Here is a 72,089-nt window from a genome sequence, read left to right as displayed (position 1 = left end):
AGAGTAATTCGCTGATTTTTTAATCCGCTTTTTACTTGCAGGCTCACATACTATAATATAACTAATACACACGCATTTGCGGATGTATAGCGGAGCTCAGTACTTATTAGGTGCCTCTACATATGCATAAAATGTTTTAGACACAACTCTAATTAACAGTAATAACCCTGAAGCAATTGCAGAAGCTCGAAGATTGCTGGTGAGTAGCAAAATGAAAATATATGGAAAACAGAAAAACCAAAAAAAAAATATATATAAAAAATAAAAAACATATATTTAGAAAAAAAATATGTACATTTATATAAAAAATAAGAAATATACAATATATAAAAATATACTATTTACGTTCAGCCTTACTGAGCAAGCATACAAATAAAATACAAAATTGATCGAAACTTCGAAAAATCGTACAACGAGGAACTCTTGACTTACGCTGACACAATCCAGTCACCTCATCTTTTTACAATATTCGCAACATTTTTTTTGTTATTTATTTTGTTTAATCATTTATAAGAGTACAAGATACATACGGTATTTGAGGACAACTTGAGAGTATTACTAAATAGCTTTTCTTTTGAACAAAATTTTTTTTACTCAACACGATTTTTTGTACACAACATTAACTCCACTCATCATTCTGAGCATTTTGGTATATGTATGACTGCAACCTTAAAGAAAATCTTCACTGCATGCCTGGCACTAGCCTTTTGGAGGATGGTGAGAGTCGCCTTCATCCCTAAGGTTAGAAGAGATGACTACACCAGCCGCAAAATTTTTAGACCCATCCGAATGACTTCTTTCATGCTGGAAAGTATCGAATGACTATTAGAATTGCGCATACGTCAGAAGTCGCTGAAAGTTCACCCCCTTTCTCCATTTCAGCATACCTATCAAAGTGGAAAATCCTGCGACCCGGCACTGCAAAACCTAGTTGCTAGGATAGAATTGGCCATCGACAGGAGGAACTACGCTATGGGCAGCTTTTTGGACATAGAGGGGGCGTTTGATAATGCCAATTTTGTTAGTATGTGCAGCACTGCCAGTATGCATGACATAGACCGGGTGCTAGTGAATTGGATTCGTTCGATGTTGCCCCAACGAATCGTCACGGAGCGAAGCTGCCCCCAAGGCGGGGTGCTGTTTCCATTGCTCTGGTTCATGGTGATCAACCCTCTACTCACCACCTTAAATGATACTGGAGTCTACGCACAAACATATGGCTGCTTGTTAACAGGTCTTTCGCTTGTGAACATCTGTAGAAAAGTGCAGCAAACTCTGGTTATGATTGACACTTGGTGCTGTGCGAATTGGCTACCGGCAAACCCTACAAAGACTGGTATTGTCCTCTTTACCAGAAGGAGGAAGCTTGATGGACTCGTTCTGCACAACCTAAAATGAGTCGGAATGCAGCTATCCAAAGAAATCAAATATCTAGGAGTAATCACCGATAGTAAACTCCTTTGGAAGTTAACGTTAAAACAAAGGCATCGAAAGCTCTGACAGCCTTCTGTCAGTGCAAAGGTGATTTTGGGAAAGCGCGGACTCTTTCTTCAAGCGAGATTCTATAGATCTACAAAGCTATGATGAAACCTATTATCACCTATGCATCAGTTGTCTGGATGAGAAGACTCTCTCTCGTGGGAGTCAGGAGGGCCTTATCGAGACTACAACGCACTGTGGCCATCTGTTGCACCGGAGCTTTTCAGACTACTTCAGGTCCGGCATTAGATGCTCTCGTTAGTCTGCCATCCCTTGATGTTTTCATCCAAGAGAGGCCTTGAGGGCCATCTGCAGTCTAAAGCATAATGGGAATTTGTATGGTTCCTATCCGGCATTGGGCAATACTAAAGGCATGGATTTCGATCCAACGATCCTTTACATGCCCATTGACTCCACGCCATCAGGAGTCGAACTTTACAAAAGACACAGTGTGGTACTGCCAAAAGCTCATTTGTGGTCAAACTCTGAAAATGAGTCTGGCAAACATTATTTTCGCATTTTCACGAATAGCTCCAGGACCGAGCACCGCTCTAGCTCTGGTGTCTATATGGAATCGAGCGGGACAAAACCGCACTTTGCTCTTTTAATGCATAAATCTATGTTCCATGCCGAGGTGTATGCTGTTCAAGAAGCTAAGAACTTTGGAACTGTAGAAAACAGATGGAGAGGCAGATCTGTCTTCGTATGTGTCTGCAGTGACAGCAAAGCTGCGCTCATTGCTTCAGAGAGCCCTACAACCAGTTCAAGATTAGTTGAATCCCGTAAATCTAAACTGAACTACGTCGGTATGATGCTAACATAGGTCCCGGGACACGTGGGTATCGCGGGTAACGAGATCTCTAATTCATTAACTAGGATTGGCTCTAAGGTTAACTGCTTTGGCGATCTTCTTTGGCGCAGAACCTATTCTGCCGCTCTCTTCTGCAGCCATCAAAGCCACGCTTAGCTAACGGGTTACTTCAACTCACAAGTGAGCTTCGCAGGCTGAGACAGGCTGCAGATAAACAAAACTGATGTTGCCTCTCATGTCCGCCCGACTGTCGCGAATCCTTCTGTCATTAAGTAGAAGGGATTGTAGGTAGCTGGTTGGATACATGGAAAAGGTAACATCTCAGACAATGCACTCTGTCCCTTATGTGAAGAGGAGGATGAGACGGCGGCCACTTTGTGTGCATCGGCCCGGCCTTCGCTCGAATCAGGATTGAGGTTTTTGTCGCTGATGTAATAAGAAGCGACCACCTTGGCTCCTTGACACCGCAAGATCTACTCAGATTTCTTTGGGGGTCAAGTAGATTTAAAGAAAATTAAAAAGTGAACCCGAGCGCAATACAGTGGACTTAATGTTGCCTGAGTGCTTTGATTGCTAGTTTGTACTACAAAATAAAAAAAATAGAAGTATGATTTCTATATCTATCTCAACTCTTCCATGCTGTTACATACTACCAAATTAAAATACCCTTGGGTACTAGTGTGCGGTTATAATAAGAGCTCTAATTATGGTATTTCAAATACCGCCATAACTATGACTCTACCATTTTTTTCTTTCGTTTTTCTCGCTTCCATGAAATATATCACGAGCACATTTTTCAATCCTCCTCTAAGTCACAAACTCACTGCATTCTAAATTCCTTACTTTTCAATAATATTCAGCAGAGTCATTGTGTTCGTCCTTTCATATGAAATTATATCAAGAAATTTGCTTTCAAATAAATTGTTGCAGTAAAGTTTTTACGGGCATCGAAATTACTAAGCTGAGCCGGCCTGAACACATACAAACTGGCATGCCAACATACATTCACCACAAACACTCACATACGCTCGATATTCTTTTAAGTAGAAACGGACAATCTCACTGCGACAGTATTTCCGGCAGAAGTCAAAATTTCCTACCAATACAGGTAAGCAGGGAAGTACATTATTGGTTGTGTATGTATGAGTGTGTTGCGGAGGTCTTGCAGCACTGTACTCGACTAGCCGAAAGTGGACTGTCCACAAATTGAAAGCAGCAAATGTGCGTATGTGTGTGTGTATGTATGTGCATTCAAGTGTGTCGTAATGTGAGAGGCTGCGTGCCAAACGGTATCTTTATCAAATTGCGCAACAAACGGATATGGAGTTGTTAGGTAATGCTTGTTATTGCTACTGTTGTTGATATGTTTCAATTTTCAAAACACTCAAAGGAAACTTGTAGCAAACGAGCTGACAGCGTTGGCATATGCACACACACACTCACGCACAAAGTTGCACATACTTAGTTATAAAACTCAACACAATTGCCATGTCCGGCAAGTACAGAGAAAGACGTTAACAAGATAACAAACGACATGGCAAGCATTTGTGTCGTATGTGGCACGAAGAATGCTTGTAGTATGATAGGTATGTGCGGCAAAAAACAAGTGAATGAGGTGGCCCGGCAGCACCCAAGAAAGGCCGCAGCATAAATAAAGTGACAAGTCAGCCACTCGGCCGAACGGCAAAGCACCGAAAGCAGACAGGCATTTGAACCAAGTTCCCCCAGTTGAGTGTGAAATCTGAGCGCCAGGCGCCTGTTTTTCAATTTGGTCAGTTCGCCCGAAAAAGCCTCTCTCCACGAAACGAAGTGACAGCGTATCCAATATGCCCACGTGCATGTGTGTGGCTAAGCGCATATGGCCGTGGACAAGGTCCAATACGAAAGAAATTGAGCAAACAATTGGCGAGCATTCATTCATTGTAAGCGAAGCCAATGAAAGCGAAAAGAAAATCAAAGAAACGCCAGGGAACGCCTTTAAAAATGCGAAAAAGATTATATTTGCCCAGGAAGTTGCTGTCATGCCGGCTACTTAAACCAAAGAAAAGATATGCTCGTGCTTGCGAATGTGTGTGTATATGAGTTGTTTTTTTTTTCTCCCTCTCTTTTGAAGCATTTTGGCAGCAATGAAACTTCAAGAAGGAGGAAGTTGCGAGGAATTTATTCATTGATTATGTCGTCACTTTTGTAATTTTTTGACATTTTCAATTTGGTTGATCTCTTTATTATTAGTAGACACGCACGCAGCGCTGGAAAAAGTCAGACATGCGAGGATTAACTGTATAAATATTAAAAAAAAAAGTGTTTCATGTGGTGCGGATAATTGGCTGTTTAAGTTTATAGAGTTTGAATTTTTATGTCAGTCATTCGCAGTGATGGAAACAAGTTTTGAAATGTCTTTACAGTAAATCAGCGCTATTTATTTTTTGATATTTTTTGAAATAGCGAATGAGGTATTAAAAGTTAAGAAGAAAGTTTGTTCAATTCAGCGCAAATGTTTAAGCCGAAAGTTATAAATGAAACTAAATATGGTACAGTGTGCCTCAAAACTGCTGAAATTGTACTTTTACTGCAAAAAAGTTAAAAAGTGAAAGTACAATTTCAGCAGTTTTGAAGTTTTCTGAACCTAATTTAAAGCAAGTCTTCTGCGCTGAATAGAGAAAAGTTTTGAAATTGCAAGAAACTTCATTCAATTCAGCGCAAATTTTTAAGCCTAAAGTTATAAATGGAATTTTTCCACCGAATGGAAAAATTTAAAAATTTTAAGAGTTTTTACCCTTTCTTCACCTAATTCAGCTAAGTTCTATGAGCTGAATACAATTTTTTAAACCAATATATTTGTAGTTGGCACTAAAGTAGCTTGTATTCAGCGTACATTTCTAAAAAAATAGTTTCAATTCTAATTCAGCGTAACTCGTATGAGCCGAATATACATTTTTTGATCGTATTATATGTAGTTAGCATTAGAGTAACTTATATCGAGCGCCAAAATATATGAAATTAGTTTCAATTCTAATTCAGCGTTACTTTTATGAGCTGAATATAAATTTTTTGACCATAGTATCTGTTGTTAGTATTGAAATAACTTATACTCAGTGCAAGATTATATGAAATTAGTTTCAATCCTACTTCAAGACAAGTTTTATGAGCTGAATATGGTTTCTGCGACCGTGGCATCTGTAGTGAGCGGAATATACATTTTTTATTCGTATTATATGCAGTTAGTATTAAAGTAACTTATATACCGGGTAAAATTATATGAAATAAGCGTCAGTTCGAATTCAGCGTAACTTTTATGAGCTGAATATAAATTTTTCGACGATATTATCTGTTGTTAGTATTGAAATAGCTTATACTCAGTGCGAGATTATATGAAATTAGTTTTGATCCCAATTCAGCGCATATTTCAGGAGCTGAATACAATTTACTCCACCGTAGTAACTGTGGTTAGTATTAGTATATCTTATATTCAACGCGAAAATCTATGAAATTAGCATCAATTCTAATTAAGCGCAAGTTTTATGAATTGAATATGGTTTCTTCGACCGTGGCATCTGTAGTTAGTATTAAAATATCGTATATAATGCGTAAAATTATATGAAACTAGTTTTAATTTTAATTCAGCGCAACTTTTATTAGCTCAATATACATTTTTTGTACCATAGTGGCTGCAGTTAGTATTAAAATATCTCATATTCTGAAATAGTTAGTATTAAAGTAACTTATATTCAGCGTCTAATTATATTAAATTGGTGTCAATTAGAATTCAGCGTAACTTTTATGAGCTGAATATACATTTTTCAACCGAAATTTTGTTATTTCTTTGAACTATTCACTGCTGGTAATAAAGTTTCTTTAATGTGATATCCAAATATTCTGCAAATTTTCGCGATCCATTTTAGCTATTTCTTAAGTTGATTCAGCACCAGTTTTCTAAGCTGAATACACATATATTGACACTGAATAACATTAACTCCAGTAAGTTACAAGTTTTATTCAATTCAGGATAGGAAAAGGCCAATTCAGCGCAGAATTATGCACCTATATATATGCTTAAACGTGGAAATGGCACGATTCACAAAAAATGCGCGTTTGAAGGAGTTTGGAAATTTATTACGAGAATTCTGTGTAACTTTTCTGCACTAAATACAGGGGGCGCAAAATAAATCATCCATTTTTTTTTTTAATATCTTTTTTACTATGGCGTTTTTTTTTAAATAATAATAACAATTTAGATTTTCTTCTAATACAGGGTAATTTCTCTAAGGTCTTGAAAGGAGTTACCATATTGAACGTAATCTGGCAATGCTTTTTTGGGCTGAATACATTTAACTTTATGAAATTCAGCGGCAATTTATGTAAAAGTTTTTAAAATAAGAGTAAAATTTAATAAAGAGTTCATTCTGTATATGGAAAAGCATGGATACTAGGACTATAAATTAAAAATTAATTTCATATTAATTTCAAAAATACTCAATTCAGCGTGTCTACCCCCAATAATAATACATTTCACTTTTATAAATAATTAAGATTTTTCTAAAAATTAGTAAAAAAATATGAGTAAACATTTCCCTTATTCCTTATTTTCTTGTTTTATGAGTAAAAATTTCTTTATTTTAATTTCTATCTGCGCGCAAATATCTAAGACTCATGCAAGTGTTCCCTGCACCTAAAAATACACAACAATTCCACTTAAATGCCTTCTAAATATAGCAGCTCCCTTAACTAACGCTTACCAAAAAACACAAACGCACGGCATTTTGCATATTTCAGCGCAAATCAATATCATTCAGCTCCATTCAGCGCAATTCAGCTGAGCTGAATTCACGGCAAACGACCAGGATTTACCAAACTACGCTTACTTACACCAAACAAATGACAGCAAATCTTTTGAGCAGCGCTGCACCATAAAGTCTACACCTCTCCCCCCCTCAGTCGCAGTCTCTTTAGAAAGTTGCGTAAGCTGTCATTTCCGTTTTATTGCGCTGCATGTGGCGTGTATTCGATATGTAAGAACATCATTGAATAAGTATTGGTCTGTATGTGCACATTGCGGCTCATCGATTCTGCTTACACACACATACACACAAGCTGACTGAATGTGGTACAATATGAACAAACGATTTCGCTGGCTCAGTTGCTTAAATCTTCTTTAGCTTAATCCAAGCAATTTCTGTTTTGATGCGCTACAATTGTTGTTGTGATTGTGTGCGTGTTGTTGTTGGTTTTTTTCTCTTATTGCTTTAGTTCATAATTGTGTTGCATTAGCCGGCGTGAGGAAGGTTTCAACTCCCGGTTGATGGAGTGAGATAAATGTTTTTTTTTCACTTATGCAGATATTGTGGCGCAATCCGCATACAGGCACAAAAGAGCTACAATACGAAGACACAGACACTTCAGCATAAGCAACAGCAACAGCAATAATAACAAGCAATGTCGTAGTCAGCAAGCAATCGCGAATGTTGCAGGACTTATCTTGCACAAAGGGCCAATATGAAGATTTTATAAGGTGTTTTTGCCATTCACTTCATTTTATTCCAGCAGCCACAGAAGCACCACCAAACAACTAAATTGCCAACCGGCCAACACACCAACCAACCTCTGACAACCTTCGAACCATTCATTCATTCACTCAACTAAGCATTTATCCATTTATTCACTCAACCATTTGCACAAAACGCAACTCAATGAAAGCGGCATTTACGCACTCTGCCACAAAAAGCGCAACAATGGCTTATTCAGCGCGGCACTGAGACTTTATTCATTCGCTCATTCATTTAGAGCTTTCCCTCTTGCCTTTTTAGAGAATATAAAAGTACCTATCTTGTACAAATAATTGAGTACTCACTCGTATTGTATTGAGAGCTTTAAAAATATTATTTCATGTTCTTATCCTTTGTGTAACCTTACAAGTGCCAAAGTATCGGCGGCAATATCATAATTCAGCTGTTGTAAGCACTTATTCAGCGGCTACTTTGTGACTGATTAATTTCAATCAATTGGAGGTGGATATGAATTAAAGAATCACAAGGTCGCCTGAGGGTTAATATGTGGTCCGGTAGTGGCGGTGGCTAAAAGAGAAGCCACTTAAATGATAATTTGATTAGGCACAAAATAGTATACGAGACTATGAATGTTCCTCATGCCATGCATGCAATAGTAAAAATTTTAGCAGCCTTCAAATTTATCCTCTTCTCTGCCAAGAAGTGCTCGAAAAACACTCTACTAAGCAACACTTGCACCCAAAAGTAAACACCTACAAAATATTTACGCCCAAAAGGGTGGATAGGTAGGGTGGTTGTCGCAAGACACACTTAGACCTTCAGCAGGTCCATTGTGACCATAGCAGGGTGGCTAACTCCTCTTAAAATTTGCTTGTAACCCATTACGGAGTTTACGCTGCTTAGTTTTACAGGAAAAAAATTACTCATTTACTGTTATGTCAAGTACTAATAGTCCATTAGGCAATTGAGTAGTTGAAGAGCACTTAATCAGTGAAATATATTCTCAGCAGACATGCAAAGTGAGCAAGTGTTGAACGCTTATTCGCACGTTGCTGTAAAAATCGATGCTCAAAAATACTGGACTGGATCTAATATTGGAGTACTTCATGTCGTAGTAACCCAGTAAATAATTATCAGGTGTGATTTTTTAGCGAGATGAACGTAAAGTGAAGGTAAAGCAATGAAAATAGGTGTCTGAATTTGGTATCCCTGCAAAACTAATACGGCAAAGTAAAATGACGTTGCTCAATACGAGATGGACCTCTCCGAGCTGTTTGATACCAAAAGGGGGTTTATACAAAGTGACTTACTGTCGTTTTTTAACCTGAAGTTAGACGCTCAGGCACAGCTTTTTATAAGAGCGTACAATTGTTGGCGTATGCCGATGATATTGACATTATCGGCTCTAACACTATGACAGTGCAGCATCATGCGAGTATTATTGAGCAGTTACTATTCATGTTTAGCTTTTGCATTTAGGGTACAGAATAGAAGTGTTTCTTAGAGGAGTAGGATGGTAATGGTAATGATTGTACGGGTTAGGCTAAGGTCTTTATGCACTGTAACCGAATTGATCTTTGTGCGCCCCTAATTACTTAATTATATTGTAATTTAGTATACCGGGGAATCGAACCATTACCGATATAGGTAAATCCATTTGGAATGAGGCCGATAAAAATTTGTGCTTTAGTATACGTATTTTGACTGGAAAAAGGTGCGAAAACATTTAAAGATGTTTGGCGCACTCAAGAGCTCTTTTCTTATAGGTTTTTCCCCATAATCCGTGGGATGTTTTTATAGATGCAATGTAGGATGTGGCTGTGACATTTCTAGCGTTGTCTTCCAAAATGAGTAGTCCCTTACTGCTGTTGTTGTTGTTGTAGCAGCAATACAAGCAATTACAAGTGTAATGTATATCCCCAGTCGCCTTCGTCTAACTCATCTAAAGGTAGGCCCAGGAAACTTGCTGTTTCGACAGATTGCGTTCAGAGCGAGAGGAGTGTTAGATGAGTGGATTTAGTGGGGCATGCAAAAAGGTGATTAGTGTCGTGCAGGGTGCCTTCACATGCAGGATATATGTTTGGTATGTCGAGGTCAATTCTGGATAAGTGGGAGTTTAACCTGCTACAGTATCCAGAACGTAATTGTGCCAGTGTTACGCGGGTCTCAAGGGAAATCAGGAGCTCTTCATCTACCATAGGTGGTGGTTGAACTCCGATTACGGCATTCAGAGGTCGGGAGCTTAAGAAGGTGGTGATGGTCTCCCGATGAATGTCGTTTACTATTTGTCTAAACACTGTCTAGTCCAGTTGTCGTCGATTTATTTTGTCCTGGATCTCGTCGGCATAATAGAGGAGGTGTCTCCTGACGTGCCTGGGTGGCACTTGCGTTGGTGAGTCTTGTGAAAATCAGAATTCTTTACTTATGCGCGGTTTTTAGTTGTTTTGTAAGTTCGTTAAGATTGTTTCTTTTGTCGTGTTTGTTTCTATTTTTCTGCCATTTACGGCGAAACTTGCGTTTATAGTGATGCAATATTTATATATTAAGTCAAATGAAATCGAAGTAATATTAATTTAGTTACTAAAATCGGAAGGGAGATCTCATCCAAGGCTTAGGGAAGTCAATGCAGATCACGTCAATTTGGTAGGTATCCATTTTGGAAGTATGCTTGACAATATTCAGGAAAGAGTGATACGCTAGAATACGTAGAGCTTGCAACTTTGTATAAAACCCAGCTGTCTATCAGCTGAATCAGACATTTTACGTTACAATACAACTTGTCTTTGACAAGACATTGAAAAAGTTTAGAGGTAGCAGATAATTTCGAAATTGGTCTGTAATTCGCAGTATCGCTCTTGTTTCTTCGTTTTTAAATTTGAGTGAATATGAAGATTTGTTGCATGCTAAGTAAACCCAACATTTGCGTATAAGTATAAAATAGCACACTTTTTGAGTGGTTAAATATTTTGTGGCAAAGTTTGCCAGTCCATATTTTTATATATTTTTTTATTTTTTTTATTTTCATTCACAGCATCGGTTCTATTGCGTCTGCGTCAACTTACATCAATATTTCAATAATCAATTCCAATAAAATAAATATTTGCAACCATATTTTTCGCATTTACTTGCTTCAACACACCCCAAACCCCTAAATATCGCCATTGGTATAACGGTGCATTTTTCAAAGTTCACCAAATTATGGTATTATCCGCTGGGTCTAGCCGATTGAAGGTGTTAGAACATGAATGCGAGTATTAGCACCGAATATCCATAACAGAAGCAATGAATTTGCAACTTTACAGCCAGCAGCTGCCAAGGCAACAAATAGTTAAAGAGAAACTCGTGCATTTACATACAAACCATTTTTACAAACGCAATTGCATGCAACATAAGAGTACATATTTACGTATGTATGTATGTATGTATGTGCATATGTATGCATGACTAGAAGGGCGTGTAGCCAATACTCATATGGAGATGCATTCGTTTGGAAAATTTTGTTTACATAAAATTGTAATGCTTGTCTATGCGTTCACATGTAGAGCTTGGAAAAGCAAATTCTCTTCTGGAGATGTAAGTAACAGGTTGCGGGCAAAATATGAAGCGGGTACGAACTTTGGAGAGCCCCACTCCAATCGGATGGCACTTAGTTTAAACAAACTGCATAGGGATGCCATATTTCTATAACTGCGATTAAAATAAGTTCAAGTGGAATGTATTTTTCAAGATCTTCTGAGCCCTCTCTAGACAAATAATAGAATCAAAAAATATTTGTAAGGAGTATTCGGGATTTAATAGTTATGGACTCGAATAATTTTTACACCCTTCTAACTTACTTAGTGAATTGGCCGGGAGTCTATTTAAATTAAGTAGAAGAGATCTAAGAATCGTAGTAGTTGTCCTCTCTGGGCACTGTCTAATAAGAAGATATGTCAGTAGATTCGGGACACCATCCAATCACTATTGCAGAAGCTGTCAGGATATGGAAGAGGAAGAGATAGTCGAACTCCTGCTATTCGGGTGCGCGGATCTGTGTAGAAGACGGTTGAGACGGCTCGGTCTCGCTTTCTGGACAACTTTGCGGATGTTGCGATTCTCAAACCAGCTAGTATAGCCAGCTAGTATAGCCAGCTTTTTATAGGTCACACTATGGTTTAAAGAGTACCATGTAAAATAAGGATAGGACAGTTCCGATGGTATCACCAGAGACCTCTAACTAGCCTAGGTGCATCGAAGGACATCCACTTCACCTAACCTAACCACCTAACTTCTCACATATTGAAAAAAGCGGGCTTTCGACATAAAATGTTTCAATACATTTCATGTCGCAAATTTAAGGTTCTTGTAATTTTTTTAAAATAGAAATATGAATTGGTCGAGCCAAGGAGCACCTAGAGATTTGGTAGCTCCTAAAACACTCAGGCTAAAAAGCCCATTGTATTTAAAGCTCTGAAAAGAGGGTAGATAGTCAAGGAGGAAAGGAGAAAAGTATCAGAGAAAGAGAGAGGAAAGAATAGAGACAGACACAGCAACAGAGGTAGTTAGTCCTATGGGAACTTTCCAGATTCTTGGTAAATCTGTAAATATCCTCCAGTTTCAGAGAAAGAATATTACTCATTCTCACTACATCGGAACCCAAAGCTCGTAGTCTTGCTCTAACAAAGGCAGGACACTGATAGAGAAAGTGCTCAGAGCTATCAGCTTCCTCCAAGCGAGACAGGCACACTGTTTGCTCAATGATGCCAATGGTGGTCATATGCTGACCACATGGGTTGTGTCCTGTAATAATACCGACTATTAACCGAACGTCTTTCCTTCCAAGTTTTAGTAGAAAGTTTGACAGTTTTCTGATCGGACTTGTCACAAAACATTTTGCGGTTCTGCAGCGTTCTAGTCCAGACCATCGGTCTTTACGTAAATTGCATTTCTTATAATTTAATGTGTCAGTTCATTCTAAGAAAACGTAAAATTAAAACCACTAAAATTCAGTTGAAGACTTTGAAAACGGGAGACGGTAAATATTAGTCCTTGGTCACTTTAAGATTTTCCGTACACAAATCACTGGTATTTCGAACAATACTACGTTTTGTGGTACTTATTTACTTACTTACTTAGCTGACGACTTCAACCGCTATTCCGTCTTGGCCGCTACCAAAATGTTGCACCAATCGCTTCTGCATTGCGTCCGTTGACACCAGTCAGAAACTCCAAGGCAGTCAGATCGTCGTCAAATTGGTCTTTCCAACGTAGATGAGGAAGTACTTTTCAGCGAGTTCCAACAGCGCATTTCGAAAAGTGAACCTCTTTTCTGTAATCCCCTGTTTTAAGATGAGTAGGAGATTGGCGTTCTGCATCCGCTCCTGGATTCAGGGCTACCGGACTGCCTCCAGGCTGGCATGGCGTATTGATTTCCCCCTCGCTTGTAGAAAGGTTATCCGGCCTTTACTCGTTGGTCAGGGCCTCGTTCGTTTCAAATAGGGGGTTGACATTCGGGATGGAGAGGCTATGTATTCGCGACATAAACCCCCATTTGCTCATTTTGAATATTGGATGATGAGCTCCCCCTATAGCGGATGATGAGTTGAGGCCCTATGTTCCATCAAGGAACTATGGGAAAATATATATAATATATACGTTCTTTGCTGGAGCATTATCCATTCAGTCAACGTGACATAGCCAGCGCAGCCGCTGAATTTTAATACGCTGCACTACGTCGATGGCGCCATACAGTTCCTGGTTCCTTCTTATCCGATATGCAACATTCACGCAAATCGGATCATAGTTCTAGCGAAGATTTTTTTTCTCAAAAGCTAATAACCGTCCATCGGTGTTCGTCAGTGTCCTGGACTCAGCGCCATACAGTAAGACCGGGAGGATGAATGATTGATAATGCTTCTTTTTCGTGCATCAAGTGGAGACTCTGCTTTTCAATAGCCTACCCAGCCCAAAGTAGGAACTGTTGACAAGAGTTATTCTTCGTTGGATCCCTTGGTTGGATCCCAGGTAGACAAAGTCCTTGACTACGCCGAACTCGTTATTGTTAATAGTAACCTGCTGTCCAATACACGAGACTTTTTGGTTGTTGACACAAGGTGCTTTGTCATACTCTCGTTTACCGCAAGACCCACTCGACTTGGGATTTCTTTTCAAGACTGGAGAAACTTGCACTGACTGCCCGCTGACTAATGCCAACTATGTCCATATCATCAGCGTAAGCGAACAGCATGTTATAGAAGATAGAGCGAGAGATGTCGATGTTAGTGGCGCGAATAATTTTCTCCATCATCAATTTGAAAAAATCGCATGATAAGAGATCGCCTTGTCTGAAGCCCCGCTTCGTTTCAAATGGTTCAAAAAGATCTTTGTCAATTCTCACTGCGCTGGTGGTGTTTGTGAGGGGTTTCCTGCAATGCCGGTTGAGCTTTGCGTGATTGTCAAATTCAAACATGGCGACATACAGGCAATCCCTTTTCGTACTCTCGACGAAAAGGTGGTGGATGTTGATCTACTTCTTTTGGGTCTTCTCCAAGATTTGGCGTAATGTGAAAATCTAGTCGATGGTAGATTTACCAGGATTGAAACCACATTGATAAGATGCAATCGGCATGTTGACGAGGGGTTTAGCCTTTCACAAAGTACCCAGAGTAGTAGTACCTTGTATGCGTCACTGAGGATGCTTTTCCCACAGTAGTTGGCGCAGTTCGCGGGGTCACTTTTCTTATGAATTGGACAGAGAGATGCCAGTCGGTGGGCATGCTTTCATCCGACCGCATTTTGCTTATGAGTATTTTGGTGCTTTTCGGTAGCTCATCACCTACGGCCTTGAAGAACTCCGCCGGCTGGCCATCCACACTCGCAGCTTTGTTGTTCTCAAGCTGGGCAATAGCCTTCAATACGTTGTCATAGTCGGGCGGTGCAACGTCGGCACCTTCATCAGAAACTGCACTACTTGGTGAAGTTCTCCATTAGTTGTGGGTGTTCATGACATCACCATTTAGTAGTTTTGAGAAGTGACTCCTCCATATATAAGCAGCATGCCCTGTACGTCCGTTATCAGTTTATCGAGTTCGTCTTTGTAGGGAGAGGCACCGCTGTTGGAAACATTCGTGAGGCGTCTTATTCTATCAAAAATTGTTTCAAAAATATTAATTGTAATAAAGAGGTGGTAACTCTATTCTTAAAAATCCCAAGCAGAAACTAAAAAGTCCAGCAACCTATCGAACCAATTGCTACGAGTGCCAATAAATAAAAACTAAAACGATTCGATTCCAATGCACAAAACGATTATGAACAAATGTTTGTGATTTGATTTAGGTGTCTGTGCAGAGGAGCACACGACTGTCATATACCTACACAAATACTTATGTATGTATATGAATATGTGCCTATGCATGTTCGTATGTATGTATGTAGTTATGCATGGCTAATACCTGTCGAATGGTATCAACACCTCCAGCACAGTTACAGGCACAGACCTGCTACCTAACCAAGCGAGCATTTGTTATTGTTAGTGTTGCCATTGAAAAATCTCCAGTGGTTACACCAATGAATGCTATCACAATGATACTCAACGAAAGCGACATCACTACTATTGACAACAACAACAACCACAACCAACCGGTCAAATGCTACAACCAACCGAAATGAAAGTAATGAAAACATTTTAGCACGAAATGATAGTCCAACAAATCGTGTTGCAACCACGTGCGCGGCATCACCACTCCATGCGGCACGAATAACTGTAAATCTGTGTGAATATGCGAGTACTTTTATATGTATGCGCCTACATATGTTTGATATGCGGGAGCTGCGATGGCCGCCTCAGCGCAGTCTGGCTTCGGTGAGTATCATTGTCAGGTTGCCACTGGTGATAACTGAATTGACTGTTGGTACAGTAATGCGGCGCTCCACCACGCTACATGCCGACATACCGACATACCGACAAGGATGTTGTCGGTTCATGTTGCATGTTGTTGGAGTTGTGGCTGTGGGTGCTGCCTGCTGCCAATTATGCTTTATTTTTGACGGAATTTATGTTCGTATGTAAGCATGAGATTTGAATGTTGAATGCTCGTGTTGCTGGTTGCTGGCTACTGCATTTGTGTTGCATGAATGCCAAGCCACGCTACATTGGCTCAAGCAGTCATCCATCAACTTTTACGTTTTTTTTGCTGATATGTGGCACGTTCCGTTGGCTGGCCATTGCCTACTGGCCATATTTTTGGCAACTCACTAGAGCTGATAGCTGATGGCTGCGGCGCATGTTGGACATGAATTGAATAATTTTTGTGGAATTTTTTGGGTCGCCAACACAGGTGAGTTAGCGTGGGTGGGTGGGTGTGTCAAAATATTTATGTAGTTGCTGTTGCTGGCAATAAAGCAATTTCAAAAACTCCAAAAATCACTTCCCACCACATGGAAGGTGGAATAGTTGCGCAGTTCCTATACGTATGCACTTGTATGTGTATGCGACAGACAGCGCGCCAGTGAAAAGTCAAATCAGCATCAGCAAAGCAAAAATGCTGTCTAATGTGAATGGCTTGTCGGATTTGTGTTCGTTGGCAAATTTTAAATGCTCACAATGAAATCCTGACCGCACATTCGCATTCGACTTTTTGCTTGCCTCGTTTTATGCCAAGCACCAATGACTTCATTTTTAACCGAAAATACGTACAAAAATATCGTACAAAGCGCAATTAATTTCATTCATTAGTTGCATAAATTTGAGTTGGAAAATATTTGCATATCAAATAATTCAGTTTAGGGTTTTTGATGTAATAGAGGACAGACTGGTGAAATGTTGGTGATAATTCAACGCAAATGTTTTTTTTTTTTTTTTTTGTGATGCAGTACCCAATTGTTCGACGGGGTTTGTGTAATTACAGCAGTAGTTGTCGACTAGAAGTTGTTGAGGACTTCTTGTCATGTTTAATGTTAGTTTGGAGAATGAAAAATCCATTATTGTTGCGTAAAGTTTTTGAGAAAATGGTTCAAAACTGTTTTATGGTCGATTTTAAGCACCTGGGTGATGCTACGACTACTAAAATGCCGGTCAACTTATATTATTTCTATGATTTTATGGACATTTTCTTTAACATCTAAAAAGCCTGAAAGGAATCAACGAAACCAAAGTTGTAAGTAATTTCTGTTATAGTATGGGCACCATAAACACCATTCACAGTTTCAAGCGCCTGGCTTGCCTTTTCGCCTTCTCGCCTCCATTAAAGAAAAACTGTATTTTACATCGAATCTTCTCTTTGTTGACTCATTGAATCTCATGGTTAATACCCTGTAACTCACAACTGAATGGAACAAGCAGAAAGCAGCAAAATTTTTTTTTAGTGTGAAATGTCGCCTTGACGACGAGCATAAATCTTAAATTGGTTGATTGATACTTTACGAGTTATCTATCCCTACAGTCAACTACCGAGAAAATAATGGAATTCTTTACCCCCAAACTTATATAATCATTGAAATTTTTTATTTTTTATTTCTTATTTCCTATTTCTTAAAAGCTTAAATAATAACTAAATTGTTAAATAAACGCTTGCTTCGGATGCATTCAGCTGACTGGGGAAGAATTGCTGGTTTATATGCGACGTAGAACCTTCAGAAAATTATAGATTTTGGAAATATTGGGATCGGAAGTGCTAATTAGGAGAGATAATTCAACGTGAGCGTCAAAATTCTGATGTCTTTATAGGTAGAGTCCAGGACAAAAGGCTAATAAAAGCAGTAAACTGATATAGCAGTGAAAGGAACTGAGTATAGCATTACAAAATGGGCACAGGCTTGGTTGCCTCCCTTGTGAGGCTGGGTCCAATGCATAGGTGAGTGCAGGGCGTAGATTAGTTAGATGGGAGGGATGATAGGTAACTTGGTTTAGTGCGATTAGGAATAATCCCGGAGCCGGTTCCATATGTAGAAGTCCACGCAAGTGGGGAAAGTTACTGATCGCCATTCACTTGGGAGTGGCCAGGACGATTCTTCTGCATATGGTTCAAGCAGCTCACAACTCCCGGGATTAGCTCAAGTATCCTCTGGGTAGCTTCCGAACACCCCTTCGGGAGTGAACTAAAGTGAGAAGGCGAAACATTCCAGGATAGCTGGTTGTGCGCTGGGTTTGGATGAGAACTTCCAACACTGATGACGACCCCTGCAAAGGAACTAAGGAATACGATTTGAGGGCATGCACCTGGTATGTCCGGTCCTTTAATGGGGAAGATACCTCTGCCCGGCTGGTTGATGTCCTCGTGAGAGTAAGGGCAGACATCACTGCCATCCAAGAGATGCGATTGTCGAGGCAAGGAAAGAAACCCATAGGACCTCGCGACGTCTACTACAGCTGCCATGTAAATGAGCGCAAATTCGGTGTCGGATTTGTTTTGGGAGAGAGACTTCGTCGCCAAGTACTGTCGTTCACTCCGGTGGACGAGCGTCTCGCAACAATCCGCATCAAAGCCCGTTTTTTCAACATATCGCTAATTTGCGCCCACGCCCCGATGGAAGAGAAGGACGATGCGACCAAAGATTCCTTCTATGAGCGCTTGGAACGTTCCTACGAGCGCTGCCCCCGCCACGACATAAAAATCGTGCTTGGCGACTTCAACGCCACGGTGGGCAAGGAAGGAATTTTTGGTCCCACAGTCGGAAAATTCAGCCTGCGCAACGAAACATCCGGTAACGAACAGAGGCTGATCGACTTCGCCAGGGCCCGAAACATGGTAGTCGACAGCACCAGATTCCAGCATAAGAAAATACACCAAGCAACGTGGCTGTCTCCAGATTGGAAAACGCGAAACCAAATAGTTCATGTTGTGATAGATGGTAGACACGCTTCTATTGTTTTAGATGTACGTACGATCCGAGGGCCCAACATCGACTCGGATCATTACCTTGTTGCAGCCAAACTACGCACACGCCCTTGTGCAGCGAAAAGCGTACAACTAACTACACAAAGAATGTTCGACATCGAAAAGCTGCAATCACAACAGACAGCCAGAAGATTCGCCACTTGACTCTCACTCCTGCTCTCAGAGAGCACTGCCCAACGAGCCGGCATTCACGAACAATGGAGCAACATTTCTCGTTCCCTACGTACCGCCGCCGAAGAAGAAATCGGATTCCGGCGAGCCCGAAAAAACAGTTGGTACGAAGAGGAATGTAATGCTGCTGCCGACAGAAAAGATGCTTCCTATAGAGCCACGCTGCGATCGGGCGCAACGCGAGCCATCTTGGATCGATACAAAGAGCTAAGAAAGGAAGAGAGACGTATTATCCGACAGAAGAAACGAGAGGCCGAAATACGTGAGTGCGAGGACCTTGAGATGCTGGCCAATAGAAACAACGCCCAAAATTTCGGCGGCTTACAGAAGGTTTCAAAACCGGGGCGTTTTCCTGTAAGAAAAACGGCGATCTGACTATGACGAGGTGAGAATAGCGATAACGCGGCTAAAGAACAACAAAGCCGCGGGTGCCGACGGACTGCCGGCTGAGCTATTCTAATATGGTGGCGAGGAGCTGGTAAGGTGCATGCATCTGCTTCTACGCAAAATATGATCGGATGAAATCATGCCTGCTGATTGGAATTTAAGTGTGCTCTGCCAATTACCGCGGTATTAGTCTTCTTAATATCGCTTATATATTAAGGTTCTAGCGAGCGTATTTGTGAAAGGCTGAACCTTATCGTCAACCAACTGATTGGACCTTATCAGTGTGGCATTAGACCTGAAAAGTGTACCATCGCAATACGCCAAATCTTGGAAAAGACCCATGAAAGGAGAATCGACACACACCATCTTTTCGTCGACTTCAAAGCTGCATTCGACAGTACGGAAAGGAGTTACCTGTATGCCGCTATGTCTGAATTTGGTATCCCCGCAAAACTAATACGGCTATGTAAGATGACGTTGCTCAACACCAGCAGCGCCGTCAGAATTGGGAAGGACCTCTCCGAGCCGTTTGATACCAAACGAGGTTTCAGACAGGGTGACTCGCTGTCGTGTGACTTCTTTAACCTGATGTTGGAGAGCATTGGACGAGCCGCACAACTTAATAGCTCAGGCACAATTTTTTATAAGAGCGTACAATTGCTGGCGTATGCCGATGATATTGACATCATCGGCCTTAACAACCGCGCTGTTAGTTCTGCCTTCTCCAAACTGGATAAAGAGGCAAAGCGAATGGGTCTGGTGGTGAACGAGGACAAAACGAAGTACCTGCTGTCTTCAAACAAACAGTCGGCGTTATGATTTCGAGGTTGTAAAAGACTTCGTCTATTTAGGAACCAGCATTAACACCGATAACAATGTCAGCCTTAAAATCCAACGTAGAATCTCTCTTGCCAACAAATGCTACTTTGAACTAAGTAGGCAATTGAGTAATAAAGTCCTCTCTCGACGAACAAAACTAACACTCTACAAGACTCTCCTCATGCCCGTCCTAACGTATGGCGCAAGCGACGTTTGGAGTGTTTGAGAGAAAGATTCTGCGCAAGATTTTATGACCTTTGCACGTTGGCAACGGCGAATATCGCAGACGATGGAACGATGAGCTGTATGAGCTTTACGACGACATAGAGAAAGTGCAGCGAATAAAGATCCAGCGGCTACGTTGGCTGGGTCACGTCGTTCGAAGGCATACAAACGCTCCGGCTCTGGAAGTATTCGATGCGGTACCAGTTGGTGGTAGTAAAGGAAGAGGAAGGCCTCCTCTGCGTTGGAAAGATGAGGTGGAGAAGGACTTGGCTTCACTTGGTGTGTCCAATTGGCGCTGGTTAGCACGAGAAAGAAACGACTGGCGCGCATTGTTAAACTCGGCCGAAATCGCGTAAGCGGTTATCGCGTCAATTAAGAAGAAGAAGATATTGGTTGGCAGATGCCCGGTGGAATTTGCCGAAAGCTTCTGCCACCTCGGCTGCATCATCACGGCACAGAATGATGGAACAGATGAAGATGTCACGTGCAGGCTAACTGCAGGAAGTTCGCAAATCTCCATTCGCACTAAACTACGAAAATTCAGCTCATGTATGAAGCCCATATTATTGTACGGAAGCAAAACATGGCTGGTCTCCAACACCATCACACAGAGGCTACAATCTTCAAATCAAAAGCTACAATCAAATGCCTCTCCATCATCTATAGAATATTCTGGCCGAACACCATCAGCAACGACGCGCTGTGGGGATTAACGAATGAGAAACCCATCCTTAGGCAAATCAAACGCAGAAAGTAGCGATGTAAAGGTCACACTTTGAGAAAACTTCCAGATAGCATCACGAGAATGTCACTGGACTGGAACCCGCAAGGGATCAGAGGTCGCGGTCGACCAAAAAACACTTGGAAAAGGACGATGTTGCGCGAACTAGCAGATGCCGACATCTCATGGGGCGGTGCAAAAACAACAGCACAGAACCGTGTACGATGGAAGAGTCTTATCGAGGCGCTATGCTTCCAAGAGTAGTGAAAAAAATTACATCTTTTGGGTGAGACGCATCTTGCAGCTCACTGAAAAAAGTACAAATAAAGCTTGCAAGTGAAATTGTTAAATGTAAGTTTATGCTAAAAAGTACTAAAGTTTTCGATAAAAATATCGAATTACAGCTCATCACACGTAGTGTTGCAAAGGCGACCCTCATCTAAGCGGCAACCCTCGTATTAATTTTAATTTGGTTTCTATTGAAGTGGATGCCCCGAAAAAATGTATTTAATGTTAATGAGCGCCATAGCGCAGTTAAATACATGAAATCGCCCCGCAGCTCTGGTATGCTGCTGTTTAATTCAGTGAAAACTGCGCCTAGGCTCAACTAGTAAATGTAAAATCTAAAACAAAAATCATATAAATTTATGCAAAATAGTGTTTTAAACTCTGCTGCTACTTAACAAATTCGAATATGTAAATTGCCAAGCACTATTTTCAACCGAAAAACAAAAACCACAACACAACGCCACCGCGCTTACCTGGAGGCATACAGAACTTTTTAATGAACTACCAGCTTTCAAGCCGTTTTACTCGTTTACTCATTTCAACTGCTCACCTTCTTTCCCAACTCAACTCCGCTCAGTGATTGTGGCTGTCATGTTAATCTGATTTTAATAAACTGTGTTCAAACTTTTTAATCATCAACGAAAAATTTTAACTACTTCGTCAAACATGCAAGCCGATATTCCAGTGTAGTGTTGCTTTAGTTTATTTTTGTTGTTGCTGTTGTTATGCTTATGCGTAATTCAGCTGTAAATCTCTTTACTTATTTGGCACACTCACTCGCACACACCTATCCAACTATCCACCTACACACTCTCTCACACACACACAAACACATACATTTGCGCTCGACTTATGCCGAAGGCATTTGTGGAAACTATGCTGATATGCGCTTAAATTTGTCGAACATGTGGGCTGAATCAACGCTATCGACACACTGCGTAAATGGGGAAAATATCGACGAACACACATGCAAGTGTACGCATCATAGAGAGAGCATAGAGAGGGAGAGGAGTGCGAGCGTACCACTATAAAATTGCTATCTGCGACTTTGGCAACTGCTGCGTTCCTCCACCTCAGCGCTTGCTGCTTGTTAATCCTGTTGTGCCAACTTTAATCCGCCATAAAATTTGTTGTGTTAAGCAACAAGGACGAAAAACTAAAACAAAAAAAGCGAACGGAGCACCTTTCGCAATCGCAAAAACAATAAAAATATAAATTTTGTGTGCTCGACAAAAATGTGGCCCATGAAATGGCATTCTCGTTGGTAGGTAATTTTTTTTTATTTACGCACTTCATAGTGTTAAAATTGCACTTTATTTAAACACAACGCAAACAAGCAAAATAGCCATTAAAGTGTCTGCTTTCTTGGTCCCTTTGTGGTTATTAATAGCAGCAGGCAGGCGTGGAATCGAAAACATAGTATAAATTATGAAAACATTGAAAAAAATATTAAAGTTAGATGTTTCAATAGTTTCTGAAAGTTTAGGAATTCGAGAGTGGAGTAGAGCAGGGCAGCGACAGATGCAGAAATAAAAAAAAAGGATACATTAGGACTTAGTAAATCTTTCGTAGCAAATCTTTCAGCACAAACATCCACGCCCTATCCAAAGCCTTCGCGGATATTCAAATTCCAGCGGATAGAATTCTGTCTTCTATCTACCTTAGAATCAACGAAGATTAGACGAAATAGTATATGATGATGCCCAGACAAAATAAACCAACATCAGACAAACGGAAATTCTTTTGAAATCGTGGTATCCTTTACCTACTAAAGCTTCAAACTGAGTAGAGACAATTCAACAAGCCTCAACATGTCACGGTGTGGAGCTTATAAGGAGTGCGGCGAGCGAGACCAGCTTATAAATGATGAAAATGTTATACGTTTCATCAAAGCGCACAGGTAGAAATGGCTGGGTCACATAACAAGAATGGACGTTACGAGGGCGCAGAAGAAAATTTTAGAAGCCCGACGGTTCAACACTAGTGCAAGAGGAAGGCCGAGTACAAGATGGGTCGACGAACTAGAGGAGGTTATCAATAAACTTGGAATGAGGAATTGGAAAAAGGTCGAAAGCGATCGTGATGTTTGGACGTCCACGAGCAGCAGTCCAAAGCTCACAAAGAGCTGTAGTGCCAAACTATGATGATGATGAAATATGTGGTATTCCGATATCACGTCTCTAAAACCAGGCACGCGAGACATCTTCAGCCGCTCCAATTAAGGATAAGAGGTATTTGGTTCCTCTATTCCTAAGAGCCATAGCTTAATTTAAAAAATCAACTTAACTAAACTTAACTTAACAAATTAAATTTTGTTTTTTGTTCGAAACATTTAGTTGTGAGTTACAGAGTGTTAACAATGAAAGTCAACAAAGAGAAAATTTGGTACATTTTATAGTTTTTCTTTGAAATTGTGAATGGTGTTTCTGGTGCCGATACTGTAACAACTAATAACGAGCAATTTTGGTTTCGTCATTTCCGCTCAGGCATTCTTGATGTTAAAAATGCACCTCGCACCGGCAGGTCATCGAAAATGTCGATACAGTCAAAGAAATAATCGAAGTAGACCAGCACGTTAGTAGTCATAGCTTCGTCAAGGAGCTAAAAATCGACCATAAAATAGTTTTAAACCATTTTCGCAAAGCTGGATTCAAAAAGAAACTCGATGTTTGGGTGCCACTCCAATTAACATCAAAAACCATGACGAATCCAATTTCCATCCTTGGGCAAACGGAATAAAATCGACCCATTGTTTAACGGATGGTGACTGGCGATGGAAAATGGATCACATTCGACAATATTGTGCGAAATCGATCGTGCGTAAAGCGTGATGAATCAGCTCAAACGGTGGACAAACCAAAACTAACAGCTAGGCAGGCCCTACTGCGTATTTGGTGGTACTTGAAAGGAATCATTTATTATGAGTTTCTTCCGTATGGCGAAAGATCAAATTCAAATCTCTACTATCAACAACTGGATCGTCTGAAGCAAGCGATTGACCAGAAAAGTCCAAAATTGGCCAATAGAAGAGCTCCATAATTAGGTTCTTTTAAAAACCCGGAACCTTTCATTCTCTGACCTCCAAACGCTGCAGGATTTCTCCAATCGTTGTCTCCGCAAAATATTGAGAAATTTCTGGCCCGTCACGATCTCAAACACTGACCAGACACCAATGACCAAGAGACCAAACAGACATCGCCTGCAACGCAATCGACTGCAACCCTCAAGGCAGCCATCGTAGTGGTAGACTAGCACTGATTTGGAGGAGAAGTCTGGAAGCTGACGTATTCAAAACCACAAACAGGAGTTGGCCCATGACAGAGGGAAATGGAGTCACGGCCCTTTGGTCTCCTGCGTAGCTATATACATATATAGTTCGGACCTGGCACCAAGCGATTACCACCTTTTTCTCTCATTGCAACACTTCCTGAGAGTTAAGAAATTGGCATCAGAGAAGATTGTGAAAATCTACTACCAAAGTTTTTCGCCAATAACGATTAAAAATTTAAGCAAAAATAATTGATTTCTTTTTCCCCAAACTAATATTTTACTCTGTTACTAATGAAAAAAAAATGTGGTAGCCGTAAAAAGAGACATATGTAGTCCGAGAGGACAGTTTCAGCATATCTCTGGTATAGGGAATCAAACCGAATCACTAGTTTTTTAAGTTTTTTGGATGTGTACGAGAATACAAATGTTTTCATTTTTTTCTAAAAATTTTCAAAAAATTCTGACTGAAATTTTAAAAAACGTTATGAAAATTCGTTGAATTTTTTTTAAGTGAAACTTCTTAATCGTCGATGGACGAGCGTGAATGGAGAGTAAAAGTTCAAGGTCATGCAACGTTTTGGGCATTTTCGTTCTGCGAGAGAGAAAAAAGATATAACGTAGAGGAAAACCAGAGAGAGAGATATACCTTATATCTATCTTAGATAAACTTTAGGCTATTTTTCCTGAGTTTTTCCTTGTGGTTGCTAATTTATACTGAGAAATAACACCACCTACTTTTTGGCACTTGTTTGTTGGTGGAAACTTGTAGGAAATATATTTTCGGTGCCTCCTTCTCGGCGTTATATTTCCTTGGTGCCTACTGTTTGGGGGCGTTTTTTGGTCCCAATTTTTTGGCGTTGTTTTTTTTTTTTGGTGCCTACTTTTTGGCGCTTATTTCCGTTTCCTGGCTAGTGCTTGTGCGTACTATAAAGTGTTATCCATTTCGGCGTCGGATTTATTGGTATTGCCTTGCGGTAATTTGTGCTGTTGCTGCGGTCCTGGAATCGCTGCGTTTGTGCGGGTGATAAACGCTCGGAGTAGTGCACGTTTTTGCCACCGTTTGTGTCCGGCGTTTATCTACCCTCGACCCACCTCCGTTTTTTGTAAATTTTGTCTATTTGTATTCTCTGCAAATGTTGTGAATTTATTTAGATATATATTCTTTTTTTCTCTCTCTCTCTCATTCTCTCTCGGGTCTCTCCCTCTTTCTTTGTCTGCCCTGAAAGTTTCAATTCTGTCTGTGTACTACGCTACAGGAACTTTTTTGTTTTGTTTAATTTCCTACATGGTTTGAATATCTGAATTTCATGGTTTTTGTCTAAAAAATTTTTCAAAAATTCTGACTAAAATTTTTAAAAATTTTATGAAAATACGTTTAATTTTGTTTTTTAATTTTCTACAAGACTTGAATATCTGAATTTTATGGTTTTTGTTTCAAAAAATTTTCAAAAAGTCTAACTAAAATTTTTAAAAATTTTATGAAAATGCGTAGAATGTTTTTTTTTTTATTTCCTACATGGTTTGAATTTTCGAGTTTTATAGTTTGTACTGTAGTATGAACTATATTTTTATAAAAAAAATTTACAAAAATTAAATAAATCAATAGTCAATACTTTGCAATATGTCGCACTGCTATTAATTTGAACACAGGTGTACATACACCCATAGTTTCCTACAAATATGAAACAGCGCCATTTCGTTAATAACATTTAATGAGCGTTGCCCAGCGGCAATTTCGCCGGCAAGCAATCTTGTTAACAAGCCTCCCCACCTACGAAGTTAAGTAACTTCATTGTGCGCGACATAAAAACTTTTTACATGACACAACAGCACTAATCCCGACTAACCAAAATGCTCACTCCCACATGTGGCAACACTAAATCCAACTAACCCAAATGCTCACTCCCAAATGTGGCACAATTTCGCTTGGCTCCCAAATTCCTACTCCAACTCCGCCTATAAAACTACAAACAGTATTGCGGGCAATTTTCTTAATTTTCACCACATCAAGTCGAGCTCTATTACTTGCACACTTCATTCTCCCAACGCGGGGGAGGCACTAAAACGCTTTTATGCGCTCAGTTGAATCTCAGTCACTTAGTTGTTGCACTGCTACTACTAAATATATTCGTACTTTTCTTTTAATGTCAACACTAACATCATCGCCAACTTTGCGAGCTTTCAACGAGGTTGTGTCTTCAATTTCAGCGCATTTCCGCCTCCTACGCTGCGCATTGCTTGCTTTCATTGGTGTTTTAACTAATTTTTTAGTAGAAAACTTTTGCACTTACTTCCGCCACTTTTATGCTTTGCCTGCACTCAAATTTACACTCAATGCGCACACACACACACACACATGGACATGCAATGGTACTAGTAGAGCTTGTCTTCTTCTACCACTTTCGATCAACTTTGTGTAGTCTAATTTCCAAACCAACAACACCACTTTCACTGTCAACGCTCAGCCGTCGAGCAACTTTGGCCGTTTCGCCACAGTCAAAACAACCGCACTTGGCCGTCAAAAACATGGCGCTTACACGCACACACACACACATACATGCATACATATTTTCATATATACAAAAACCACTTCGCTTCTTGAGCTCGAACAGAACCTCCCACATATGCCATCACTTACTAGCATCCAAGCTCCAGCTCGCCAAATGCCGCACTAACTCGTCCAGCGCTGAAGCAACAGGCTCCTTGTGTACACATACTAGCACACACACACACACACACACACACACACACACACATTCCACCAACTCGCCTGAAACCGTTGGAATTTTCGCCAACATTCCTAAACTTTCAACACTAGTAAAACCTCTCGAATCACTATTCCCCCTCGTAACCCTCGTAACATTTAATAAAATTCTACCAAAAGTCTTTTGCTTGATTGTTGACTAGTTGGCGCTGGTGCTCTTCCTCTCTTCCTGCTCTTCCTCTAACTTTTCTTGTGAGGCAGCCCTATCGAGATAGCTGCCCCCTGCCTCCCTCGCCTCGCCACTTCTCACTTGAATTTTCGTGTTGCTTTTTGTTCCATTGTCCTCTGCTTGCTGCTGCCGTAAGTTGCCAGTTTAGTTTTATTTTACTGCTTATATTAATTTTTTCCACACCAACTTTCGGTTTGTTTGTTTTTGTTGTTTTGCTGGCGCCACGCGTTCGTGCTTGTTGCAAGTGCATTGTGTTAATTTGCCAATATTAACATCAGCTGTTGCTCGCCATCGTTGGGGAGTATCAAAAATTAAAGTTTTCACAGAGATTTTAATGTGTGGGGATGATAATCAACACTTAATTTGAGGATCATTGCGATTTTTGTGTGCAAGTGGTGAGCGATTTTGTGTGCAGCTAAAGTTGGGGTGTTGCAAGTAATTAAATTTGCATTGGTTTAATGATTATGAGTTGTAAGTGTTTAGTTGGCTGATTGCCAGTGCAGTAAGGGCGACTTAGGTACGTTGCAGAAACACTGATTTTATCAAATTCTAATTTGTTTGGATTTGGATAGTAGAAGTTTCAAATATTAGTAGAGTCTTTTCTTTTTGCTCAAAATATACGCTAATAACCTAGAATTGGCATCCTCTCTTAGTCTTTCAAGGTGATTTTCACGTCACCTAAACTCAACTCAACTCAAACAAATCCGCACCGATTATCTGGAAATTTGAACAGTACATAAATTATGATAACTAGAATAGCATATAACACACAGGACTTCACACATAGATGGCCCTACTTGTATTGCAATCACCGGTTTTTCAGTTAGTGCTAGCCTTAAAAACACAGCTGTTAAAATTTCATGATGTTCTATTTATTAGTTCGTCATTTATTGTGCTCGGAGTGACGCTACTTTTGTTATTTTCAAAAAGAATTTCGTGTTTTAATTTGATGTACAGTGCTTCTTGATGGGAAAAATACCATTCAAGCGACAGCTGGAAGCGTACCACTGGATCTATGGACTCCTTTTTAAACCATTCTAGAAAGTTCATCTGCTTTGTGGTTCTGTGACCTGGTACCCAAATAAGGTGTACTTTTTAATATGAAGAAACGTCATTTAGAAGCTTAAAACATTCTATGACTGCTTTTGACGAGGGCGTTTTGGACTCTAACGCTTCTATGGCGGCTTGACTGTTTGAGTAAAGGAAGGCTTCATTCCATACTCTCGTTTTTATCGCTGAAACCCCTCCGCCTACTTTGTAGACTTGTGAGTCAACTGATGATGGAGGTTGGTTCCATATGTAGAAGTCCACACAAGCGGGGGAAGTTACTGACCGCCATTCACTTGGGAGTTCAAGCAGCCTAAGTATCCTCTAGGTAGCTTCTGAACACCCGTTCGGCAGTGAGCCAACGTGAAAAGGCGAAGCATCTCAGGACGGGTGGTTGTGCGCTGGGTTTGGGACGACGACATAGCGCAGCGAATAAAGATCCAGCAGCTACGTTGGCTGGGTTCTGTCACAAATGCTTCGTTACGCTACCAGCTGGTTATAGCAGAGAAAGAGGAAGGCTTCCTCTGTGTTGGAAAGACCAGATGGAGAAGGACTTGACTTCACTTGGTGTGTCCAACTGGTTTTGTTAAACGCGACCAAGATTATATCATTTTAGTTAACAATAACTCCGTTATCACATTCCTCTTTCGAAGGAAACGCCGTGGTGGAGGATTTATTTAAATTAATGTCCTTTGTCTTACAGAAATCCATTGTACCAGTAATGCAGGAGAATTTTGCTAAAATTGACGAGTGCTCTCTGCGGTTCGAGCTGAGTAGATCGATTTCTCTTAATCTAAGAGCTGATTTGGCAGTTATTTGCTTGCAGAATTGCCTTATACAGGTAGGTTATGGGTTGAGCATAATGTTTATGCCTCTGTAGGTGTAGTTCTAAGGACCTCCCAGATGCAAAGACTGGCCATCCTTTGTACATCTTCCATAGTCTTTAGTTCCTCACTTTTTGCAAGAGTAGAGTAGGTAGGTACTTAAGATGGCAAGAGTACCCCAGGTACGCTACAAGTAGCTCTTACGTGCCGTTTTGATACCATAAAGTGGACCACTACCTGTGAAAGGATTAAGGGAGGAGATAAGACCGTCTACAGCCATCCAGTGCTGTTGATGTAGCGGAGGAGAGAAAAGGGATCTAGGCTGGAGAATATCATCAAGTCATCCCCAAAGGGGACGCTGAGGAACCTCAAGCGCCTAGCCGCCAAAGCCGGACATCTGCAGAGAAAGTGTTCCACAGTCTCTTTCTCTGTAGGATCCCCACAGCTTCTGCAATGGGGGTTGTACGGAATTCCAAGCTTCTCCGCGTGAGTGCCGATCACCCAGTGGCCAGTGATCACCGCAATGAGTTTGGAAATTGAATGGCAGGGGGTTCCCATCACCTTAAGCGTTCTGTTTATATCGTATTGAGGCCATAGTGCTTTTGAAATGGCACACGATGGGACAGACCTCCATCTGTCTTGCGCTTTTCTTAGAAAGAAGTTGTGTAGTTTCCCTTTAACGACGGCCGATGTCTGAGAAGAGGGCAGCTGGATTCGGTTCTGCCGCCCCCTTCCTGGCAAGCTCATCGGCAATTTCATTTCCCTCTATATTCCTGTGCCCAGGAACCCAGATGAGGGAGATGTTTCCTGCACGTTCGAGGCGTTCAAGTTCCTCCTTACAGGAGTTCACGAGAAGAGAGCTGCAATACGGCGACGACAGTGCCTTGATTGCAGCTTGGCTATCGGGAAAAATATTTATGTCTCCCTCCCAACAGCGATCCCGAAGCATTTTGCATGCCTGCAGGATCGCGAAGACCTCTGCTTGTCTCCGGCAGTTTATAGGAGACCGAAATGTTGGCTGATTTGGAGTAGACCCCCGCTCCCACTCCAGACTCCATTTTGGATCCGTCAGTGAAAACAGAGGCATTTATATCCGCAACAACTCTCCCCTCTTTCCAATCTTGCCTGCTCGGAAAGATAGCCCTAGCACAACTCTCAAAGCACAGTTTGCGGATGGAAAGTTCAGTGCGAATATCAGAGAAGGAAGAGTAGAGTGCTATTGTAAGATTTCTATCTGAGTTTTCTGTCTATAATTAGACCTAACTAGCGGGATTCCTCACTAAATGACAGGGCAGTGCTACCTAGCATCGGAGGAGTTATTTCTGGAATTCTATATTTCCTAGTAAATAAGATGAGTTCAGTTTTATAAGAGTTGACTCTTAAGCAATTTGCGTTTAATCAGATTTCAACCATGTTTAGTAAATCTTGTACGATTTCACAAAATGTATTGGAAAATTTCTCTCTTACTACAATCACAACACTATCCGCATAGGCTGCGATGTGCTGTTCTCTCTTCTCTATTCATGTACAGAGTAATTATAGGGATAAAATTAAAACGAACCCAAAAAAATTATATAAAATGCAGAAAGTCCTGCGCTTGCATTCCCTCTGATGTGTTCTTCAATGAAAACTACGCTTTCTCTACCAAGAGGACTGTTGACTTTTGCCTTAGAATTAATTAGATGTAATAGAGAGAATACTAATTCGCCTGTTAATTTTGGTTCTCTCCAGCCAACTGTTGATGAAGTTTCTGATTTATTCAGCACATCAAGAGTTCATGGCAAGTGGCTGTTGATGTGTTCTTATCTTATTTTGTCATGTTGGGCTCTCACCTATCAACTTCGGTTAGTCTTTAATAAGTCGTCAGTTAGTGGAAAATTCATATATGCTTGGAAATTTCCTGTACTCAAAGCTCGCAATAAAAACGGCATCGCGAACTACGGGTCTGTTTCCAATCTTTCCACGGTTTCAAAGCTTTTTGCGTATATTGTAAGACAAAAAGGATACTTCGCTGTAAAACGTTATATATCAAGTAATCAGCATGCTTTTATGGCTGGTAAATCAACTCTCTCTAATCTTGCTGTTTTTTTTCAAAATTTTGTGCTTCGCTTTCAATAATAGTCTTCAAGTTGATGCTGTTTACATGGATTTTTCCAAGGCTTTCGATAAAGTCTGCTACTCAACTTTAATCTCCAAACTAATAAGTTTTGGGTTTCCCTCTACTCTCCTTAATTGGATTAAGTCGCACCTTTTCAATTTTGAATGTGTAGTTGTTGTCGATAACGTATATTATATTCTTCCGTATCTTCTTCTTCTTCCCTTTGTTCTTTGTAATTTGTATTAATGACATATCTTATGCCCTATGCCCAGACCTCAACAATGTCGTGACATGGGAATCTTCTTCTTCTTAGCATCACAGTCCTTGATGAACCATAGCTTCATTCACAACCTTGCGCCATTTGTTTCTATCTAAGGCTACCTCTTTCATCGCTCACGCTTAGCTTTTCAAAGTTCACTTCTAATTCTTCGAGCCATCTCTTTCTGGCACGTCTTCTTCGGCCTCCAACAGGACATAATTCAACTGCTTTTTGAGTAGTCCTCTTGGGCATTCCAGCCATCTTATGCTCTGAGATTCTATACATCTTTCGTTTTTTGCTAATAGTTCAGTTCGTGATTATATTTAATTCCATAAGTACCGTCTTGCAGTCTTACAGGTCCATATATTCTTCGTAATATTTTTGTTTCAAATACCATTAGCTGATCAATGCCAGTAGTTTGTAGCGCCCATAGGTAAGCACGGTAGGGATTAAGGCTTTATATATCCATAGCTTTTGGTCGCGATATAATAATTTAGACTTAAACAGCTTCACATTAGAAAAGTAAGACTTAGAAAAGTAGACCTAGTCCAACCGGAACTTTTTCCACTCATATTCCACCAAGAGAAGAATGGACGGGGGGATACACTTGGAGACAAGGCCTGGTGAACTTGTTCACAGATGAATCGAAGTTGAAACAAAAGATTGCCAGAGGATTTTTTTTGCGAGGAGCTACCCATCAGACTCAAATTCAGGTTACCGGACTACTGCAGTGTGTTCCAGGCAGAGGTAGCCGCAATTAAGGAGGCAGCTGATTGGTTGCTCACATGCATACTAACAGTCAAGAAAGTAAATATTTACTCCGACAGCCAAGCGGCTGTCAGTGACGATGCAATCGAAGCCAATCAAGGAATGCCTGGCCTCACTTTAGACTACGTCCGAATTCTTTGACATAGCCTCATCTGGGTTCCTGGTCACAGCGACATTGCGGGAAACTGTGAGGCGGATGAGCTGGCCAGGCAAAGGATATGTGAGGTGATTTCCCCGCGAAGGAAGAGAATTGGGATCCCCTTGACTACCTGCGGTTTGCTCCTGGAAAGATGGGCATCGCGCCAACTCAGCGAGCGTTGGGCAAGTACACAAACCTTGTAATTCTTCTAGCCTCAGGCGAGCTTCTGAGGTTGACAAAATATCAGCTCTCGAATCTCGTGGGTTTTCTCACAGGATACTATGGGTGAGGAATGCATGCTGTGAGTTTTGGAATAACCTCGAGTCCTTTTTGAGTTGGATGCATGGAGGATGAGCTGGAATCATCTCAGCACCTTTTCCTTAGCTGCCCTGCTCTGCAGACACCTTGGCTCTTACTTTTTTGCTACGCCTGCTGATATAGCTAGCCTCCTAACCATCCCACCACCACCTCTCCCCGCCCCTCCTTTCAACCCATCGGTTTTCTCATTTACCTCACCTCCTTCATAATGGTGTCACAACGGCGAAGTCGTTTATCTTCATTCAAGTGTACTCATTACTTGGGCAACCTTTCCAACCTAACCTATTGTCAATGATGTATCCTTACTGTCTGTTATTTTGATACCCAGATAGGTAAATTCTTGTACATTCTCGAATCCATAGTTTCCGATCAGCAGGTCATCATGCCTGAAACCGGAGCTGGATCGGACCAAAAGCTTTAGACTTTGTTTTCTGTGTGTTAAATCTTAGCCCAGTACTTCGTGTTATTTTTTCTAGGTTTATAAACGCACTTTTTAATCTAATTCAGCTAAATATTAAGAAATACTCTCATTGTCATCTTGAAAGTCTAAGCATTTTCTATTTTATAAAAAACTCGCTCCTAATTACTCTTAATTAAATTACTGATTTGGGAGTAATATTTGATTCCACTTTTCAGTTTCTTAGCCTATTAAATTTTGTCATTGCCAAATCGTATTCTAGATTTGCCTTCATTCAATGTGTACTTCCAATTTTATAGCTCCATCTACTTTAAAGGCACTATTTACTTCACTCATACAATCTTAGCTGTAGTATTTCGTCTTTATTTGGAGTCCATATCATCAGTGCCACATCAGTATACTTGAACTCATTCAAAAGAAGTTTCTTCGTTTTGCACTCAGATCGTTAAACTTTACTGATCGCAATCCACCATCCAACGAAATATGTATGTTACTAATCTGAAAATCGTTACAAAATAGAAGAAGTCTACTTTAACTCTGCTTGGTGCTCGATATTATATTAGGAACAAGTTTGTAACGTTTTTACCGAAGACTTTCATGTAAACAAAAAAATTAAACGCTCGCCGTTGCTGTTTACAACCTCTTCCCACCTCTCGACCCGTTTCTTGATGCCGCTCCGCCAAAAAACCGGCTGCTCTGGTGTCAAAGCAGTTCTTGAGCCAGTTTTAAAGAACCTTTTTGTTATCGAAGGTAACGCCCTTCATATAGTTTAACAAGGAGCGGAAAAGATGGAAATCGATCGGTGCAAGGTCCGGAGAATACGACGGATGCTGAAAAAACCTCCCATTCGAGCTCTTGGAGTGCGGCTTTGACGACTTGTGCAACACGGGACTAGGCGTGATCGTGAAGGAGTACGGTTTGTCCATGACGATCAGGTCTTTTCAGTCGAATAGCCTCATTCACGCGGTGCTTTTTGTTGGCCGTGGCGTAGAGCTTTTTGTTGGTCGTGGCATTCTTTTCGAGCATTTCCCATGGGCGCCCAGTCCTACCAAATACATATCATTATCTTCTTTGGATGAAGATCTGGCTTGGCTCTCGGCTTTGGTGTATCTCCGGGAGCCATCCACTTCTTTCTTTGCTTCATATTGATGTATAGGCACGATTTCTCATCTTCCGTGACGATTCGGTACAAAAAGCGCTATTTATTACCGCGTGTTGCTCGACGGCAGGGGAGGTGCTGAAAAGCAATTTGAAAGCGACTTTCTTTGTTCTTTTCGTTGAGCTCGTGAAGCATCCAGGCTCCCAATTTTTCGGTAAATCCCTTGCCACTGAAGTATCCAACTTCTGTACAAGATTCAACTTGCAATTTTCATCTGAAAACAAAAAAAAAAATATATTATTAATTCTGATGTAATTATCTTCGATGTGAACTAAGAAAATTGGGAGAAACACGTAAAATTCGAATTTTTGGGGAAGGTAGAAAAAAAAAGTGGTTTTCAAGGAAAAAAAAAACTCTTCAACTGGGTAAAAAAGTCGCTTAAAAAAGTTTTTGGATGTTTTTTTTAGTTCATATAGAAGATAATTACATCAAAATTAATAATCTTTTTTTTTTTGTTTTCAGATGAAAATTGCAAGTTGAATCTTGTACAGAAGTTGGATACAGGCGCTCTGGGAATCTATTGATAACTCGGCTTACAATATATTGTTCAATATAGTTCAAATATATATTAAACTTTCCCCAAAACTTCATTTGGCTAATTGTTTTTTTTTTCTCATCCTACAACGCTTCGCGAAAACTACTGAATTTAGGACATCTAATTGGCCCGCCGGCCTCAAACCATTTTCGTGCTGTGCCTATGACACTTTCATCACAGACGTCGCAAATGCCCCGGGTGCTTCGGCAGCCTTGACCTCGACCAAAATCAATGGTTTGGTGTCGAAAATGTTGATTTTTGAGCTTTGCAAACCATTTCCGTGCTGTAGACTCACCTATGACACCTTCCCCATACACGTCGCAAAGTGCCGGGCTGCTTCGGCAGCTTTTTGACCTCGGTGAAAAGCAAAGAACAGCAGGTGTCGAAAATGTTGATTTTTGCCTCCTCGGTATTCTCAAAAATACAATTTTGTAGCGTAGAAAGAGTTCTAACGAATGAATAGTCACCCCTTGCCAAACAGCAAACAAATCGTTGTAAAATAAAGGAAAATATAAAAACGCTATGAACTTATTCCCCAGCAAAATAAATGGAGTTAAAAAATTCCCATCTAAGTTATTTTACTCTACTCTCTCCAACCGCTCCATTGTGCGAGTTTTCACAGCTCCACTAGTGCATATTTTACATTACGTATTCTAATATATTTTAGAAGTGTTTATTTAGCTATCTTATGCCGCCATTTTAAAGCTGAGTATCACACAAAAAGCAAGAAATTTTTTTAGTGGCGATACCCTGCGTCGCTCTCCCTCATTTCCAATATGCAAATTATATATTTATTTATGCGGAAGTTCATTCTACAGACATAAACATATTAACGCCAATAAATTTAGGTAAAATTTTTATTTGTGAATTAACTACTTTATAACTGTTGCGGAGAATTTGTGAAACAACGGAAATAAAAACCAAATCCTAACAGCACAAAAAGCAAAATGATAAGGCGAAGCTTTTTGCCTCCACCTGCAGGTTTGGCCTGCTTGCCATGGTTAATTTGGCGCAGCTGTTGCCACAGCAATTTACATTAAATTAACAAATACATCACGTGAAGCATTTTATGGAAAAGCAAACAGCGCGGTGGATATCAGCTTCACGAGTGAAAATTCAAAAGCAAAAAAAACAGAAATAAAATCCTGCTGAATTTATAGCGATTTAATTTTACGGCCTTGTTTTTATAGCGAACAAAAAGCGAGCAAAGAAAAAGTAAACAAATGCAAACAAACAAAAACAACAAAGCAATGAGTTTAGGCATTCAACACAAACGAAGGCGGGAGATGCAAGACGAAAGAGCTGGAGTTGGCCGAGGCAGCTACTCACGGGCACACACACACACACATACATTGCAGCCAGATAGGCTACATAACTACATAGATAACTCGTTTGCCACCGAGCAAAGCAAATGAAATGAGTTTCACGAAATCGTTTGCTAGCCGACCGCGCAGCGCACAACGCGATTATCTCACGCATATTAATAATAATTTCGTCATTAAATGAGGGGCGGTTTCTTGATGTGTTCCCAAATGGCGCACAGACCAATGTTGGCCAAGTCACAGGTGCACGAATGCGCGTATTGCATGTGAAAGTTGTGTGCAACAACTTGAGGCATGAGGCAAAAGGTATACTTAACCGGCCGTTGCAGCTCAGACGCGTCACTACGTGCAACAGCAGCTTCCATTTTAACGGCTCATTAACTCGGCAGCTTGGCAGTCTCTGATTGCCACAAGCGCTAGAAAATTTCAGCGCACACACACATACATATAATACATGAAGCAGCTTACAATTGATATACCTCCACCACACCTTGCGGCTGTTTTTATTGTCTTTTCCGCTGTTGCAACATTAAATATTCCTAGCAGCCGCTGCTCTTAAGGCAGACAGAAAAATGAACGACAGCGGCAACAATAGTTGTACACACACACACACATGCAATAATTTAGCAATTTCACTAGCTTAATTGCGCACCACATTTCATTTTTTTTCTACTCCCCGCTGCCCAGCAGCTGGCCATGCAACAGTCGGCCGGCGCTCAAACGCCCACGCGCCCGACGTGTGCGCTGAGGATGTGAAAATCTCTGAAGCAGCAGCAGCTGAGCCGGTGCGCATTTAATGACCACAAAACTTCTTGGTGGCTGGGGCCTAAACTAATAAAAGCATTGGTTTAAACGTTGGCAAGGCGAAAAAACGGAGAGGCTGAAATTGAAGAAAAGAAAAACCAGAAAGTTTACTTTGCAGTCGCCAAGGTAATTTTCTATTCCGCCAGCCAACTGGTTGCCGCGTAATTCATTTTCCAACTGTCCCACAACTGCTTCGCTTGCAGCTGTGCTAAATAAATGCCTAACCCGCTCTTGACTGCCTGCAGCCCAACTTCATGCCACCCTTTCGGAGTGCCAAGTCAAACCTCCATAAGGAAATTAACCTACGCCACTTCGCTGTCGCTGTTGGTTTTTGTTTTTTTGTTTTCTTGGCTGCTTCATCTTGTTTTACTCTTAATTTCTTTGTGTTATATCAACATTTTGTGGCAATTTCGTTTTACGCGTCACCCCCGGTATTATACCTTCTGTTTGTTTCTATTTTTTGTTTGTTTGTTTTGCCACACAGCGCTGATTTTCGGGTCCATTCCTTTCTTGGTGCTACTTGCAAGCCCAAGAAATTTTAGCGGCCTTTGTGTAAACTTTTCGCCACCAACAGGAAGTGGTTGGCCATAATGAAGAAAATGAAAATGAACTTTAGCGAAAAATCAAATGCCAAAGGGAAAAGGATAAGTTTTTATGTTATTTGTAATTATGGCAGACGAGATTTTATTAGCTGGTGGCGAATAAAAAAGGTAGACAATTGCTTTAGAATTTAGGCGATAAGACATAGACGCTCATTTGAAACACTTTTATTTTATTGTCATTATTTCTCTTCCTTTTTTTTTGTTCCGAAATGAACAAACTCTGATATAGGCAGGTAAGTGAAATAGCGCAAGTGCCACTCTGGCGCCCCAAAGTATCACTAAAGCGCCGTTTTGATACCCTTATGAGACCTTCTACAGGCAGATATCTACAGCGACTCAAAGCTGTTGATGTAACTGAGAAGATTGGTGGGATTTGGGTTAGCACACTAACCCATGCTGTCGAAGAAACGAGAACGCAGTGATCTTAATTGTCTAGCTGCTTAGCCCGGGTATTTACAAGGAAAGTGCTGAATAGTAGCCTTCTCTGAAAGGTTCCCACAACTTCTGCAAAGGGGATAAAATGGTAAATGGGCCAAGCTTTTCTGCGTGAGGGCCGATCATCCAATGACCGGTAAGCACAGCTACAAGTTTGGAAATTGAATGGCGTGCAGTGTCCAGAACTTTCTGAGTATTCCTTAAATTGAACTGGGGCTACAGGATTTGCGAAATAGCACATGAAGAAATGGAGTTCCATCTTTTCTGCACTTTTCTGAGAAATAAGTGGTGCAATTTCCCTTTAGCAACAATCAGGGTGATGCGGGTGAACGGATAGAAGACCTCTGAGCCCACGACAGTCGGGTTTACGTAACCGGTACGACCGGATTCACATCCGGCCAAGGACAGTCACTTCAGCAACATACCCCGTATGCATACATCGGGAATTAATATGGTGCTACAACAACAACAACGAATTCAGTCGACCTCCTACCTGGCAAGCTCGCCAGGAATTTCATTTTCCATCTATGTTCCTATGTACTGGAACCCAGATCAGAGAAATTTTACCTGCACACTCCTTCGTACAGAAGTTGACCAGTTTGGATCTGCACCATGGCGTCGTCATCAGCTCGATTATCGAAAAAAAATCTTAATATCTGTCTCACTGTTACGTTTCCACAGCATTTTGCAGGATCGCAAAGACTTCTGCCTGGAAAACCCTAGCAGAGTTCGGAAATTTTTAGGAATAGATAAATTTCCTGATATAGAGAAAACCCCAATAATCGAACTAAATGGACTATTCTGCAAGGAGCTCGCCATCAAATTTAGGCTCCGCATCGTTGTAGTGTTTTCCAGGCGGAGTTAGCCGCAATAACTGAAGCAGTGGGATGGTTGCTTACTTCTGTAATTACTGTAAAGGATTCTACTCCGGCAGCCATGCTGCAATTACGATCTTAACCTCGTTGTTTAAGCGTTCGACTTTAGTGGGGGATATGCCTAGTCCCTCCATTGCATCCGAATACTTTGGCATAGAGAGAATCTGCTGGGCACATGAGCTGACTAGACAGAGGACAATGGAGACGGTTTTATCGCACAACGGAAGGATTGGAGTCACCTTGAGAACCTGCTGTATGCTTGTGGAATGATGATCCTTGCGTCAAATGTGCAAAGTCATGAGATCCTTCTGGCCATGAGTAGATTGGGAGTTAGCACGACGCAACTCCGGAATTTGGTAGGTGTTATTACCGGAAATTGCCCGTTAGGTGGCCATGCGGTGAGACTTGGGTTTGTTTCAAATCCGTTCTGCAGAAACTGTCTGGGGAACGAAGTGGAATTATTTCAGCACCTTCCTCTCAGCTGCTCTGCTCTCGTCGGGCAAAGATTTAGACATCTGAGCTCTCACTTTTTTGCTACACCTGCGGATATTGCGGGTGTAAATATCGCACACCTGGTGAAATTCATCAGTTGTTTGGTTCGGTTCATACGAACGTAATAAGCACAAAGTAGGCAACTGAATAATAAATTCCTCTCTCGGCGAACAAAACTAACACTCCACAAGGCTCTCATCATGCCCGTCGTAACGTATAGCGCAGAAGCGTGGACGATGACAGCACCCGATGGGGCGTCACTTGGAGTATTTGAGAGAAAGATGCTGCGCAAGATTTTTGGATCTTTGCACGTTGGTGACGGCGAATATCGCATGCGATGGAAGAATGAGCTGTATGAGCTTTACGACGACATAGACATAGCGAAGCGAATAAAGATGCATCTTTAGCTCTAAAGATGGCTCCGCTGGCCTGGTCATGTCGTCCGAATGGAAACAAACGCTCCGGCTCTGTAAGTATTCGATGCGGTGACAGCTGATGGTAGCAGAGGAAGAGGAAAGATCAGGTGGAGAAGGACTTGGCTTCACTTGGTGTATCCAACTGGCGCCGGTTAGTATGAGAAAGACACGACTGACGCGCTTTGTTAAGCTCGGTTAAAATCGCGTAAGCGATTATCGCGCCAATCAACAAGAAGAAGTAGAATTAGCCACTATTGTTCGTCATCTGCTTATCCAAAGCCCTCTTATCCTTTTTCCATCTGTTTGGTTATTTTTCTTCTGTTCCATCAACACTCCCACCCCTCCCTCTCCCCGTGTATGGTATCACAGAGGACGAGTTTTGATTATTTGCCTAAGTGAGCTCCTCGTAGCCATTCACCCTATCCTAGGCGTATTCATCGGGTTTTAGTCCATTTTATTTCCATTAATTTCGTACAAATTTTTGTACAAATTACATACAAAAATTTTATTTTCACGATTGAAAATATGTAATTCACATTCCGCAGCAAGCAGAAACTTTTTTATTTGCCATCGATTTTGTTTATCTAAACCACAATAATCTTTTGCAAATACTTCGTCCGCAATTCCCTGCTCAAGCACTTTAATACCACATTCATTGAAAGTTAATTAACCCAACTTCAACTTAATTTGCTCTTCGTAATAACTCAACGCTCTACACTCTCACGCCTCTATATAACTCAAACGATTCCGCACAAGCACCTTGGCTTGCCAAATTGAACATCAATTAACTCATAAACTTACAGCAAAGCAGAAAAAACTCCATTAAGCAAACATTGAACCATGGAAAATGCCAATAACTAAAACAAATAGCAGCAAAAAAGAATCCAATAGCTTTGAGTTTGGGGTGGGGTAGAGCAAATAGCCAACCTAAAACCACAGCAACAACGGAGAATTCAATAACAGCTAGCAAACATCTCCAATGGCATCCATAATGAAATGGAAAAAAGAGAAGGAAAGTCGAAAAACAAATAACATAACATATTTTGTGGCGTCCACTTGAATGCATGATGGCGGTCAGCATATGTTTGTGAATGGGGATGTACGAGCACTACACACATACATGCATACCTCACATACATAGAAAGTAAGTAAGTAAGTGGACACACAGGAAAAAATAGGTACTCAGAGCGCAAGAAAAAAAACAATAATATCGCATACTGAGATTATAATATTTATAAGGCCATTGAAGACCCCTTCAACTCTTAGTAATATTTATGAGTGAGGGCACAACTAAGGTCATAGTGTGTGAGGATAAGTCAGCATGAAAGAGACATAGAAATAGGCACCAAATTTCAGCTTGTGTGATTAATATTTTCAAAATTATTACGTAATAAAAATTTCACGTCTTTGTGACCGATTTGCCCTGACAAGCAAACGATTGGATTTAAAAGGTAGTCCACTTTCTAATTTTCAGCAACTAAGCGCCCTTTTGAGGTTATAGTCCAGCTCACTTGATGAAATTGAGAATGTACAGGAAGCTGTGATTCTTGCAAAGAGTTTCACGCAAATGTTTCCTGCCTCGCTTGATATGGCAAGCTCAAAGCATGCCCAGTGATTGGAGTCCCAGTACCTTTGACCAATCCTAAAAAAAGACGGCCACACGAACTGCACCAACCATCGAGGAATCAGCCTTATCGTTATCGCATTTACAATTCTATCCCGCTAGCTATGTAATAAACGGAAACCCTACGCCAAATCCCTAATTGAGCCACACCAGTGTGGTTTCAGACCCCTCTTCTTCTTCTTAATTGGAGCGATACCCACTTACGCGATTTTGGCTTAGTTTAACAAAGCGCGTCAGTCGTTTCTTTCTCGTGCGAACCGACGCCAGTTGGATACACCAAGTGAAGCCAAGTCCTGATCCACTTAATCTTTCCAACGCAGAGGAGGACTTTCTTTTCCTCTACTACTAGAATACTTTCTGGGCCGGAGCGTTGGTATTAATTCGGAACACTTGGCCCAGCCACCGTAGCCGCTGGATCTTTATGCACTGAGCTCATACAGCTCATCGTTCCATCGCCTGCGATATTCGCCGTTGCCAACGTGGAAAGGTCCAAAAATCTTACGCAGAATCTTTCTCTCAAACACTCCAAGCTTATGTGCCATACGTTAGGACGAACATGATGAGAGCCTGGTCCCTCCATGGCGAACAAATATTCACACAGCGGCAGATCATGGAGAAGACACATGAGCACCAAGTGGACACGCACCACCTATTAGACTACAAGGCAGCCTTGAACAGCCCGATTCGCGACCAACTATTATATATCGCATAATATCTGAATTCGGTGCCCCGCTAAGCTCATATGACTGTACAAAATGACGTTGAGCAGCACACAAAGCTCTGTTAAGACTGGAAAAGACCTCTCCGCACATTTTGATACGAGGTTTCAGACAATGTGGCCCTTTGTCGTGTGATCTCTTCCACTTTGTTATAGGAAGTGTGATTCGGAGAGCGAGTGGAGAACGAAACGGAACTTTTTCTATTAACCACCAACCAAGCGGGATATCGCCGCCGCTTTTACGTCTATTAGAAAGGAGTCCGCTCGAATTGGTTTGGCGATAAACGAAGGCTAAACCAAGTATATGCTGGCTTTCTGCAAGCGTCTTCAACCACAGAGCTAAGTCAACAACTATAAATTCGTTGTGGTCAAGGACCTCATATATCTTAATTCCGCTATTACCAGCAACAATGATGCCAGCCTTGAAATCAAGCGAAGTATAACTGGAGCTTCTCAATGGCGCTGAAGCCAAGACAGTCAAACAATCAGATGCAGCCGCTCTCAGAGTTTTCGCGAGGAAAGTATTTCGCTACATGTTTGATCCTGCTCGCGTAGATAACGGTTACCGCTTCGAATGAACCACGAGCTATATGAGCTTTACTGAGGTATTGACATAGTTAAATGAGTTACCCTGAAGTGACTAAAGTGGTTGGGTCATGTCATCTGTGAGGAAAGAACTGCTCTGGCGAAGAAGGTGTTTGTGATGGTAATTGGCGAACGTGACGCCGAAGAGGACGTCCTTTGGTCCCTTGGAAGGACCAAACTGCTGACGACCTGCCTTCTCTTGCCTTATGAAACAACATCAAGATGCACACCACAAATAGGAGGGGAGCTCGGCCAAACACACAAAAAGGGTGTACGCGCCAATTATATATATATATATAACTCGGTAACGGGTTGTTACGACCAGTGAAGTAAGTATGTTTCCAGCCTAGTTTTAGTCAAGTTCAGAATATCTACAACAGAACCATTCTTTATTTCATTCGCTCCACTTGATTTCGCTCAAATACGTGCTGTATTTTCTTTGCCAAGTCATTATAGTAGCACAGGATATGAACTGGGATTTCATCATACTCCAGACAGAGTCGACACTCTGTCTCATTCCCAATGTGAATTCTTGAGAGATGGTAATTTACGTAATAGTGACCTATCAGAACGATGCTTGGACGAATACAACATCCGATGAGGCGTCCCTTGGAGTGTTTGAGAGAAAAATTCTGCGGAAGTTTTTTGGACCCTTGCACGTTAGCGACGGCGAGAATCGCAGGTAATGGGACAATGAGCTGTATGAGATTTACGACGACAAACGACGACTTCGTTGACGGGACCAGGTCATCCGAATGTATTGGGAGGTTGAATTAGTTTTAAAGGTTTTTTTCGAAGATTTGGGGCTTTATTGTGAAAAAACGGTACAAAACATTTTATTCGAAGTATTGGCCATCGCTAGCTACAACTTTCGCCCATCTTTCGGGCAATTTCCGGATGCCGTTTCTCCAAAATTCTGGCCGCTGCTTGGCTATCCATGACTCAACCCATATTTTGGTAGCCTCGTACGAGGAGAACCGCTGGTCCGCCAAATCGAGACTCATATGCCGGAACAAATGATAATCGGAGGGAGCTATGTCTGGACTATACGGCGGGTGGGGTAACACTTCCCAGCCAAGCGTTCCAAGGTATTTTTTGACAGGTTGAGCAACATGCGGCCGAGCGTTGTCATGTTGCAAAATAACCTTGTCGTGCCTTTTTACCGTTTCCGGCCGTTTTTCTTTCAATGCCCGGCTTAAACGCATCAATTGCAGTCGGTAACGATCCCCCGTGATTGTTTCGCCCGGTTGGAGCAGCTCAAAATATACGACGCCGACCTGATCCCACCAAATGCAGAGCATGAGTTTCTTGCCGTGAATATTCTGCTTGGCCGTCGACGTTGATGCGTGGCCGGGCAAACCCCATGATTTTTTGCGTTTTGGGTTATCGTAGTGGATCCATTTTTCGTCGCCAGTCACCACCCGATGCAAAAAACCCTTCCGATTTTGTCGCTCGATCAGCAATTCGCACGTAAAAAGTCGCCGTTCGACGTCGCGCAGCTTCAACTCGTACGGGACCCAATGTCCAACGCCCAATGATTCAGCAAGCTCTTCTTGGGTTTGGCACGAGTCCTCGTTTACCAATTCCCCCAATTCCGCGTCCTCGAACTTTTTGGGCTGGCCAAGACGCTCCTTGTCTTCGGTGTGAAAATCACCACTTTTGAATCGTCGAAACCAGTACTCACATGTTGAAATCGACGGAGTATGGTCTGGGTAGGCCTCCTGCAGCAATTCACGGGCTTGGGCTGTATTTTTTTTCAAATTGAAGCAGAAAAGCAAAGCTTCCCGCAAATTGCGTTTCGACGGCACGAAAGTTGACATACTCGGAGCACGAAAACACTGCGTTGTTTATACTTCAGCGAAATGACAGATACTGATAAACAAAGCCTAGGGATGAGGCTTTGTCATGAATATATATTCAGTATTGCCAACGCGATAAAGTGATAAATAGCGCCATCTGTGTGTCACCTTTAAAACTAATTCAACCTCTCAATATATAAACGCTCCTACTCTGAAAGTATTCGACGCGGTACCAGCTGGTGGCCGCAGAGGAAGAGGAAGGCCTCCTCTGCGTTGAAAATATCAGGTGGAAAGCACATTTCTAGTAATGTTTCGAGGAAATTGAATCAAAATTAAATTTGCCGAGCACTAGTTGCAAATGATTTGAAGCAGAGTTCTGTATTTACACCAGTCTCGATTTAGTTTTGATAGATGTCAGAGTAGACATGTCTGGAGATTTTACAAGAAATAAAAAAAACTATACTGACGCTAACCTTATCACCAGCACCTGTTTGTAAGCCAGGTTTCTGAGCCACACAAGAGCACCGACAATATATTTGACTTGAAATTCGGATTTTTGTGTGCACGCTGAAGACACTCGATATCCATATAGAACGAAGTTGTGCGTACGAGCCGTTTGCTTTACTTGTTCTGGCGGTAGTGATTCAAACTTACGCCTCATTTTTTCGTATAAGTGTCGCTAGTTGACCAGTTAGCCCGGGGGACACATAAAATTCCGTCAGTTCTTAATGGAGAAAAGGAGAACTGAGTAACTCTGTCTTAAAGCATTTATGACCAGTGTCTTGCCTAGTTGGTAATGATATTAAAAAGGGGAGTATTTTTCTATGAAAGGAAGTCATTCTTTCCTCCCGCAAGCTCAGATTTGAAGTTTATGGTGATCAATTCATGGATAGTTGCATAGCTTAGAGACAAGTTTTCCAATATTGTTCATTTTTATTTAAGTTTTAGTATTTCTCAAGAAAATTTAGCTCATTCTTGTACAAAACTTATATAAATCAAAAATACACTCAAGAAATTTTTATAAAAATTTCCTACTTTGTAATGCAATTTTTTTGAAAAATTTCAAGTATGCACTTTTATATATTCTTCTCTGTTTCACAATTTATTTTTTCATTAAATTTTTTTTTTTTTTTCATTCTCGTAGAAAAATCATATAAATCAAAAATGCACTAAATAATTTTTTTTTTTTTTTTTAATTTTATACTTTTCAATAAAAATTTTGAGAAAAAATTGCAGGTATGCACTTTTATAGCCCATTGCATTTTGCTCCTAGGTATTTTATTTCATATTTAAAAAAACAAAAAGAACGCGAATCGTTCATTACTTCGAGAAAATGCGCAAGGTCGCCAGCAAAAAAGAATTCTCAAAAATTTACGCGAGCTTTGAGCCACTTCAAACTTGCACTTTATTAAAAACTATGAATACTACTATAGAAAATAATTGGTAGCTCTGAAGCAAAAGTAAAGCAAACCTTCCAACGAATGACAGAGAGTCCCACGAATTCAGATGATATTGGGTAGTCGAAAAAGTCTTTTCGTGTTTCTAATCAAACTTCAACTCATTTTTTTTTATATTTATAATGAACTTTATTAAACGAAATATGTACCATTTTGGTCGACCACCTTTTGCCATTTTTCTTCTAGAGACATTATTCCATCAGTGTAAAGCTTTTGTGGTTTCTCGGCGAAAAACTGCGACAAGTAATTTTCACAGACTTCTCTTGAAGCCAATTTTACTCCATTAAGGGAGTTCTGCATTGACCGAAACAAATGGTAGTCCGATGGTGCAAGGTCAGGGCTATATGGTGGATGCATCAAAACTTCCCAGCCAAGCTCTCCCAGTTTTTGCCGAGTCATCAAAGATGTTGTTGGCCTAGCGTTGTCCTGACGGAAGACGACACCCCTTCAGCTGATCAGTTCTGGCCGTTTCTTTTCGATTGCTTGCTTCAGTCTCATCAGTTGTTGACAGTAAAGTGTAGAATCAATCGTTCGAGCAGGCTGGAGCAGCTCATAGTGGATGATTCCTTTCCCAATCCCACCAAACACACAGCATAACCTTTCGAGGCGTCAATCCTGGCTTTGCGACCATTTGTTGAGCTTCACCACCCTTGCACCATGATCTTTTTCGACCATTATTTGATCGTATTTGATCCACTTTTCATCTCCTGTTACCATTCGCTTCAGAAATGGTTCGACTTCATTTCGTTTCAGCAAAGAATCGCAGATGTTAATTCGGTCCATTAAATTTTGCATAGACAATGCATCTTTTCCATAATTTCATCGACTTTTTCAACGATAGGTCGACCGGAGTGAGGTGCATCTTTCACATCGAAATTCCCAGAACGGAAGTGAGCGAACCATTGTTGTGCTACACGAACTGATACAGAATCGTCTCCGTAAACTTCACAAATTTCATTGGTAGCTTGCGTGGCATTCTTCCCTTTTTTATACAAAAATTTCAAAATATACCAAATTTCTTCATTAAGCTCATATAGCTCATTGTTCCATTGCCTACAATAGTCGCCGTCGCTAAGGCCCGAAAAGGCTTCCAAAGTTGCAAAACTCGTGCAAAGGTCCAAAAATCTTGCACAGAATTGTTCTCTCAAACACTCTAAGCGATGCCTCATCAGATGTCGTCATCGTCATTGTCATAAGTAAAGCCAAATATAATAAAAGTCCCTATTTACCATTCAATTGAGTCTTTCGAACTACTTTCACATTTTGGCCTTCAAAGCTTTGCAAGAATTGAACAAAAAAATATTCTCCGTGTTTTATTCACTGGGTAACCACTGGCGCTCAAGGATGAGAATAGCATTGCCATGGGGTAATAGTAATTATACTACACTCACTAATACTATGACGACGTTAATGAAAAATACCAGAAAAGTCGATTAATGTGGCGCCAAACGCACCCACACACCCACACACCCAACACAATTACACAGATAAAACTAAACTCCTCTCAACCTGAATTGAATGAAGAAGAAAGTAATCAGCAAAACAGAAAATAAAAACCGAATCACAATAAAAATACCGTTATACTGCGGAAAAAAGTGTTGAAATAATATTTTTCTTGCCACAACACGCGCTGTTACCTTCGACACGACTACGCGCCCCCTCAGTACTGCAAACCCGTCCAGCAGCTCACCAGCTCAGCAGACAGCGCCACAATCCGCAGCGCTTCCCAATGCAGCCGGCATTTGTCGTACAAAGTACCAGGATGACGAGCAAACTGCTAAAAGGATGCGCCATGAAGCAGCAAAATGCTGTTTCACAATATCAACAAAGCCATGCTTGGCCGTTATTGACCTCCGACAGCGACGCGCCACAAAGCAAACACGCGCGGACAACAAGTGACCAACGACCAATGGCTAGCGAATAGCCAAGTGAATATACGAGTATGCGTTGCCTCACCTGGCCCACAATGCGCCACGAATTGTTTGTGGTGAAATTTACCTGGAGGAAATTAATTTAATGCGCTTTTGTGGCCAAAGCATTTTTACAGCAATTCATCAGCTTTGCACTCACACCAGCAGCGATGGTGTATTCTTGGCTTTCGCTGGTGCAGTTATTGGAACTCGAAGAGCTGTAAGAGGAATACTTACTTAGCTCAAGCAGCCAATGCATTAGTGCCACACACACAAACTTGCACATACATCGTACGCTGTAGCCCTGCAGTCAAGTTGACAAGATCTGAACAACTGAAGTTCGCTTAACAACTGAAGTAGTTCGCCTTTGGATTTTCTTTTTTTTTCAAGGCTAGCGACTGGGGTTTTTCTAATGATGATCTGCTACAAAACGAAAATTGCTTTTACCTGCATAATACCAGTTAGTGAAATAGTTCTTGATGGATACTAAAAATTCTAGTCCAATATGTGGTCAAAATCACCAATTTAGGACAAGTTGAAGAAGTAAATAAAATAAAAACAAAGTATTTTATTATCAAACGATGCTTCCCGTCGTAGAGGACATAAGCATTCCTTTAAATAAACTGTATACTTCGATTGACTTGAGCGTAATCGCGGAAACCAACAGGTGGTTTCTGACTACTAACTGCAGGGTCTCCAAAGTGATCTGGCCAACATTGAATCGTAAAAGTACAAAAGGTCAGCTTCGATTCAACAGTAGTTGACAGTGTCCTGACAGGTGTTATAACGCATCACCCACTATTGGCACTATTGCGAGTAGAATGGGTTTACCTCAAAATGACTTGTAGAGATTAAGCAGAAATTAAGTCGGTACAACATCTCCTCTGTGAATGTTCTGCACTTCAAAGAAGGGAACTGAGAACTTTGCAAAATGTCTCACTGGAGAGTCTAGTTACCGTCTTTAAAAGATCGAAGTGGTTTAAGCAACTTAGTTAGTGGATGAAAATCAAATGCAGGCATCACAATGCGCCTTAGGGCACCGAGTTTCTTGTCTTAGAACCGCAACCTGGCAAACCTATCCTCACCTAGCTTACATCGCATCGACTTTTACGTTTTTTCCATCGCTGCTCAAAGTGCAATCAAGTTAAAGGGAGTTGGCCTTTGGAGGCAATCTCTCAAGTGACAAGGTAGCATGTTTAGGCAGTTAACATCAGAATTCTCTGAACTTCGGGCAGATCTCTCTATCCATAAACTGGAGTTTAAGGATCGTGCTTGGGCAATCTTTCCAAGTAGGCAGAATTGGAACGAGGAGAAAATCTGTACCGATGCTGGTACCCTATCTTCACTGATGGCTCCAAGATGGAATCGGGAGTCGGGCAGGACTTTTCTCTAAATCAGCCAATTTATCTATCTCCTTTAAACTGTGGAATACTGCTAGTGTTTTTCAAGCAGAAGTCTTTGCGATCCTGCAGGCATGCAAAATGCTTAGGGAACGTGGGAGCGAGGGAGATATTAACATTTTCTCCCATAGACAAGCCGCAATCAAGGCACCGACGACGTCGTAGTGATGATTCAAACTGGTCAACTTCTGTACGAAGGAATGTGCAAGTAAAATTTCTCTGATCATTTTTCTGGCGCAGAGGAAAAGAGTGGGAAATGAAATTTCTGATGCGCTTGCCAGAAAAGGTTCGACTGAATTCGTCTGAGAGATCTCCCACCCAGACATTGTCATCCTCTTGACTGTTACAAAACTTATTTATCAGGAAAGCGCAAAAGAGATGGATCTCTTTCGGAAACCCTTTGACCTCAGTACAATAGACGCAGGACGCAGAAATATCTGGAGACTCCACGCCATTCTATTACGTCTGTCATAGCTGTGTGTTTACCGGTCATTGGTCGATCGGCACACAAGCGGAAAAGCTAGGTTTACCATTTAATACCCATTGCAGAAACTGTAGAGACCTTTCAGAGACGTTTCCACGACAGTCGGTTCTACGTTACCGAAACGACCCGGATTTATATCCGGCCAAGGACTGTCACTCCAGCAGCATTCCCCGTATGTAAGTATGGGGAATGTTTATGCTACTACAATAACAACAACAACCTTTCAGAAAAGTAAACTGTTGAGAACTTTTTCTGTAATTGTCAACTTTTTCTGTCATTATTCCTAGGTATTTGATTGTTGGAACGGTCGTTAAAGTGAAGTCCTCAATACCAAAAGTGACCTCTTCTGGGTTTTTCCGCTAGATATACGGATGGCCTTGGGCACTTGTTGTGCTAATTCTTTGTGTTGAGTTATTTTGTGCTAGCCAAGATTGCATGCTCAAAACTGCATGGATCGCGTTAGCGCGACTATCGTCTAACGCCTTTTAGCCGACATCACAACCGCAAACCGTCGTTGGCGAACCCAATTATCTTTGTTTCCTCTAGAGTCTAAGAGCCCTTTCCAACTCACGCTGCTCTTTGAAATCAGTCGATGGACATTGCCGCACTACAGGGAACGAGTTGGCTGATAAACTGGCTATAGAAGATTCTGCAGGTATACCACTAGGCCCTCATCTCTTCCTAGGTGTCAATTCTACATCGATTTACCTACGAATTGACGACTTCATGAGGTCTACCCATAGAAGGTGTTGGTCTGCGTTGGGCTCCTGCAGAGTAGCCAAGTGCTTTGTGAAAGAATCAAACAGGAAACTAGTGACCTTTCTCCTCAAACTTAGTAGAAAGAAGCTGAGAGTACTGGTGAGTACTGATTACACCATAGGGCCCAACGCCTGCAGTCAGCATTTGGCTACCATGGGAAGCATTGACGACCTAATGTGCTTAGGAAACTAGCGACCTTTCTCCTCAAACTTAGTAGGAAGAAACTGAGAGAACTGGTGAGTACCGATTACACCACAGGGCACAACGCCTGTGGTCAGCATTTGGCTACCATGGGAAGCATTTACGACCTAATGTGCCTTTCCTGTCGCGAGAGTGAGGACTCTGCAAAGCATTTTCTCTGTAGCTGCCGGGAGTTTTCTAGAATCAGACTTAGGCTGTTGGGGTGCAATGTGCTGAGTACGGATAAAGTGCATACTCTTCCTCTTCCGGATCTCTTAAGATTCATCAAAGAGTCTTAAATCGATAAAGTTCATACTCCTTCTCTTCCGGATCTCATCAATGAATCCAAAATCTTCGCGGAGCAGTGACCCTAACCCAAATTTTACAGTCTTACCATCCCTACTGTATTTATCCTGTCTCTCTGTTCCTTCCACTGTAGTCTATCTGGGTGTAGTGCAATGGTCGTCCTAACTGAGTGATTTGACTTGTTCAACCACCCACAAATCAAATCAAATCTACACCTCTGGAATCCCAACATGGAGATCACCGTGGTACATTATATTCCACAGCAATGGCTCGAGAACCTAGTTTTATGAAACGCCATCCATCATTTCGTTCTGCAACCGGTCCAATACTAGTCACTTTCGTACTAGTGTAAGTTCTTCCATCAAATACCAGTTCATGAATTCGAATGTTTGCCAGGTAATTTTGCTTTCCACTACAGTCACACTTTAGGGTTTACGAATGTATGCGCATATGTTTGAATGTACTTGTGAATTTGTGTTTGCCACATAAAAATTAATTATGATTTGAGTTTCAACAAAGTTCGTGGTCAGATTTTTAATTTTCTTATCTACACTTTATTTTATGATTCGCATAAAATATGTACTTCTCTACCTTAAACTTTGAAGCAGCAACGAGAACAACAACAACAAAGCCCATCTCTCCCATAGACTTGGCTTTAATTTTAATTGTCCGCATTTTCTGCTCGCCTTAATTTTAATTGAATTTCTTACCACAAAAATCTCTGCTAATTGTTACAAAATTGAATTTTTCACTCACACTCGTCAAGAATTTCAATTTCACTAATTTATGTATGTATGCGCGCATACCGAATGCCCACCCTCTGATTTGCCTATCTATTTGTGAGTTGGCGTCAGTGTCAGTGTCAGTGTCAGCAGCGGTGTCAGTGTCAGCAGCCATGAGCCGCTCACTTGTCACTCACTTGCCACTTGCTACTTGTATGTAGCAAGTGAGTGGCAAGCCGCCCTAAGTATCTTTGCGCCTACTGACTTCAATTCGCGGTTTATTTACAAAGTTTTTAATAACATTAACGATTAACATATTAATTAGTAGGTTTTGTTTATAAAGGTTGGTTCGTGTAAATTATACCACGTTTTACTTTCATTTTTCGTCATGCCTGGCAATGCCACTTCCTATTAATTTCGCTGTAATTTTTTAGAATAAATTAAATATTAATTACGTAAGTTTTATGAGGTCATCGCTTGAGGCTTATTCGGTAGGGGATCTTTAATTTTCTAAAGTAGTTATTAAGTTGTATTAAAATTTAATTTTATTTGAGCGAATTTGCATTTTAATTTTTATACAACTGAGAGCTCATGAAACAGTTTTGAAAAAAAATGTATATTGCTTTACATCTCGAAAATGGGGGACTCTTTTGACGACTCTTTGGCTTTCTTTCTATTATACCCTATGATCAAAAAGTACCACGTTGACTGTTTTCTTCGATTTCCAAGGCGTAGCGCACCATGAGTACCTTCCATCGAGCCAGACAGTCAGTAAAGAATATTATTTATCCGTTTTGAAGCATTTGAGAGATGCTGTACGTCGCAAACGGCCGGAAATGTGGGCAAAGTATTCTTGGATTTTGCGCCATCGCACCGAGCCCTAATTGTGCTAGATTATTTGACCAAATATCAAGTAAATACCATCGTGCAAGCACCATATTCACCTAAAATGGCCCCGTGCGAGTTCTTTTTGTTTCCCAAGTTGAAGTTACCACTTCGTGGAAGGAGATTTCAGTCGGTAGAGCAGATCAAAGAGAATGCGACGAAGGAACTGAAAGCCAACCCTTTGTCAGCCTACCAGCCAAATAAATTTGCCTTAGATTCAACTTTGTCTTGTTTTATTTAAACATTCCCGGTACTTTCTGATCATAGAGTACTATAGTGAGAGGTACAAGATTTTTTTGGTAAAATATTCTGTATTCAAAATCTTGACCGTTAAAGTGCTGTTGTACAATTCTACTTGACAAAATTTTTTATTCCGAAATTATGTTTGTCCAGGTTCTTTAAAATTATGCATTATCAAATTTCTGCTTTACGAGATTCTGTATAAAAAATTTTGGAGGCTGAAAATGATAATGAAGTGTGCACTTCTTATTATCCGTTCGATTCATACAAATTTTAGTACAGAATTTTGCAAAGCAGAATCTTGAGAATACCGAAGGTTACACAAATCCTCCTATTTCAATACCCTACGCACCATTTTATTTTTTTTTTCGTGGTTCCATTTGTAAAAGTCCATGTGGGGAAAGTCCCTGATCGCCAGTCACTTGGGAACGATTCTTTTGGGTGTGGGCCAAGATGCTCACAACTTCCGGGCTTTGCCGAAGTATCCTCTGGGTATCTTCTAAACATCCGTTCGAGCGCAAACCAATGTGAAAAGGCGAAGGAACCCAGGCTAGCGTATTGTGCGCAGGTAAAAATCTCCCAAACGAACTAAGGATTACAATTTGAGGGCATGCACCTGGAATGTGCGGTCCGTTAATAAGGAAGGTGACTTGTTGTTGTTGTTATAGCAGTATAAACATTCCCCATACATATATGAGGAATGCTGCTGAAGTGACAGTCCTTGGCCGGATACAAATCCGGGTCGATCCGGTAACGTAAAACCGACTGTCGTGGGAAGGTGCCTCTGCCCGGCTGGTTGATGCCTTCCTTTGTAAGATAAAAGACTGACATCACTGCCAATCAAGAAATGCGTCGGACGGGGCAAGGCAAGAAAAACATAAGACCTTGCGACCGTCTACTACAGGTGCCATGCAAAAGAGTGCAAATTCAGTGTTGAATTTGTTGTCAGAGAGAGACACATCGCCAAGTATTGTCGTGGACGAGCGTCTCGCAATAATCCGCGTTAAAAGGAGATGCTTTAACCTTTTGCTCAGTTGCGCCCACATCCCGATGGAAGAAAAGGATGATGCGAGCAAAGGTTCCATTCTGAGAGTGCCAGATTCCAGCATAAGAAAATACACCAAGCTACCTGACTGTCTCCTGATCGCAAAACGCAAAACCAGATCGATCATGTTGTGATAGATGGAAGACACGCTTCTAGTGTATTGGATGTACGTACTCAACATAGACTCGTAGTTGTAGGAAACTTACGCTCTCGCCTCTGTGCAGCAAAAGACGTACATCTACCGACGCAAAGAATGTTCGACATCGAAAAGCTGCAATCGCAACAGACATCCAGAAGATTCGCCACTCGACTCTCACTCCTGCTCTCAGATAGTACTGCCCAACAAACCGGCATGCGCGAGCAATGGAACAACATTTCTCGTTCCCTACGTACCGCCGCCGAAGAAGAAATCGGATTCCGGCGAGCCCGAACAAACAGTTGGTACGACAAGGAATGTCATGCTACCGCAGAAAAAAAAAGATGCTACCTATAGGGTCACGCGTGATCGGGCGCAACGCGAGGCATGTAAGATGGCTACCGGAAGCTCGAAAAGGAAGAGAGACATATTTTCAGAATGAAGAAACGAGAGTCCGAAATATGTGAGTGCGAGGATCTTGTGGTGCTGAGCAACAGGAAAAGCGCCCGAAAATTCGACCAAAAATGATGGGCGCAATCTTGTTTTTATCACTCTCGCAGCGGTAGAATACAAACAGACGAACAATGGAACGCTATACTCCACAATTGTGTGGAATTTGTTTCCAATTACCTGTCGTTGGGTTGGCGCAGCGTGACGACGTCGAGCGTGAATATCAGATCGGGTAGCGCCAACTGAGCAATACACACGCCCTTGTAGGGTGTGGCCACCACCGAGCTGGTTGTTCGGGCGGGCATATCGCGTCTGTAGCTACCGATTCCGCCGAGAACAACGTGATAAGAAATATCAACCTGAGGACGGGCTATGCAATTAGGCATCACCAGACGGACGCTACATGGAATCTCAGTGAAAGACTTCTGGTACTTATGTTTCAGTGCAAAAAGCATCAGTTAATTCTACTGACCGTCAGACGCGTGTGAATAACTATCAAGCCATCCTCAATCTGAACAACGAAGTGGACGATTTTGTTTCGAAAATCATCATAAGCGACGAGGCGCGTTTTAACTTTTTTGTTTGTGAGTTTGGCAAAACAGCAAATTGTTAAATAAAATTTAAAGTATTTGGGATGATGAAAAGAAATGGATATCTTAGAGAGCCTCAACTCTGGGTAACTGACGCAACTATGCGAAAACGACTTTGGAGCGCAACAAGACATAAGACGAAAAAGGAACTTGATGTGCTCAAGACTAGAATAATGACGTTTTTCTTTTTGGCTTGAAACTCAGATGCCAACTAACTATGTTATAATAAAACTCCGTTTCAGTGCTTTTTAGAAGAACAAGAAAATTTGTTTTGTGACACTACGCATAAATAAATCATTAAATTTAAATACAAAAATATAAGCAATCCTTTCAACATAAACTTTAAAAACAGGGATGGACTTTGCATTCTTTTTAAGTGAAACTTCTTAGGCATCGATGGACGAGCGAGAATGGAGAGTAAAATTTCAAGGCCATGCAACGGTTTGGCCATTTTCGTTCCGCGAGAGAGAAAAACGATATAACGTAGAGGAAAGGGAGAGAGAGATACACTTTAGGTTATTTTTTCTGAGTTTTTCCATGCGTTGCTAATTTATAGTGAGAAATAACACTGCCTACTTTTTGGCGCTTGTTTGTTGGCGCAAATTTTTGGGAAATATAGGAACGAATATTTTCGTAATAAGTTTCAATAATTTTCATTTTTAATTTTTATTTTTGTTCTATCGTATAAAATTATGTATCTGCTACTTGAAAAATTACAAACATGACATGAAAAAAGGTACTGTCTAAGGATTATTCCCTACTGACACCTACGCGTCACTTTTGAAAGACCCTTTATGTCTATGTATCAATTTACCTATATGGTGTCTTATGCGTCATTCCACTTTTATGTCAATACAGCGGGAAGTGGTAGAGAATCTCATCAATATATTCCTTTGGCACATTTTCCCAGAACAACATCGATAATTTTTTTCCTGTTTAACGTCATATCTTTCACTATCAACCGCCATGTGTATGCGCAATACACAAACACAAAAGTGTAATTGACTCAAAATATTTAAACTTACAAAAAGATTGCAGCTCCCCCCGCACAGTTAATGCAAGAAAACCCGCCGCGCTGTACGACAATCAATAAATTCTACTTAGGCTATTGGAGAAGAAACCAAATAAATCCCAACAAAAAGCCAGACAGCAGTCAATTTAAACACCGAAAGCAATATTCGTAAAAAATAAAGACAGCAACAACAACAAAATACTTTCTAAAATAAAATGCAAGTAAATTAAATTTCCTTCATCAAAAAACAACAAACAATAAAGCGTAAAATACCAAAGGAGGAGAGGTGCAAACTTTTTGGCCTCTTCGAGAAACCACAAGAAACCTGCAACAAATGGAGACAAGCAAAGGCAATAAGAACAAAACAAAATACGCACGAATTTTACATAAATGGCAACAACAAAAACAAGCCAAATAAAAACATGAAGTGTTATTTTTGTTTTTGTTTTTGTTTTTCTTATTACACCCGAATATATAGTAAAACTAAGTGGCTTGGCAAACTTTTTCGCATTGACCTGTTGTTGGCTTGTTAGGTCAAGAAGCTAAAAGTTTTGCCTCAACAATATTTCGGTGGATGCTGTTGAGCTTCTTACACATTAGCCACCCTTAGCTGCTCCAGCTACTACACAAATTTATATATAAGAGTGACTATATTGTGTTCGAAAACACCTTTTAACCGAAAAGTTTTGCTGCATAACACCCAAAAATATTTGTTTGTGTAATGCTTACAAGCCAACCAACATCAAATGCCTATGAAACTTTATTTACAAGGCTTATTTGGGGTTGGGGCAGCATTGGATGCAATGATCGGAAGGTGCCAGTAGCAGTCAAGCAAAGGCGCAGATGTGGTTAGCTGTTTGATGACTTCCCTTCGGAGGCACTCGCCGGGCCAAAGGTGAACATCACTTTTGTTGCACAGAGTTGTTGTTGCTGCTTTTCTGCTAAGATTGCCGCGTTTGTTGTATGAGTTAGAGAATTATGAGAGATGTTCGTGTAGGTACTTATAGTTTTGAATAAGGGTGGGGAGGGTGGTTAGTTTTTAAAGCTTGGTAGGGCTAAGTTTTGTCAAAGGTTATTAGTAGCAATCAAAAGCGGCAAAAAGTATCTACAAATTCAATTTGTAGACACAAACAATAATAAATCCCTTGTTTGTGAAATAGCACCGAGTAGTGTTTGTGTCTAATGGAATTTGCAGAGATATGCACATAGGTACGAATGTCAAATTGACACGCTTTGAATTATGCTAAACGAAAGTTTTTAATGGACACAATTCGAAAGTAAAGGCAGAGTTAATTCAATTGAGTGAAACTAATTTTATGTGGACTTAAAACAGTAGAGCAAGAGTCAAAACCGTCTGAATTGTTTTTTTTTTTTTTTTTTGATTTGTGGAGGAGGTTCAAATGGAAATGTCAGAAACATCTAAACGGTTCCGTCACACCAAAAAATTATAACACCTAGTTAGAGCCGCGCTTATGTCCGAAGACACATCAGGTTCTTCACTTGCAGGCTTATGAAGGCTACACGTCGACAGTCGCAATTACTCAAACTGTGTTCATTAGTAGAACCACCTATAAAAGAGAAATCGGAAAAGTTGCAATAGTGTTAGATTATTGTTATTAGGCAACTGCGGACTGCGACCAAAAGACCTAGCCCCAAGCCCACATAAGCTTGGCGTACGATGAGCGCACAGTACCATCACAGCTCTCACCGTCATAAACAGCGAGATAACCCGCGGGCTTAACCAAAACGGCACCTGCGCGTGGGCTGTCCTAGTATATTATATAGCTTTAGATTTGAAGAAGGCTTTCAATACTGTCAGCTATTAGACGCTACTAGATAATATTTCACAGTTGACACTCCCGCCAGGCCTGAAGAAGTGGTCCGCTAACTATCTGAGCGATCGTCAACCGTCAGTGATTTTTCGAGACCAAATCTCTAAACAGATGAAGATAAAGCACTGTGTGCCGCAGGGTGGTGCCCTTTTACCCCCTCTGTTTAACTTCTACATCTCGAAACTCCCCCAACCACCAGAGGGAGTCTGCCTGGTCCCCTACGCCCACGACTGCACGATAATGGCGGCGGGCAATGGCATTGATGGCCTGTACGCCAAAGTGAACCTCTGATTACCTCACCAATTTTTCTCACATTTTCACTGCGAGGAATCTACAACTTTCTCCTACAAAGTCCACGGCGACCACCAAGACCAAGGAGATAAAACTGCAACTCAATGACACATCAATTCCTACTGTTAAAAATTCCAAAATTTTAGGTGTAACCTTCGACAGTTTGCTCTCCTTCTCTGCGCACACAACCGCAATTGCCACTAAAGTACAAAATCACAACATGGTCTCACATCGCAGGCAGCACTTGGAGCAAAGTCTAGGAATTGTTGCTATCGACATTTAAGGTAATTGCCCGACCGGTTTTAAACTACGCTGTGCCTGTCTGGTCGCCTGGAACCAGTGATTCGCAGTGGACTAACATGCAGACATGCCAAAAAACTGCAACCAGGAAAGCAACGGAATTCCTACTGATGTCTCCTCTACGATATCTTCACAACGAAGCACAGAGGCTACCTGTAAAGGAACACAACAAACTACTCAGCAAACAGTTTCTTCTTGGGTGCTACCGCATGAGTGAATGTAGACACCTGCTTGAGCCAAAGCAGCCTCCCAGGCACGTCAGGAGGCACCCTCTCAATTACGCCAACGGGATCCCGAACATAACGAACAGACATCTACTCGACCAGACAGTGTTTAGACAGGCAATAAATGACATTCATCGGGAGACCCTTACCACCTTCTCAAGCTCCCGACCACCGAATGCCGTAATCGGAGCCCAACCACCACTACAGCAGATAAAGAGCTCCAACTTCCCGGTGAGACCCGCGTAACCTTGGCACAATTAAATTCGGGATATTGTAGCAGGTTAAACTTCGACTTATCCAGAATTGACCCCGACATACCAAACATATGACCTGCATGTGAAGGCACCCCGCACGACACTAACCACCTTTTCACAGTCCCCACTAAACCCACTCATCTAACACCCCTCTCCCTCTGTATACAACCTGTCGATACCTGATAGATCGATCGTGCAAAACCTGCTGAAGTACCCTATATTTTAAAGCTTTTTTAAAAATGTTGGTACATTGACAAAGAATGTGTTCTTAATTTTCAGTGGCCATTTTACAGAATCGGCAGACGATGGTCTCAGAGAGACCAATTTTGTTGAAGTGATATCTCAGGCTACAGTGGCCTGTAACCAAACAGTTAAAAGACTTAAGTCCAGAGAGTTAAAAGTCCTAAGTCATCTGCTGAGTGAAATCAGCTTATCAGCTTCCTCTGTCCGCAGTTAGAAATAGGTTCGCTTGTCGCTGACCGATAGAATTTCGCCAGTATTTACTGAACTTCTTCTCCTCCCTTCTCCTGAGAAGGTCGATTATGGTGTCCTTTGTAAGGCCATAGAAAGGATCGCGATCAATAAGGGGCATGTTTGCTCCTTTTTTAGCTAGATGGTCCGCTATTTCATTTCCCTCGTGTCCTTGATGTCGAGGAACCCAACCCAATAATGTTGATTTCAAATACAAAATTATTCAAAAATGATTACAATTTTAACATATATTCACTTTAGCTCGATATGACCACCTTTTGCCTTGACTATAGCCTTCAAACGGTCAAAAAATGAGTTGATTGCTGCACGAATGTGATCTTGAGGTAATATATTTTGACCCATTCTCGTATAATCACTTTTTTCAGCGCATCCATACTGGCATATTTTTTAGTCCTCACCTTACTCTCCAAAATGGACCAGATGGAATAGTCCATCGGATTTACGTCTGGCGAATTTGAAAGCCATTGTGAACATGAGAACATGAGTTTTTAACCATTCTTTGTGCATACGAGCTTTATGAGACGGTGCCGAGTCCTGTTGGAACTTTCATGGTCTACGACCGAAATGTTTGCGTGTCCACGGCTCTAAAGCAGCTTCTAAAACATTTTACCGGTAATAAGTCGCATTCACTTTGACACCAGGCTCGATAAAAACGATTGGAGAGCGTCCATCAGCAGTCACTGTGGCCAAAACCATTACTTGTGATTGGAAATTGCTTTGAGTGGCCATGCGTAGGCTCAGATTCTCGTATGAGCGTTCGGTCAAGTAAACACGATCTTTTTAAGTGTTTTTGAACTACTCAATTGGGAAATTCTTTTCGTCAGAAAACACAATGGTAGGAAATTCGCCACGTTCGTGCAAGCGCAACAACTCCTTTGCTCTTTCGCACCGAACTTTTTTTTGCTGGTTTTTCAATATGTGTCGGATACTGTCTTGCGATATTTTCAGTTCTTTGGCCATTTTTCTTCCACTTCGACGAGGATTTCGTTCAAGTCGAGCCTTCACCTTCCGAACCATTTCTGGCGTTGTTGCGGTTTTTTCGGTCCACCTCCATGCTACCAGTATCATTGTAACGTTTTATAGTGCAATACACAAACATTTTTTTCACTTTGAGGTGACTGAGCTCACGAACAATGGCTGGTTGTGAATTTCCAACCAAATATTACGCAATCACACTATTACGTTTGAATTCCATCACAGAAAAAAAAAATCAACAAAACTGAGACGCAAATGCTTTTGATGGCTTATAAACTATATATTGAACTGTGATTAGAACAATGATTAGAACAATTTTGACGTTGATGTCATGAGCTGTTTTACAAATACAAGCAGTGTGAAGTTGGTAACACTTCATATCGTTCACCCGTTTCTTCTTCAGCCATCCAGTGCTGTTGATGTAGTGGAGGCGAGAAAATGGATCTAGGCTGCCGAATTTCTCCAAGTCATCCCCAAAGGGCATGCTAGGAATCTCAAGCGCCTAGCCGCCAGAGCCGGACATTTGCAGAGAAAATCTTCAACAGTCTCTTTCCCTGCAGGATCCGCACAGCTTCTCCAATAGGGGTTGTACGGAATTCCAAGCTTCTCCGCATGAGTAGCGATCACCCAGTGACCAGTGAATACCGCAATAAGTTTAGAAATTGACTGGCGGGGGATTCCCATCACCATAAGCGTTCTGTTTCTATCGTATTGGGGCCATAGTGTTTTCGAAATAGCGCACGATTAGACAGACCTCAATCTGACTTGCGCTTTTCTTAAAAAGAAATTGTGTAGTTTCCCTTTAACAATCGGTGTCCCGATGTCTGCGAGGGGGACAGCTGAAACCGGTTTTGTCTACCACTTCCTGTTTCATTTCCCTCTATAGGGAACCCACCAGAAGAGAGCTGGAATACGGCGACGAAAGTGCCTTGGTCGCATCTTGGGTATCGGAAAAAATATTAAGGTCTCCCTCCCAACAGCGATCTTGAAGCATTTTGCATGCCTGCAGGATCGCGAAGACCTCTGCTTGAAAAACGCTGCTTGTTTCCAGCAGTTTAAAGGAGACCGAAATGCTGGCTGATTTAGAGAAAACCCCCGCTCCCACTCCAGATTCCATATTGGTTCCGTCAGTGGAAACAGAGGCATCTATATCCGTGCGGACTCTCCGCTCTTTCCAGTCTTGCTGTGTGCTAATTAAGTAAGGGTTATATTATATACATATATCCCCTATAAATAATAATAATAATAATACGAGCGGTGCCTTTTATATGTCGGGATTTGACAACCCTGGTGTTGCAATCTGGCAACTGACAGCTGTATCGCAAAGTTTGACATTTTTTGGCTTTGTGAGTACGCAGAACGTTTTGAAATACCAGCGCTATTTGTATTGTTTACAGTAACTTATAAGATTCATCTCGGTCCAAAAATGGAATTATTTCGTGAACATTTTCGTGCCATTATTTTTTACACCTTTCGACGTGGATTAACCCAGCCACATTGCATGGATGAACTTAATTCATTTTTTGGCGATGAAGCTCCATCAAGGACCAGTGTTTATCGATGGTGTGGTGAATTCAATCGTGGCCGTAGTTCACTCCAAGACGAATTTCGTGAAGGTCGTCCAAAATCAGTTGTTGTTCCGAAAACCATTGATGCTGTGCGCGAACTGATATTGCAAGATCGTCATGTGACCTATCGTGAGATTGAGACAATCTTAGGTATTAGTGGGGCCAGCATACATTCAATATTGCATAAACATTTGACTGTCAAAAAACTTTGTTCGCGTTGGATCCCACACAATTTGTCAACCGCTCAAAAAAAGCCTCGTATCGATTGGTCGAAGGAAATGCTCAAAAAATACGATCGCGGGGCTTCGAAACACGTCTATGCCATCGTGACAGGTGATGAATCATGGATTTACGCCTATGAGCCCGAAAGGAAGCAGCAGTCGACGGTATGGGTGTTTCAAGATGAGCCAAATCCAACAAAAGTTGTTCGCGCACGAAGCACTTCCAAGCAAATGGTCGCCTGTTTTTTCGGAAAAACTGGACATGTCGACCGTACCACTAAAACAACGCAGAACAGTAAATTCTGAGTGGTACACAACCATTTGTTTGCCAGTTGTCTTCCAAGAAATTCGGAAAACTAATCGCCAAAGACGGATCACTCTTCACCAGGACAATGCGAGCTCTCACACATCGGCTCAAACAACTGCATTTTTGAGTACCCAAAACATCGAATTAATGGGTCATCCACCGTATAGTCCTGACTGGGCACCGAATGACTTCTTTTTATTCCCGTACGTAAAAAACAAACTGAGAGGTCAACGTTTTTCGACACCTGAAGCGGTCGCGGCATTCAGAATGCATGTTTTGGAGGTACCTCATTCAGAGTGGCAAAAGTGCTTCGACAATTGGTTCAAACGCATGCAAAAGTATATAGATCTTCATGGAGAATATTTTGAAAAAAAATAAAGAGATTTTCGATGATTAAAATTTGTTTTTGTTCTCTAATCCCGACATATTATATAAAAGGCACCCCTTGTAAATGCTGATTTCAGTTAAACCAATCCCGATATTCCCTGCTGAAATTTCTCACATCTTAGCCAAATGGTTAACTCAACTTGCTCATAGAGCTCGTAAAACTGTTAAATTTGATACCCCGCTAAAAATCAGTTTGCAAAATAGAAAGCGTGCTTAGAAAATTTAATAGGGAACTATAAATCAAACAGATGTGAAACACCCAACAGCTGACAGCCACAAGCCACCGCAGTAATGGAACCAAGCGCAACACGAAACATTTTGCAACACCAGCCAATAATATGGACATATCAACATATCAACAGCCACTATCGTTCATCAAAAAAGCGATAGCGTTTCTCGATGCAGCGGTGGTGACCAAAAATGATTGATACATCACGCGTCGATGGGCGCCGAAAGGTGTGCGAAATATTATATGTGAGCGAGTATGCAGGAATAAGTATTTGTTAATGTCGGTGTATGTGTGCGTATGTGTGTGTGGGTGTGTGTTTAGAGCACCCCTACGTCATCTGCCCCATATGCAACACATTTGCGGCTAAACGAGAGAACCGCAATGAGCTAACAGCGTCACGTCAATATCATCAACATTACCACAACAACAACAGTAGCAGCAATAGCAACATCAACAACAACGACAAGTAGATGTGTTGATAAGCTGTCCCTATACACGCCCGCACGCCATGCAAAAAGGTGAACATCGTGTGATAACAGCAACAAAAACAACAGCAGCCATATTTTGCGCTGTTTTTTGGTATTTTTGGTGTCGGTTTGATTGCCACAGCAGCAGACACAACTCATATCAACACTTTTGTTGCAGCGCTTAGAGTTTGACAGCAGAATGATTTTGTTGTTCTTGCGCTTGTACGCTTACGGTTACTGCAGCAATAAAGTTGGTAATAGTGAGTAGATGTTCAGTTCTCTCATTTTTGTATTTTTTTTTTATTTTGTTTTCTATTTTTTTTTTAATTTTTTTTTTATTTTTTTTTTTTTTTATTTTTTTTTTTTTTTTTTTTGTTGGCGACAATGACAATACCGGCGCTTCCAAATACTTCCGCGATATGCCAACGGTACTCGCGTGTTTCCTTTACATCTGCGGCTGGTGCTCTGCTCTTCGCCTACTCCTTCGCTATGGTTACCCCTACTTTCGCTCTCGCAGCTCATCGTGGTATTATTTGCAAGACGCGTCACGTCCGCGAAGTTCAACGATGTTGTTGTCGTCATAGCGGAGGCGATAAAATGAGATTAAAAGTGACTTTGTTAAATTGTCAAATATCAATCTGTTGACACATCATCGCCAACTTTGTGGGTTCGCGGACGGGTGGCGAACAAAGTCGTTTTTGGAGCAAAAGGCTTGCGCTGGGTTGCGCTGGGTTGGTAGTTATGGTTTCCTATACATTTGAGTGTATATGTGAAGGTATAGAGCAGAGCATTTTTGTGTGGAAAAAATTGGAGACTACAAGCCTTATGAGCGAATTCGTTTCACAGACTGTGCTTGCGAATCGCTTTTAAAGTACTCACTTAGCGCAATTTTGAGAAGGCAAGTGATTAAAGTGGTTAAGGCAAGCGTTGCAAACCAGTTAAAAAAGTGAGACATGTGGAAAAATTATGCATTTCGATGACATTCTCAATTGAACATAAAAAACTATTTAAGAAAAACCTTGAATGTAAAATATCTAACGACAGAAAGAAGAAAGCACGCAAAAATTTACTCGCTTATCAAAAATAAAGAAAACATGCAAAAATGATTAGTAAAGGGACTCAGTGGTCTAGAAATTTCAAAAAATCGTTTTTTTCTTATTTCGGTATTTCGAAAGTATAGTATCTTAAGAAGGAGGACGGTTCCATATGTAGAAGTCCACGCAAGAGGGGAAAGTTACTGATCGTCATTCACTTGGGAGTGACCAGGACGACTATTTTGCGTATGGTTCAAGCAGCTCACAATTTCCAGGACTACCCCAAGTATCCTCTGGGTAGCTTCCGAACTCCCGTTCGGGAGTGAGCCAAAGTGTAAAGGCTGACATCACTGTCATTCAAGAAATGCGATGGACGGGACAAGGCAAGAAAAACTTAGGACTTTGCGACATCTACTACAGCTGACATGTAAAGGAGCGCAAATTCGGTGTCGGATTTGTTGTGGGAGGGAGACTTCGTCGCCAAGTACTGTCGTTCACTCCGGTGGACGAGCGCCTTGCAATAATCCGCATAAGAGCGCGATTTATTAACCTCTCGCTCATTTGCGCCCACGCCCCGACGGAAGAGAAGGACGATGCGACCAAGGACTTGAGCACTTGGAACGTTCCTATGAGCGCTGCCTCCGCCACGACATAAAAATCGTGCTTGGCGACTTGAATGCCAGGGTGGGTAATGAGGGAATTTTTGGTCCCACAATCGGAAAATTCAGCCTGCAAAAGGAAAAATGCGGTAACGGACCAAGGTTGATCGACTTCGCCGGAGCCCGAAACGTGGTAGTCTACAGCACCAGATTTCAGCACAAAAAGATACACCAAGCTACCTGGAAGTCTCTTGATCGAAAAACGGGAAACCAGATCGATCATGTTGTGATAGATGGAAGACACGCTTCTAGTGTATTAGATGTACGTACGATCCGAGGATCCAACATCGACTCGAATCATTCCCTCGTTGAAGTCAAAATGCGCACACGCCAGTTTTTTTCATCTTTGTATGTAAAAGAAATTAAATAAAAAGCCTAAAAAATGTAAATATCATTTTTAATTTTTTTACTGTAAAAAAAATTTCCATAAAATACCCTCAATTTTCGAGCTCTAGACCAACGGCACCCCATAAAGAGAAGAAAAAAGGGCACCTGAACAGACAAGTCGATCAAATAGGCTTTAATGGGAATGATTCAGAAACAGGGGACTTGGGTTCCTTATGAGTTAAAACCAAGGGATGTTGAACGTCGCTTTTTCGCCTATGAACAACAGCTCCAGCGGCAAAAAAGGAAGGGTTTTCATCATCGCTTCGTGACGAAAAATCGGTGATGAAAAATTGATTCATTACAGCAATCCAAAGAAAAGGAAGTCATGGGGACTGCCCATCCACCCGGTCATGCTTCTGCGACGTCCCTTCGGCCGAATATTCACGCTGCGAAAGTTAGGCTATGTATTTGGTGGGACCAAGTTTGTGTTATTTATTATGAACTGTTAAAAGCAAGTGAAAACGAAACCATCACTGGGTATCGGCATCGACTTGAGTTGATGCCATTGAGCCGAGCACTGCGCGAGAAGCGGCCGCAATACGCGGAGAGGCATGAAAAAGTGATTCTACAGTATGACAACGATCGGTCTCACGTTGCCAAACCCGTTAAAACCTACCAGGAAACACTGAAATGGGAAACCCCTACTCCACCCGCCATATTCTCCAGATATTGAGCCGTCAGATTATCACCTGTTCGGATCGATGGCACATGGTTTAGCTGACCAGCAGTTCCATTCATATGAAGACATCAAAAAATTAGCTTGATAGCCTCAAAATATGAACAGTTTTACCGCGACGGTATACGAGATCTACCAGAAAGATGGGGTAAAGTAATAGCCAGCGATAGGCAATACTTTCAGTGATTGACTTGTAACCATTTTTCACGATAAAGTTTTACTTTCATCAAAAAAAATAGCGAGAACTAGGTTACGCACTCTAAAGTTGTTTTTAAATACATGTAAAATATCAGTAGTTTCATCTAAGCAACTTTTGTATCATAGTCTGTAAGGATTGTAATTCATAGACTTAAATAAATAATAATATTGTCATTCGTAACCGTAACTTAAGTAATCAGCTTAATTAAGGTTGAATAAAATACCAAATTTTTCAATGGTAGATCAAAATTGATTAACCTTAAAGCAAAACCTGTTAAAGTCACATAAGTTTTAAGTACACAGTTATTAACTTATACCTTTTGAACTTAGGAGCTTCAGGCCAGTAGTGAAATCCCTGTACAAGTCAAAATGTTTTATTTGTCTTACTTATCAAGCGAAGCAAAATCGTATCAATACTTCTGTCATTTGCATACAAAATACACCTTTACACCCAACATCCAGCCCAAACATTCCTAGTGTAAAACACACTTTTTTCATCGCTCTATGTTTTTTTGAAAAAAAAAAAAAACAAGAAAAAGCAATACAAAAAATTTCACGCCAATAGCAGACATCATAAACAACACAAAAGACCACATGGATCAGCCTTAAGCAAAACCAATAGATCTCAATCTCCGATGCAACACCACGCAAAAACTATTCCAATCGATTTGCAGAAATATTTACATACACAAATACACACATACATTACACACCTACACTCCCACACAGGTTTGGTTTGTCTATGTGTTTGCCTGGTCGACTGGTAAATACGCAAATCACCTGTAAAATTTGCCAAACGAAATGTGAAAGAACAAAGAAAGGCAAGGAAATAAATTGACATATTCACACACATACACACACATACATTTGCATGTGTAAAAACGACCGGCTAGCAATGCGAAGGTATGCAGAAACGAAAGATGATAACTAACTGTCCGTCTGCGATTTCTTACGTGCAATTGCACAAGGAATTCAGGTGGATTACAACTGGCAAAATGGCTCGAAATGGCTGGAGTGGAACTAGAATACCTACCTAATGGGCGGCTGGACAATACCGAACAATTCAAGCAGGCAGCTGATAGATGAATTGGGACGACAGGAGCTATTGAATACGCATAACAGTAAATTTCAACTTATTTATAAGAGCATTTTGAACTCACAGCAAAAGCAAAAAATATTTGAGTACCAGAAGAAAACATTTTGTCGAAAAAATAGTGGAATTACAGCAAAAGATGTACGATAAAAAAAAACGAACTGAACATTGGAACAAGTAACAGATCCACACTTTGGAATGCCCAAAATACCTTGGCCTATAAAATATGTACCATTAGTTTTTTAAGGCATAACTGATTCCGTACATATAAAATAAATGGAAAATAGATTTCCAGTTTGGAGAGTTCAATATATCGAGAGCTCGATCAAACGCTAGCATAAGTGCATTGCAGTTGATGGGGAGTACTTTGAAGGCGATAATATCACTTTTGAAGAATAAACTTGCATTTTGAATTTTCTGCTAAGATGGTCCAATAGCAGTTACGGTAATTGACATTTGTGGCTACACAGTTGGCAAGAAAGCCTCCTTGAAATAGAGACTCCACATCTAGAAAAGTATTGCACTCTAAAAATCTCGAAATTCCTTATTTTCCGTATTGCTCAGAGAGCTTCTCAATTTGATCATTGGAGGCAATAAAATACCCTAGCCAAAATATAGTAGCGTTATCTGAAGAATGCTCCCCAGGAAATGTCTGATAAATATTTCATATTTCGACACTGCACGCTGCTGTGTTTCCACTTTCAGGGAAAACCGGTCAGGGTATCCACTCAGCGTAGCCCTTTTCTGAGGTTAAGTTGTTATGATGAAATGAGGTTGGTGGGATGAACGGTTAATCTGCCACTCCTCAAGTAGCACTAAAGCGCCGTTTTGATACCATTTTGAGACCTTTAATGTGGAGATGGCGATACAATGGAGAAGATTCATGGGATTTTGGTAGGAGGCTGCCGAAGAGAGGATTACCCAGTGACCTTAATCGTCTAGCTGCCGAGCCCGGACAATTACAGAGCTCAACAGTTTCCTTCTCTGAAAGGTCCCCGCAGCTTCTACAACGGGGATTATATAGTAAACATATCCTCTCTGCGAGTGTGCCGATCGTCCAATGACCGGAAGCTGAGAACTCATAAAAAATTCGGGCAGAACTTAAAATTTCATTTGTTATTCTAACAATTTCCGCAGTGACGAATATACTCATATTCGACGTTGCTTCCGGAAATTGAAAGAGAAAAAGAATGAAGAGCTGGTTAGCTATCGAACTCTATTATGTCAAAAGGTGAGGCTAAAATTCCAGCTCAAGCTGGGATTTCACTTTTTCAGGTGTATAAGGCACTTAATGGTACTGATTTCCACTTCTCTTTTCCTGATCACATTTGCAATGAGAGATTTGAACCAGAGGTTACAATCTAAGTGGGCATCCAACTATCCTTCACTTGACCTCTAACCTCTAGGTAGGTAGATAGGTGGAATAGTTGAAGTGCCAGTCTGACACTCCTCAAGTAGCATTGATGCGCCGTTTTGATATCATTATGAGACCTCCAACAGGCAGATATATACAGCCAGCCAGAGCTGTTAATGTAATTGAGAAGGTTGATTAGATTTACGTTGACACACTGCCCCAGGTTGTCGAAGAAAGGAGTATCCAGTGACCTTAGCCGTCTAGCTGCCAAACCGGACATTTACAGAGAAAGTGGTCAACAGTTTCCTTCTCTAAAAGGTCCCCACAACTTCTGGAATGGGGGTTAAGTGGTCCACCGGCCGGTAAACACAGCTACGAGTTTGGAAATTGGATGGCGAAGAGTCCAAAGGACTTTCTGAGTCCTTCGTATATTGTATTGGGACCAAAGGGTTTACGAAATATGAAGAAGTGGAGCTCCATATTTTCTGCGCTTTCCTTAAAAATAATTTGTACAGCTCCCCCTTAACAACTTACAGGGGGATGGCGATGACTGGGTAGGAGGTATGGCAAGCTCATCAGCAATTTCATTTCCCTCTTTGCTCCGATGTCCTGGAACCCAGATTAGAGAAATGTTACCTGCACAGCCCAGATATTTGATCTCCTCCTTACAGGAGTTTACTTATTTCGTTCTGCACCATTGAACTGTAATGGAAATAACGGAAAAATCAATGGGAAGTAAGTGTAAAAGGGCATTCAGGGCAGCACTGGGGCAAGTTTTAAATGCTGCGGTGATGCCAATGCATGTTCTTTTGTACCTTTCCCAATTTAGTGATATTGTCGCCCTTCCGAAAAGCTTCTCACCAAACCATACGATAAAATTGGCAAAGGCACTGCACTGTACATCCACAGTACGACCTGGGGCTTGAGTCCCCATTTTTTACCGAACAAAGATTTGGAGGAGTAAAAGGCTATACTGACCCTTTTTACCCGACTGACGGAAACGGTCCCGATATCATTAGGACCAAGTCATCGGCGTATGCCACTACCTTAACCCCACCCATATTTAGCACTATCAGAACTTCGTCAATAGCAACTAGCCAAAGTAGGGGCGAAAGGACACTACCCTCTAACCTCTGCCTGAAACACATTTTCGGAATAATTAAATAGGATTTTTTACACAAAACACGCCTGTTAATACGACCTGTTAACTTAGGTCAATATGCCTCCAAATTTTCTTTACAATTTCTTTCCGCATTTTTCGCCTCTACACTCGTGGCACCCAAATACCCAGTGAACTGTAATGAAACGAATTAAATGGCACAGCGCACAGTAGAAATGCACAAAGAAGTAGGAGGAGAAGGAGAAGTAAGAAATTTGTTGTTGCTTTCAAGCAGGCAAAACAAAATAAAAGGCACATTTAGATGCTACAAATATATTTATGCGCGCAAACGGCTATCCAATCAACTCAAACTCCAGCGAATCGATTGCATATCGATGGCGGCAACCAAGCAAATGACAATAACCCGCAACGAGGTACACACATAGATACATGTCAGCATACATACACACACAAAGCCATGTGCCGCCGAGTATGGCAAGTGGACACAAGAATTTGCGGATTTTTTCCGCCGTTCTTGCAATGAAAGCGAAGAGATTCGATGGGAAAACTACGGAGTAGCCATGAATCTCCACTTAGTCGCCGCAAGCCTGCCACCGCTGCTGCTGCTGCTACAATTACTATTACTGTTACTACTGCTATTACTGTTGTTGTTGCTGCTACTATTACTGTTGCTGTTGGTTGTACGAATTGTACGAGTTTTTGCTATTTCAAGCGAGCAAACGGGTGCGCAGCGAGGGCAGATGTTGGACCTGGTCAACAACGGATTCAGATTGCTGGCGGCACTTTTTTTTCGCTCTTTTTTCACCATTCTTATTGTCATTCGGTACACTTGTTATTTGATTTGTTATTGTAGTTGTTATTGTTTGCGCGTTGCCATGGTGTTGCAACAACATCTATAGAGGCAGTGCCACTCAATGGTTGACCTCATCGAATGAACCAGCAGCTACACATACAAAGGTACTCCCATGAATCTCTTTCGCTGCAGACACACACACACGTAGCAGCACACCAAACCATATACACACTCACCCAAACATACACACACTCACCCACACACACATACACAAGCACACAACTATCTCTACAAATGCACACAGCTGGAAAGGATTGAAGTGGACATTTCAAGAGATTTATGCTATTGTTAACACAACAACAACAACAACAGCTATTGGTAGCAAATAACAAAAGTAACAGTAGCTGGATAAATGAATGAATGAGAATGACTGACTGACCGGCCGGTCGGCTGGCTTACGCATACCTACATAAAGAGCTTGCAACCTGAAGCTTATCTTTGTTGTTGGGCCAAGTATTTACTTTTTTTTATAATAGGACTATGAATAAGTTCGTGCGGTTTTTTTCGAAATTTGAAACTTTATTGACGTAAAATGGTTACAAATTTAATATTCAAAATATTGTCCATCGCTTACTACTACTTTTTCCCATCTTTCTGGCAATTCACGGATTCCCTTTGTGAAAAATTCGGTCGGTTTTGCCGCAATCCACGAATCGATCCATTTTTTGACTTCATCGTAATTACGGAAGTGCTGGTCAGCCAGGCCATGTTGCATCGATCGGAAGAGATAGTAATCGGATGGCGCAAGGTCTGGACTATACGGCGGGTGGGGTAGGACATCCCATTTGAGCGTTTCTAAGTATGTTTTGACCACTTGTGCAACATGTGGCCGAGCATTGTCATGTTGCAAAATAACTTTGTCGTGTCTATCGG

Source organism: Anastrepha ludens, chromosome 3, assembly GCF_028408465.1.
Source record: "Anastrepha ludens isolate Willacy chromosome 3, idAnaLude1.1, whole genome shotgun sequence".
Lineage (NCBI taxonomy): Eukaryota > Metazoa > Arthropoda > Insecta > Diptera > Tephritidae > Anastrepha > Anastrepha ludens.
The sequence above is the reverse complement of the archived record's forward strand: the minus strand, read 5'-3'. Positions refer to the sequence as shown.